Here is a 72,089-nt window from a genome sequence, read left to right as displayed (position 1 = left end):
TTTATTTATTTATTTTCTTGTATATCCAATTCAAATCTACAACTAATAAGGTGAGAACACAATTTACTTTTAATTTTTTAAAGAAGAATCCAAGTAGAAATATAATTAACAACAAAAAAATTGCAATAGCATGAGGGTTCCGTTTCTATATTTTCTAAAAAGAAAATAAGTAGATGTTTCATTCGAATAATACATAAACTATACGTCTAATTTAGATTTCAGCCCCAACCAAACACCGCCACCAATCACCACCGTTCACTGTAATTAAAAATTAAAAACATAGAAAAGGAATAGTTTTTATTAGCCGTCATTTTGTGCTGTTAAAATTAAATAATTGTATCAAATAAAAAAACTCAAAGGGACTATGACTCAGGAAATTTGGCTAACACACTAGTGTGCCAGTCAGGTGGCACACTAGACTGTCGCGAACGATGCAATGGAGATGTGCAGAGGCCACCGCGTGGCTGCGTGAGTCCTCCTCAATCTAAACCACTGCAGAGTCATTATGTTTTTCCTTTGATATCTGACTGCTCATCTGGAATTCTTGAAAGATCCCAAGACAACGAACCGACTATCTAACAAATTTTGGAGATATAATAATCAAGTGCAAAAAAAAAAACTAGAACATAATTTGATAATACGTACAGTAAATTTATAACTGTGCTAGCCCACACAGCTAGTTAATTTGATATTGCGCGGGATTCAGGGTGATTCAGACACTTCTTCGTACAAAAAAAGTAGAACTTCCATGTTAATTAGTTTCAGGGTGATTCAGAGTTTCAGACACTGCTTCGTACAAAAAAACAAATGCTAACATGCATCTAAAACACCAAAATTAACTATCCGATTATGCTGTAAATTCACCGGTAAATTTAACAAGCACATCAACATCATGGCTGAAGCGGCCAGCAGCTTCGAGCATGAGTTGGTCTTCTTCTTCGGTGGCGCGGGGCACTTCTGGAATATCCTCCAGCGCCGCCTTCTCGCTGAGCTCCGCCGCCTCCGCTGCGTCGTACTGCCTCTAGGGCGGCCACCAGAGCGGCCTCCCTCCCTTGGAAATGGCAGAGGAGCTCCACCAGCGACACCACCCGCCCGGAGGCGGCCTCGGCGTCGGCGCCGCCATCGTCTCGCCCGCCCTCCGCGGCGTCGCGTCGGAGCAGGCGCAGTGTTCGCCGGACGAAGTACCGCGCCTCCTCGAGGCCCCTTCTCGCCGCGACGGACTCGAGGGCGAGGTCGCGGATCCGGCCGACGACGGACAGCCGCAGCGACACGGCGTCGTGGAGCCTCCCCTCGTGCTCTGCGCGCTCTCTCCTGGCCTTGTACCGCGCGTACACCGCCATGGGGGCGCTCCCCTCGGAGAAGAGCTCCTTGAGGTCGTCGAGCGCCGCGGTGACGGCCGCCGGGAAGGCGACGCCGCGCGGGCGCCGCCGGAGCTGGAGGAGGAGGAGGCGGTCAGTGTTCCTACCAACGGAGCACGCCGACAGCTCCGTGACACATCTAACGTAGGCCACCGCCGCCGGATCGGCGCCAGCAGGAGGATGATCTTGCGTGGTGGCGGCCATGGCTGGCGCGTGTCGATCGGCGTGCGAGTAGCCATGGGTGGATGGCGATATATTGGCAACCGTGCATGGTGTCGAACTGTCGGTCGAATTCGATTAACAGTCGTAGATGAAGAACTGATCGGACAAGAATCAGACTTCGTGATAGAGCAGGACCGGTTGGTTGCATTTCCATGGAGATTATTTATATATATATATTTTTAACTTTTTATTTAATATTTACAAAAGTATATTTTTTAATTTTTTTTACAGAATTACACACCCAATACCCTCAAATTGCTCTTCTAGATGGCGTTCTTTTTTTTACATAAGGATTTAAATGAAAATTTATTACATAGGTGGATGTACGAATTTATAAATGACTCATATGAGATATAGTCAAACCTTATGTCAAAATTATAGATCTGGAGAAGGCCTAAGACTTGTTTAGTTGACAACTTTTTCATTTAATAATATTTGGATGTTCAAATATTCAGTACATAATCCTATATCCATATTAAAAAAATCTCATATAAACGTTTGAAATGACTGCTAATGAAGACAAATGCTACTCCATCAGTTTCGCACCGTAAGACTTTCTAGCATTGCCTAGATTCATATGGATGCTAGCTAATGAATTTAGACACAATATAAAGGGTCTGTTTGGTATGGCTCTAAACTCTAGATCCTATCTCTAAACTTCAACTCCAGTGAGAGCTGCTCCTGTGAGAGCTGGAGAGCAGATCAAAACTGTTTGGCTAGCATGGTCTGCTCCAGAACTCCTAAAAGAGAGAATACGAAATAGATTACCAATAATACTCTTATGGATTATGTGTAGTCATGATTAAACCATAATTTAATTATGTTTCTTTTCATGTAATTAAATACTGATTATTTTTCTTTGAACTTCAATAACAAAATTATATGGTTATAAAATACTATATGATAGTTAACACACAATATAAATATTTACTAATAATATATAGTAGCATGAGTGACAGATTCAAGTAATTACAATAAAATAATAAAGGGTAGTATGTCTTTTGGCGTGGAGTGGAGCTGTGGAGCAGCAAAAATCCATACCCCTGTAGTTTATTTTTCAGGAGCACCTCCGTCAACTTCGCTCAAAAAAAATAGAATCTGTACCGTTTAGCACAACTCCGGCTCGAGTTAAGTTGGAGTTAAGAGTTGGAGCTGTGTCAAACGAGTCCTTTTATATACATTCATCAATGAATGAATTTAGTTAAAGTTAGAAAGTCTTACCATATAAAACTGTACAAAGTTATAGTTGATATAAGCATGGCTACTCTTAATTAAACGGTTGCTTACATCATAAATACATAGTAAGATCAATTGGATGCATGCCACTATAGATTTATCTGTTTGGTAAAGTACCATTATAATCGTTTAATTGGAACGATGCCACCACAACTCTTGTAGAATCAGATGCATGCCATGTTGTACAGCTGATACTTCGGTATGGACAAAAATACCCAAGTGGGACCCACAGGTTAGTCCTATCCTCTCCCTCGGATATCCCCTCTCTCTCTTGTCTTAGCCCTCTATACCGCTTTGTTGGCCTCAGCATCTCCACCTGGCACACCATCATCCTCCAGGTCTGCACCACGCTCACCATTGTCCTCCTCACCAGCGTTGTTCCATGCATGAACGGACTCCTACACCACCGCTATCGATGGTGTCTAGGTTTCAGGTCGTATCTATAGGATTTTTGGCTCTCTCTGGAGCCGCTGTGCTCAAGAAAATCGATGTTGCACGTACGCGCTGTGTGAGGCGGAGCTGCTTGCTGCTTCGAGACGGCGGCCACGGGCAGCTGATGTGGCTAGCTAGTTGGCAGGGAGAAACCACAGGGAGTGACGCCTGTATGTTGCGCATTGCTGCTGGGCCACAATGCCCGGCCGCCATCCTCACGTGTTGTTGCCGTCCGAACCGTGATGGGAAAGAGACGAGAGAGGATGGCAGAAGAGGAGGATGGGACTAACATGTGGGTATTTTAGTCCATACGAAAGTATCGGCCGTACAAAACTACATGCATCAGATTCCAGAAGAGTTGCAGTGGAATTGTTCCAATTAAACAAAATATAATAGTATTTTTTTGAAATGGATAAATTTAGAGTAGCATGTATCCAATTAACCCTAGATTGTAACTTCATCTGGGACCTAGGTCCAAGATGACCCAAGTGAGATGTATGTGATTAAATATACAAACATGGGGGATCCAGGATATAGCCTTCTGAAATTTTATTGTAAATAATTAATTACAAAAAATATATAGTAGCTCAATTGGATGGTAAATCTGACAAAAAAATTAAAAAGAGATCTTGATTTAAAGTTTTCGTAAAGCTGATAAATATTGGACACATACATGGATACCTCCTGTTCCCTCTCTGCATGTGTTCATGTGAATATGTGCTCCGTGGAGCAAAGATTCCCATTTTGTGTGTAAGCGATGGTCTAGTGCTAACCCAACCTAGTAACACATATGGATCACCTGCAAATCAGATGGTGTGACGGCCACCCAATCAGCCCCCGGTCAATAGGCGCATCCCATTCTCTCTGCGCGCTCTTTGGATCCCGGCTAGGCACACACAGTGGACGGTGGCATGTAAAACGACATGAACACACCTTCCGAGTTCTTTGGCCGAATCAGATATGGGCGATGGCTCGACTTAGGTTTCAGCATGTTCAAAGGTAAGAGTCAAGTATTGACTCTTATCTCATCCACGTCAGTAATACTAACTCATTTTATTAGCATATATAGAAATATAGAGTCAGATATGGTTTCTTAATTAATACATTAAAATATATATTTATTATTACTCTTCTTTTCTTTTAAGCTATCTCATGCAATTTTTTCTTAAAAAAATGCTTAGAGTCGACTCTAAGTCGTTGCCATGTAGAACAACCATTTTCTCTCTCTCTTTTCTCCATGTCAGCAAAATTACACGTGTGACGTTTAATAGAGTCAGCTAATAAACACTCTTGTATGTGTCCTTAGTCATATCAAAACGCGATCTAGCTGCTCCATAAAAGGATGGGTACAAAACAGTATCATCTGGCCCAAGTGGTTGTACTGGCTTCTATATTTAAATATAGAAAAAAGTCCGTATCACACCTATTGAACTATTAGGATAATATGAATTGCCACCCACCCCTAAAACCCAAAAGACGGACATTTTCTACTATCAACTGGCAATACCGGATGGAGAACACCGTCGAGCAGCTTTGAGCTCGGTGTTGGCTTAATTAGTATGCATGGTCGTTCTGTTGAAATGCAACGTGTACTAATCTAAGCCAAAACCAGCGTCAACGCTGCTCGAAGGGCTTTTCCATCCACTATTGCCAGTTCGCGCTCAAAACTATCCCCTTTTTTTTTGTTCCGGGATATAAGTATTCACTCAATAGTTCTATAGTGTAATTCAGACTTTTCCCTTAAAAATACAATGATTTTAAATTAAAATGTCCAAATTTATTCTTAACATAGATCCAAAATGGCAAGTTTGACATTTGGAAAGGCATATAAGTTCTAGTGTATCTTTTGTTTTCAAGGGAAAGTATCTTGTGCACACATCATACGTAGCAACTAACAAATACCCAACAGTTCTACAAAATTTCTACCTATACTTTCAATAATATCGAACTCATTAAGCATTTACCGTAATTCATTAAGAATTTAAATCTATACATGGGTGCCACAACATCAAGAACCTCTGTCAATCAATATGATCTACCATATGGTTTCCATCTTTGTTTCTTGTCTATAGTACCCCTGATATTTAATCAATTGTAAATCTCGCTTCACACAATATTCTACATGCTTCATACAATATGTTTCATAGCAATACGTGAGATATAATTCTGCTTTTTAACAATAGAAAACAACTAGAGTACTGTGTTTTGTCGTGGGGATAGGATAGGTTATGATCCCCTTACACGGCATCAGGAGACCATGACTCCGCACGCATTCCTCCTGGTATGTGAGCCTTCTTTTTATCCACAAGTCCTCTCAATCTATATGTTATCTGATGAAAATATACCCAAGAGCCAATTAGATTCGATCGGTTAGTGGGCTTAATCGACGAGGGATTAGGGTTACTAATGGCCCCGTGAGATGAAAGCTCATTAGTACGACCTATATATACATGGGAGGGGGCAAAGGGGAGGCCAACCAATTCAAGCCGCCGCCCTCTCTCTCGCGCCTCCGTCTTCCGCTGCACGCACCCTAGGTGCTGGCACACCGGCGCACGCCGTTCCATCCTTGTACGTGTGGATACCTCGGTGGTGCTACATCTTGGAGCACTAGGATGAACTGCCAGCTACCTTGACGCGCTCGCCTCCATCGAGACGGTTCCACTGCATCCGCGCGTCTAGTGATAACGATCTATGATCTCTTACTCGCAAGTATCTTGAGTGCACGCGGTAGAATTAATTGTTATAGCTAGCGTAGGATACACGTTTCCCTAAAGTGGTATCAGAGCCATCTTGCGTAGTCTTTGATCTAGATCATGAACATATGGGTGATATGTTGTTGTAGTAGATTGGATCTATTATTTCGGCACGGTCTGATTAGATCAATTTGGTAATAAGGGGTTGGAATATAAGTGAGTTCATTGCAGCACTTGACCAACAAGATTAGTTCGTGTTCTTTCTCTGTTGTCACGCCCGGAGTTTTGTCCTAAGCCTTAAATTGTAAAAGAAATCCGTAAATAACAATCGGCTTAATTAACTCAGGAAAAATCCCTCTAAAGAAATTAATTCAATTAAATCGAGGTTCGCAAATCAATTAACTGGATTTAAATTCAAATTGCAGAAGAATAAAATTTGATCAAACAAATTAATTTAAAACTCGGCAAAAATGGGGTTTTCCTTTTTCCCTCCTTTTTCCTTTCTTTTTCCCTTCCTTCTCAAATTGGGCCGAAGTCCAATTTTCCTCTCCCTTTTTCTTTTTCTTTTTCCTCCTTCCCGGGCCGGCCCAGCCAAGCCGGCCCACTTTCCCCGTTCGGCCGGCCCAGCCAAGCAGGCCACCGGCCTCCCGCTCCTCCCGCGCGCGCTCCGCCTAGGCCGCTGCCCCGGTCTAGCTCGCCGCTCCCGCGCCCGTGCCGCGGCGAAGTCCGCCTCGCCTCCCTCCTTCCTTGCGCCACTAACAGGCGGGTCCCACCTGTCAGCGACCAAGCTTCGCCAGCGCCCGTGCCCGCAACGCGCCGCGCCAGCCGAGTTCGCCGCCGCCCCGAGCTCCTCCGCCCGCCGCACCGCTCCGCAACCGCCGCCGCCGAGTTCGCCGCGTCGTCGACTCGGTCTCCATCGGCCGCTCCGCCCTAGCCGGCGCTCAGCCGCCGATCTCCTCGTCGGCCGTCGGACGTCGCCGCCCACCCGCGTCACCACCGCCGCCTCGTCTTCGCCGACCTCCTGCCGAGCTTCGTCGCCACCGGTGGTCGCCGAGCTTCGTCGCCGCCCCCTTCGTCCCTCCCGCCGCCGTGCCCCGTCGTCTCGACGCCATTGGCCGGTCTCGCCACCGAACGTCGCAAGCCGTCGCTCGTCCGCGTCTCCACCTCTGCCTCGTCCTCGCCGACCTGCTGCCGCTCTCCGTCGCCGCTGGTGAGCTCTCCTCTCCTCTCTTCCTTTCTTTCTACCACCGTCGCTGGTTCCCCTCGCCGCCGCGCCGTTGCCAGGTGCCGTGCGCTGCCGCCGCGTCGCTGCCGCATCTCCGCCCGGCGTTGCCGTCACCCCGCGGTCGCCAAGCCATCGCTGCCGGCGCCCGCTACCGCCTCCACCTCCCGGCGCCATCGCCATCGCCCTAGACGGTGCGATACCGCCCGTCGCCTTGCGTCGCTCGTCGCCATCGCCCCTCCACCTGCCGTCTTCGTCGCCTCGTCGTCGCCGTGGTGGCTCCGCCGCCGCTAGAGCGCCGCCGAGCCCGGCGCGTTGTCGCCGCCTCTTCCCCGTGCCGGCGCCGTCCTCCGTTGCCCTCCTCTTGGTGCGGCCGCCTTCTCCGTCGTCGCCACCGGTCGCGCCGTCGCCGTCGCGCTCGTCGCATCGTGGCCGTGGCCGAGCCGTGCCGTCGCCGCCCGCCACCGCCGTTCGCTTGTCGCCGACGCCGCTCCTCCTCCGCTCCCCGGCCATGCTCGGCACCACCCCAGTCTCCCGTCTCCTCCTTCTCCCCGACCCTCGCCGCCGCGTCACACGTCGTCGCCGCGCTGCCTGGGGCCGTCGTTCGCCGACTCCCTATCAGACGTCACCACCGTCACTGAGCTCCCTCCGCCCACACCCGTGCGCACCCGCGCCGCCGGCTGACCCACCGCCGCGCCGCCCCGATCCCTCTCCCTCTCGGCTGTGTCTCCACGCCGCCCTTCCCCACTTCGTCGCAATCGCCATCTTTGCGTCGCCATCACCCCTCCGCCCACCACCACCTTCGCCTCCGCCCACCACCAACCGCCACTCTGCTGTCGAGCCATCGCCGGCCGTCGCTGCCCCCGCGCCGTCGTCAAGCCGCGCCTTCCCGCGTGGTCGCTTCCCGCGCCCGCCCACCATCGCAGTGCCGCCGTGCCGTCGTCGCCGTGCGCCGCGCTCGGCCGCCGCGGCTCGCGCCGCCGACGTTCCCGCTTCCCGGCAGCCGTCGCCAATCGCCGCCGCCCGCCGGTTCGCGCCGCTCGTCGCCGGGCGCCGTCCTCCGCCGGTCGCCGTCCACCGCCGCCCGGGCGTTGCCTCCCCTCTCCCTCTCTCGGCCGGACCCCGCTCCCCTCCTCTCTGTTCCACGGTCGCCGACCGACGGGTCCCACCCGTCAGCCGCCGCCGCGCCCTCCTCCCTCTCTCCTCCCGTGGGACCCACTCGTCAGCCCCTCCCTCTCGGTCGGGCCCGCGTGTTAGCCGCCCTCTTCCCCTCTCTCCCACTGACAGGTGGATCCCACCTGTCAGCCGTCAGCCCCTCTCTCCTCCGCTGACGTCAGCAGCCCCATTAATTGCGCAATAATTGATTTAGGACTTTTCTGTTTAGCTAAAAAACCCAGAAAACTTCTAAAATTCATAAGTAATTCATCTAGTCTCCGTTTAGGTCCATTCAAGTTTCATTAAATCTAGAAAAATGTCAAGAATCCATTAAAAATAGTTTCTTTCTCTGTTTCAGTAGTTTTATAGCCTGTTTTGTTGGTTTTGCCTTGTTTGTCGTAGGTTTTGACCCCGTCGCAGCGCCGTTCGTTCTCGAAGTTGTCGCCGAAGTTCCTCGTGGGTCCAAGCAAGGCAAGTGGCACCCTTCTTTGATCATATTGAACCTATGATTATAAAATCCCCCGCTTTTACATTCAAACATGCATTGTATTCAAATGTATTTACTTTATTTATCTATTGGGCATTTACCTTTATACCCGTTGATCCCCATTTATTATTATTGTCATCCCAGGGTTAATTTGACTAGAATTATGGTTAGTCAATGCTTAGCCATGCTTATAGTTCAACTAGCTCACCAATTCTTATTTAATTATTGTTACACTTTGATACACCTTCAATGGTTGTTATCATTATTCATTTCCCGTTGAGGATTAATACAACTAAAATATTGCTTATGGTAGGCTGTGGGTGCATGGTTTTAAGAGTCGCACCCATGGCAGTTAAGGACCGGTTCTCAAGAAACCCTGAAGGTCTTACACGTACTAACCACAAGCCAGAATGGGCAACGGTGAGACTCGTAATCTAGCTTGTCCCTATTCGACGTACCGAGGCAAGGGTAGGCGTGATGGAGTATGGACGGGCAATCGTGGTGTAACGAAAGCCTCTGCTGCTTCCGGATCTACCAAGGCACAAGAGGGGACTGCCCGACTTGGTGTAAAGGAGGGGGTGAAACCTGAAGTGTGGTGCGATTGTCTAGGGAGGGTGAGGTGAAAGGTCTTATCATGATTTCTGTACTGAGGTATCGTGGTGATACGTTGGGGCATGGTAACATGCTTGGCAGCCATGTCTTGTGGGTAAAGTTGTACACCTCTGCAGAGTAAAACTATTCGAATAGCCGTGCCCGCGGTTATTGGGCGAACTGACAGGCTCACTGGGATTAGTTGAACCCCTTTAATAATTTTATTAATCTTGGAATTGGTTTGACCCTGTGCAACGTGGTGTAACGTTGGCAGTGGTTTGGGTCTGTCGCAACGTGGTTTAACGTTGGGCAGAGGGTTGACCCTGTCGCTACGTGGTGTAACGTTCGACAGTGGTTTGGGCCTGTTGCAACGTGGTGTAACGTTGGACAGTGGATGTTTATTTTAATTGTTACTTTACTTTTATTTCAGTCTATTTTATCTACTGTTTTGCTAAATTACTGCAGCTTTGTGCAATTTAACCTTAGCCTATCCTTGTTACCCTATTGCATTCATTATTCTCCTCTCTTGGGTGTTACTTGTTGAGTACGGTGGTTTGTACTCAGCCTTGCTTAATTTTTCCCCCACCAGAGCAAGTGTCAGAGCCTGTGTCAGAAGAAGGTTGTTCCGAAGGTTGAAGTAAGGTTCAGTCCGCCGTCGAGAGTGCCTGTGGTGTGGAGCCATCATCGCCAGCTGAAGCTGAAGATTAGATGGTTTAGTTTGTTTTTCTTTTCCTCTACATTTCGATAGATAATTGTTTTTATTTGTTTTTAAGTCGTGGAACTGTGTATTAATTTGTCATAGTGTGTACTCGGGCTGATGCCTGGACCGAGATTTAATACATGCTATTGTTCAGAAATTTGGTGTAAATTTCTGGGCGTGACATCTGTCATGTACACAACTTTTCCCTACCGGCTGAAATCACCATCGGGACTAACAGTGTTCATAGCCAGTTGACTGAACTATTGCAGTGCCTCTCTGTCAATGAATGTCTATGAATAGTTGCAGCACGAGTTTGAATGAATGAATTTGGGTTTAGTTGAAGAAGGTTTTGTGGCAGCTCTAGAAGCACAGCCTACGCTGGTGTATCAAGTTCACCAAGCCCAAGCAAGTGATCTAGAAAAAGCGGAACTGAAGAAGAATAAGTGAGTTGTTAAAGCTCGATATTTTTTAGAAGATAAACATGAAACAATCTGGATGGGAGACAGATTGTGTGTGCTAGATAATATGGAGCTAAAGGAGTTGATACTTCAAGAAGCTCATCGGACTCAGTATTCTCTTCATCTCAGGAGTATAAAAATGTACCAACTCTTGAAAGAGAAGTTCTGGTGGGTTAGCATGAAGAGAGAAATTGCAGAGTATGTCGTCTTGTGCGATGTTTCTCAATGAGTTAAAGTAGAACAACAAAGACCAGCAGGATTGTTACAACCTCTTTAGATCCTGGAATGGAAGTGGGAAGAAATAGAGATGGATTTCATCACCGGTTTGCCGAAGACCTCTGCCGGTCACGATTCAATTTGAGTGATCGTGGATCGCCTAACAAAGGTGGTTCATTTTATACCAGTTCACACCACCAGTTCAAGGAAAAGACTAGCTGACATTTACTTAGCCAGAATCATGTGTCTACATGGGGTGCCTAAACAGATTATTTCTGATCGAGGGAGTCAGTTCACATCGAAGTTTCGGCAGAAGTTAAAGGAAGAATGGGGAACTCGTCTAAACTTCAGCACAACCTATCATCTACCAGATAGATGGTCAGACAGAAAGGGTGAATCAAATTCTTGAAGACATGCTTAGAGCGTGCGCTCTTAATTTTGGTGGAGTATGGGATAATAATTTGCCGCATGCGGAGTTCTCGTACAACAACAATTACCAAGCCAGTTTGCAGATGGCACCATGTGAAGCTCTGTATGGTCGGAAGTGTCGTACACCACTTTTCTAGGATCAAACGGGAGAATGCCAACTTTTTGAGACTGAAGTTTTGAGTCAGGCAGAAGAGAAAGTCAGGATCATCTGAGAAAGGATCAAAACTACTCAAACCAGACAGAAGAGTTATGAGGACAATCGTCGAAGGGATCTCGCCTTTGAAGTAGGAGATTATGTGTACCTTCCTATCACACCTCTACAAGAAGTGCATCGGTTTCAAACCAATGGGAAGTTGGCACCACGCTATGTGGGACCATATTGTGTGCAGGAACGCAGAGGAGAAGTTGCATATCAGTTGGAGCTTCTGGATAACATGGCTGCAATCCATGATGTGTTTCATGTATCATAGTTGAAGAAGTGTTTGCATGTGCCCGAGGAGCAAGCCAATCTAGAGCATCTTGAAATCCAGGAGGATCTAACTTATGTGGAGAAACCAGCTCGAATTTTGGAGACATGTGAAAGGAAGACAAGAAACCATGTGATCAGGTTCTGCAGAATTTAGTGAAGTCATCATTCAGAAGAAGTGACATGGGAAAGAGAAGATGAGCTCAAGGCAGCCCATCCGCACCTCTTCATCAGCACCTCCGAATCTCAGGGTCGAGATCCTGTTTAAGGGGGTTAGGTTTGTCACACCCAGAGTTTCTGTCCTAAGCCTAAATCTATTAAAGAAATTGTAAAAGAAAATTTGGCTTAATTAACCCAGGAAAAACACCACAAAAGGGATTAACTTAATTAAATCGAAGTCCGCAAATCATTAACTGGATTTAAACTCAAATGACATAGTACAAAATTTGCTCTAAAAATTAATTTAAAACTCGACAAAAAGTGAGGCTTTCTTTTTGTTTCTCCTTTTTCCTCCCTTTTTCCCCTCCCTTTTCTTTTTTTTCGGATTTGGGCCGTAGCCCAAATCTTCCATCTCTCCTCCTTTCTAAACCCTTCCTCTCCTTCCTTTTCTCTAGGGCCGGCCGCAGCCACATAGCCTAGCTCCTCCCTGCCGCGCGCGCCTCCTCTCCCCGATCGGGCCACCTCGGCCCAGTGCCTCCCCGCTACAGCACCAATGTCTGCCTCCCCTCCCGCCTTCGCCTCCCTCTCGGCCCAAGCCAGCCCGCGCCGCTGCCGTGGTTGAGCCGAACTCCCGCCGTTGCTACAATTGTCGCTGCCTCATTCGCCCGTGGCCAAACTAGCCTCTAACCGCCGTCCCCGCCCTAGCCGCCACCCCCCTATAAAGCTCCCACCGCCGTGAGCCGCCGCACCTGTTTTCCCGAGCAACTGCCACACCCGAACCCTCCGCCGCCGATCGATCTCCTCAGACAACGACGATCGATCTCGCCGCCGGCCGTCACCACCCGTTCCCCATCCACGCCTCCATCTCTCTCTCTCCATCTCCCTGTCCTCCGTCGCCACCGACGGGCTGCCCGCGCCGCTGCTGTGCATCGTGTGCCGCGCGCCGCCGCTATCACCACTCTGGCAAGCTTTGCCCTTACCTTGTCGTCCTTTCATCGCCGTCGCCGACACCCGAGCGCCTTTGCCCTCGTCGTGCCAATGGCGTCACTCTCCCGAGCTGGCGCCACCACCCCCCTTCGCTGTCGGGCCACCTCGTCGCCACCGCCGCCATGCGCTGCCATACCGTCACCGCCCGCCGGACGCCGGTTGTCGCCACCACTCCGTCACCTGCCGCCACGGTGCACCGCCGCCCCTCTCCGACTGGACGCCGACGCCTTGCCTCTCCCTCCTCCACTATTCTGTCTCTCTGGCCGGCGAGGCCCACCCGCCAGTCAGCCACCCCTCTCCCACCAGTCGGTCGGGCCCCCCTTGTATGCCGGCCGCCCTCTCCCATCCTCTCTCCCTTCCCCCTCGAACCCACTTGTCAACCTCACCTCTCTCTTCCTCTCCCACCAATAGGACGTCCCCACTTGTCAGTCCCCTCTCTTTGTTCGCTGATGACAGCAACCTCCTTAATTGCGTAATGAACGCTATTTAGGATTTTCTATTTAGTTTCAAAACCCAGAAAACTTCTAAAATTCATAACTAATTCATCCGGTCTATTTTAGTCCAGAATCCACTAAAAATGCTTTCTTGTGCTATTTCAGTAGAGTTTGTGCATGTTTTATTTATTTTTATTTTTTGTCGCTTAGATTTAGAGCCTATCGATGTCACGCCCAGAAATTCCTTACACGAATTTTTGAACTTTATTAGGTATTAAAATCCCCGTCCAGTACCAGCGAGGGTACACCAATAGGCAAAGTTTATTACATCACCATCGTTCTTAAAACAATAATAAATGATAATTAAAGTCTAACAACATGCAGCGGAAAGAAAAACGAAAGGCTTCTAGCTTCAGCGTTCCGTGGCTCCATCCAGAGGCAGCACCTCAATAGCCGATAAGCCTCAACCCTCAGCTTCACCTCCATCTGAACAGTACTCAACAAGCACCATGGAAAGGGAGTAATAGATAAATGCATGTAGACACAAGGATAGGCTAGGTTAGTTGCACAAAAGCAGAAATAGAGAAAAATAGAGATAAAAACATGATTGAAATGAATGAGTAAAGCATTTAAATAAAGCATTTAAGTGAAGCTTTTCCACACTGTTCAACATTACACCACGTTGTAATAGGCCCAACCACTACTCAACGTTACACCACGTTGTATTAGTCCCAAGTGAAAGCCAGTTTATTCAGGTTATTAAAGGTTCAACTAATACCAGTGAATCTAGGAGTCTGCTTGTGACCGTGGGCACGGCTATTCGAATAGATTATGCTCTGATCAGAGTCATACTACTGTACCCACAAGACACAGCTCCACTATACTTGAACGTGCGCCAACATGTAACCATGGCACCCTAGAAAGGAGGCTGTGATAGGATCCGTCACATAACCCTCCCTATTTAATCGTACCGCACTTCAGGTTTCACCCCCTCCTTTACACCAAGTCGGGCAATCCCCTCTTATGCCTTCGTGAATCCGAAAGCAGTAGAGGCTTTCGTTACACCACGATTGGCCATCCATACTCCATCACGCCCACCTTGCTTTGGTACGTCAAAAAGTTCGAAGCCATGCTTCAAATCCCACCTTACCCATTTTGGCACGTGGTTAGCATTAAATTACTTCCAGGGTTTTCCGTGAACCGGTCCTTAATTGTCGTGGGTGCAACTCTTAAAACCATGCACCCACGACCCACCATTATTAGTATTTTAGTTGGAGTTAACCATGTCCGGGTAATAAATCATTAAACTAAATCAGTCTACAAGTCATTATAAGTTCCCACGTGCTACTTATTCTAAGCAGGGCTAAGCATGGCCTAGACCTAATACTACTTCAGCTACCCTAGGTACAACGGGAATAAAGAATGGATGAACAACGGCATAATACAATAGGTCAAACCCGGAAAGTAACATAAAGTAAAATACAAGAAATACTTTAAGTAAAACATTCCATGTTTGAATGTAAACATCCAGAATTTTACAATAAATGGGATCAACATGGTCAAAAGGAGTGCCACTCTCCATGCTTAGCTTCAGTAGGGATCTCTACGACAATCTCGAAGTAAATGGGTGCTTCAGCGGGCTCCGAATCTAAGAGACAATGCACAAAAATAAATAAACAGGTACAAATACTTAAACAACAAAAGAAACTATTTTTAATGGATTCTTGACATTTTTCTGGATTTAATGAAATTTGAATGGACTAAAACGGAGACTAAATTAATTAGTTATGAATTTTAGAAGTTTTCTTGGTATTTAAACTAAACAGGAAAAATCCTAAATCAATTTATTGCGCAATAAAGAGGCTTGTTGATGTCAACTAGAGGGGAGGCTGGCGCCGACAAGTGGACCCCACCTATCGGTGAGAGGGGGAGGAGTCGAGAAGCTGACTGGTGTGACCCTGGGGAGAGAGAGGGAGGAGGGGCGCAGGGGCTGATTCTTGGGCCTGGGGTGTAGGAGAGAGGGGAGGAGGTAAAAGGGCCGACCGGTGGGCCCGGCCAAGGGAAAAGGGAGGAGAGAGGAGGGCTCAGCTGATGGGTGGGTCCCGTCGGCCAGAGAGAGGGAGCAGGGGACAGGGGAGGGGGCGTGGCCGGCGGCGGTCGGCCTGACGGCGCGGCGGCGACCGTGGCAGCCAACGGGCGGCAGCATCGAGGAAGGTACTAGCGAACGGCGGCGAGGGTGGTGGCACCGGTGGCCGAGAACCCGAGGCAGCAGCGGCGGCGGGAAGACGACGACGGCGCTTGGCAGAGATGGGAAGATGTCGGCGTCGGCGGGCACACGTCGGCAGCAGCGAGGCGGAGGGGATGGCGCCGAGAGGTGGCGGCGATCGCGTCGGACGGCCCGTACATGGCGGCGGTGACGCTCGGACTTGGCGATGATGGCCGGGAGAGAAAAGGGGGAAGGCAGGGGAAATGGAGTGCTCACCGACGGCGAGGGGGCGACGATGACGATGGTGTGGTGGCGGGGTCCGGCGGCGAGGTTCGTCGTCGGCGCGGGAGATCAGGAGCGGGCTTGGGCGTTGGGGAAAAGCCGGCCCGACAGCGACGGCTGGATTTAAATAGAGGCGGGGCGTGGTGTGGTCGTCGATATGGAAAGGAGGGAGAGGAGAGGAAAGGGGGCCGAGAAAAAGGAAGGTGGCGCGAATAGCGGCGGTCGCGCGCGGGAAAGGCAGCGGCGTCCGAGGCCGACTCGGGCGGGGGAGGGAGACGGCCTGACAGGCAGGTCTCGCCTGTCAGTGGCGTCGGAGAGGAGGGAGGCGGACTCACGGTGCGGGCATGGGCGCGGACTGGGCCAACGGCCAAGCGGAGGGGGGGACTTGCAGCTAGCGCGGTAGTAGGGGAGGTGGACCACGACTGTGGCTGGCCCGAGGGAGAGGGAAAGGTGGAGGAGAAAGAAAGAGGGAATGATTTGGGCTGCGGCCCAAATCCAAAAAAGAAAATAAAAGGAGGAAAAAGAGAAAAAGAGAGGGAGCCTTAACTTGCCAATTTTTAAATTAAATTTTTGAAGCAAATTTTATAATTTGAATTTCGACTTTAAATCCAATTAATGATTTCGTGGACTTTGATTTATTAAGGTTAATTCTTTAGAGGGATATTCTCTATTCTCTTGGGCTTTAATTATGCCATTTATTAATTAACAATTTCTTTATTGAATTTTGGCTTCGGACAGAAACTTGGGGTATGACAGTCGACGCGCCGATTTACTTCGAAATCGTCGCTGAAGTACCCGAGGGAGCAGAACAAGGCAAGTGGCATTCATCTTTGATCATATTGAACCTATTATTGCAGGATTTCTGCTTTATTTATTCAAACTTGCATTGTTTCAATTAAAGTATTTACTGTATTTATTTTTCGGGTAACCTATTATTATGCCATTGATTATCCATATTTATTCATGTTATACTAGGCGTAAATTGAGTGGAGTTAAGCCTAGGTAATGCTTAGCTTTTCTTAGAACAAGTAGCTCATGGGATCACACATTAATCATTACTAGTTCTAAATAGTTGATATTGATGATTTAATTCTCGGTACGGGTTAATGCAAACTAAAATACTGGTAATGGTGGGCTGTGGGTGCCTGGTTTTGAGAGTAGCACTCATGGCAATTAAGTTACTTTAGTGCTAACCACAAGCCAGAGTGGGCAACGGTGGGATTTAGAGTGTAGCTTCGAACTATTCAACGTACCCAGGATAGGGTGAGCGTGATAGTGTATAAATGGGAATCGTGGTGTAACGATGGTCTATGCTGCTTTCGGATTCGCCTAGGCACAAGAGGGGGTTGCCCGACTTTATTTAAAGGAGGGAGCGAATCCTATAGTATGGTGTGATTGAATAGGGCGGGTTATGCGACGGGTCCTATCGTAGTTTTCTTTCCGGTATGCCATGGTGATATGTCGGCGCATGTTCAAGTATAGTGGGACTGTGGCTTGTAGGTGCAATAGTACACCTCTGGTCAGAGTAAACCTATTCGAATAGTCGTGTCCGTGGTTTTGGTGTGAACTACCAGATTCACTGTGATTATTCGAACCTTTAATAACCTGGGTAAACTGGCTTTCACTTGGGACTACTGCAACGTGGTATAACATTGAGTAGATGTTGGGTCTGTTGCAACGTGGTGTAACGTTGGACAGTGATGTTGCTATTTTACAAATGTTACTTATTTGCTTATCTACTTACTTATTACCTTTCTGTTTAAATCTCTGTTATCTATTTAAATGCTGCCTTATTACAATTAACCCTAGCCTTTTCCTTGTCATCCACTGCCTCATTTATTACTCCTATTCCATACTACTTGTTAAGTACGGTAATTTGTACTCAGCCTTGCGTAATTTCCTCTTTAGAGTTAGCTGTTGAATCTGATGAAGGTGACTCTCAGGAGTAAGTTGTCCGCAGTCAAAGAGTTGCCCATGGATTGGAGTCGTGCTACGCTGGAGCTAGTCTGCGTTATCTTTACGCTGCATTTTTGTTAGTTTAATTGTTATTTTCAGACGTTTCTAAGAACGATAGTTATGTAATCAACATTGTCTATTTGTGTACTCTGGCTGGTCCTGGATAGGGAATTTTAATACACAATTAAATTCAGAAATTCGTGTTAGGAATTTCTAGGTGTGACAAGTACTATCATCGGATGTTGCTAGGTCTCATTCGATCATACTTGTCAGTATCAACGTATCAGATGATCTTGTGTGGTGATGGGCCTACTTTTTTTTGTCCATAAAATTTAAGTATTGAGTCCAAATGGGGGTGCGCTAGAATTTTACCCATTTTTCAGACAAAAAGTTTTAAAGGTTAAGTAGGGTCCTGAGAAAACCTAAGGGCATTGCTCCGACAATGTGCCACATATAGAGCAACACACTAGATCTAAAACCGTAGTCCCAGATAAATGGGTAAATAAAAGAAGGTGTAACTATCACAAGTAGATCTCTGGATGTACTTCTGTGACCCATGTACAGAGTAGCACACTAGATCTAAAACCACACTTATTAGGTACTCTAACTATCCCATTAAGTGGAAGGCATTTCCTTTACATAAAACCTAACGAGTGTGTACCCACTCGTTAGTCTTACAGAGTGACGCTAAGCCATCCAATATATTCTAGTTACAGTAGTTACACTACATTAACTAACTTTACCGGTTTGGTACAAGCCACATGTTTTTTTAGTTTTCCACACTGGCTAATAGCAGCCATCAACTAATTAACCACACTTGGCCCACGATCGGCTGCAACGGTAAGTTAACTTACCTCCCTCCTTTTCCACGCATGACACTTTCCAAACTGTTAAACGGTGTATGTTTTACAAAAAAAATTCTATAAAAAAGTTGTTTTAAAAATCATATTAATCTATTTTATATTTTTTTATAATTAATAATTAATTAATCATGTACTAATTTCTTACAACGTTTTCCATGCTATGGCATAAGTTAACTTATGCCTACGAGCTGAACATGGCCTTGGTCTTACCCTTGTAAAAATACACTACTAGTCCATCATGTAAATTGAAATGATCTATGCTTTAAATATAATTAATTCTCTTAAACTACTTATCCGATCTACGATCCGATTACAGTTCGTAACAAGATATCATATTATTGTTTTTGCTGAAAAATTCCAAATCACTTTTATAATATATCCAAATTCCTTTTAGATTTCATTAAGTTAAATTTTAGACATACAAAATAAATTTAATATAACATAAAAGTAATTTTCATAAATTATAGAGGTAACTTAAAACAAAAAAAAGAAAGTAACTTGTTATGACGTTTAAAGTAAATCCGTTGTGGGATTGTTTGATTAAATCTAATTTTAGATAGACTTATATTTTAACCCCACAATAGATTTCTTTTAATACCGTAACAAGTTACTTTACTTTTATTTAAATAAAGTTACTTCTATATGTAAAGTGCTTTCAGGCTTTAATAAATTGACTTTTATGACTACGAAGTAATTTAATGAAATCTAAAAGTAATTCGTGTCTTTCCTTTAGTAGTTTTTCTGTTATATATAGCATGTGCTCTCTTGGTTTCAAGTTATATTCATCTTGAAAATATGTATATGTGTGTTCAATAGTATCAATATGAAGTTAGAGAAAGCTACATTAACATGATAACATAAATCCTACAACCACAAAAATAAATAAACAGGTACAAAATATATTGAAATAGTAAAAGAAACTATTTTTAGTGGTTTCTTGGCATTTTTCTGGATTCAATGAAATTTGAATGGACTAAAATGGGGACTAAATGAATTAGTTATGAATTTTAGAAGTTTTCTTGGTTTTTAAACTAACCAGGAAAAATCAAAAATCAATTTATCGCGCAATAAAGAGGCTCGCTGACGTCAGCCAGAGGGGAGGCTGGCGCCGACAGGTGGACCCCACCTGTCGGTGAGAGGGGGAGGAGCCGAGAGGCTGATTGGTAGGACCCCGGGGAGAGAGAGGGAGGAGGGTCACGGGGCTGTCCTATGGGCCCAGGGTGTCAGCGAAAGGGGAGGAGGTAAAGGGCCTAACCGGTGGGCCCGACCGAGGGAAAAGGGAGGAGAGAGAGGAGGGCTCGGCTGACGGGTGGGTCCCGTCGGCCAGAAAGAGGGAGCAGGGGACATGGGAGGGGGCGTGGCAGACGGCGGTCAGCCCCGCCGGCGGGCCGGTGACGGCGGCGGCCGACGGGCGGTGGCGTCGGGGAAGGTACCGGCGAACGGCGGCGAGGGTGGTGGCACCGGCGGCCGAGAACCTAAGGCAGCGGCGACGGTGAGAAGGCGACAACGGCGCTCGGCAGCGACGGGGAGATGTCAGCGTCGGCAGGGATGCGTCAGCAGCGGCAAGGCGGAGGGGATGGTGCCGAGAGGTGGCGGCGATCGTCTCAGGCGACGCGTACATGGCGGCGGCGACGCTCAAAGTTGGCGACGGCTGCCGGGGGAGAAAAAGGGGGCAGGGAGGGAAATGGAGCGCTCACCGACGGCGAGGGGCGACGGTGACAACAGTGTGGAGGCCGGCTGCGTGGTGATGAGGTCCGACGGTGAGGTTCGTCGTCGGCGCGAGAGATCGGGAGCGGGCTTGGGCGTTGGGGAAAAGCCGGCCCGGCGGCGACGGCTGGATTTAAATAGAGGGGGGCGTGGTCGCCGCTATGAAAGGAGGGAGAGGAAAGGAAAGGGGGCTGAAAAAAAGGAAGGTAGCGCGATTAGCGGCAGTCGCCAATGGGGAAGGCGGCGGCGTCCGAGGCTGACTCGGGCAGGGGAGGGAGATGGCCTGGGCCCCACCTGTCAGTGGCGTGGGAGCGGACGGAGGCGCGGTAGACTCGCGACACGGGCGTGGGCGTGGGCGTGCGTGCGGACTGGGCCGACGGCCCAGCGGAGGGGGGAGATGCAGTGCACGCGGGAGTTGGAGAGGTGGGCCACGGCTGCGGCTTGTCGGCCCGAGAGAGATGGAAAGGAGGAGAAAGAAAGAGGGAAAGGTTTGGGATGCGGCCCAAATCCCAAAAAGAAGGTGTAACTATCACAAGTATATCTCGCATGTACTTCTGTGACCGATGTACAGAGTAGCACACTAGATCTAAAACCATACTTAATTAGGTGCTCTAACTATCTCATTAAGTGAAAGTCATTTCCTTTACATAAAACGTAATGAGTGTGTACGCACTCGTTAGTCTTGCAGACTAACGCTAAGCCATCTAATCTACTCTAGTTAGTTACACTACATTACCTAATTTTACGGTTTTCATACAAGCCACATGTTTTTTTTTAGTTTGCCACACAGGCTAATAGCAGCCATCAACTAATTGGCCACACTTGGTCTTACCCTAGTAAAAAATAAACTACTAGTCCATCATGTAAATTGGAATGATCTATGCTTTAAATACAATTAATTCTCTTAAACTACTTATCCGATCTACGATTCAATTACACTGTTGTGTTCGTAACAATTAAATCTTTATAACAAGATATCACACGATTGTTTTGGCTGAAAAATTCCAAATTACTTTTATAATATATACAAATTCCTTTTAAATTTCATTAAGTTAAATTTTAGACATACAATATAAATTTAATATAACGTAAAAGTAATTTTCATATAGTATAGAGGTAACTTAAAACAAAAAGAAAGTAACTTGTTATGACATTAGAAGTAAATCCGTTGTGGGGTAGTTTGATTAAATCTAATTTTAGATAGACTTATGCTTTTACCCCGACAATAGATTTTTTTAATACCGTAACACGTTACTTTACTTTGATTTAAATTTACTTCTATATGTAAATTGCTTTGAGCTTTTACTAAATTTACCTTTGTGACTATGAAGTAATTTAATGAAATCTAAAAGTAATTTAGATATATTATAAAAGTAATTAACATTTTTTTCATAAAAACGTGATCATTCACTTTCCGGTGTACTAGTGGGAACTAGATATAAGACTGAGATATTTGTTTATGATAGTACAAACTGACAATAATGTCCGCGGGAGAAAGTGTGGTTTTATTTTTGGTAAGCAGAGTTGTCGCCGGTTAAGCCTAACACGCTATTGTGTGATATATAGCCGTATCTTTCTTTTAGAAGTTTTTCTGTTATATATAGCATGTGCTCTCTCGTTTCAAGTTATACTCATCCATGAAAGTATGTAGATGAGTGTTCATTAGTATCGATATGAAGTCAGAGAAAGCTAAATTAACACGATAACATCCTACAACCTAGAATGGAGATAATACATAACAAAAAAATGACATCATCCAGTCCAGCAAGATGGGATACATACATATCAAAAAAACGAGCTATTTCCGTTGTCGCGTGATAAAAAATCAAGAAGCGCAAAGATAATCTGATTGTAGCGGTGAGTAGTCGCGTTGACGAGGTCAACTTCTTCCTTGCTGGGGGGAGGGAGTTCCGGCTGAGCAGCCAACGCCGCCTTCTTGGCGAGCACCCGCCCGTGGGCAGCGCTGCGGAGGCGGAACAGCTCCTCTATGTCCATGGTCGCCATCAGACCTGCCTCCTCCGCGTAGAGGCGCTTGCACGTCGCGCCGACGTCGGTGTCGGCGTCCTCGATCAGCTTGTCGATGAACAGCAAGCCGTCCCAGGCGTCGCGCAGCGCGCGCTCTTGCTTCTCTCGCCACCGGCGCGCCACGTCGCGGTCCAGCGCCGCCAGTGGCGCGCTGCCTTCGGAGTGCAGCTCCTCGAGCTCGTTGAGCGCCGTCGTGACGTCGGCGGGGAAGAAACCGGCGGCGCGTGGGCGTTGCCGGAGGAGGAGGAGCGCCTCGGAGTTTGCGTTTGAGCCAGAGAACGGCGCGGATAGCTCCGTCACCAGACGGCAGACGTAGTCCTCGGCGGCCACGGAATAGGTAGTTCCGGCGGCAGCGTCCGGAGGAAGACGAGGAGAGTCTTGCATGGCCGCCACGGCAGGACTGGTCGAGCAAGAACAGCTCATGTGGCTCTCGGTGCAATGTTTGCTTGCCGGCGCTGCGGTTTGTGTTGCCTCGCCGCGACTGACTGGTACGTCTCCTCCGTATGTCGCCATGGAGGTATATATGTGGTAGGTCGAGCTCGAGAAAGATCGAGTCGGAGAAGAAGAATTAGCTATTTGCAGGAGACTCTAGTGATCCGAATCGGGTAAGATGAATAGCCTTAACAAGTCCGATTGGGCATCGGAATCGGAGTTCTTGTTTCTCTGCCAATTGTTAGCCTTAGCACGTAATCTGTTTTTGGCAAATGAAATTTAGGCAACTGTTGAAGATAAAATAATTTTCCGTTTGCCATATTGTCTACAAAGTTGCTAAAACAGCATATTTGGAAAACAAAATTTGGTAACTGTTAGAGTTGCTCTTAAATCATACGGAACCTTGCTTTTTGCACGTCATCCAGATAACTTATGAAAAAAATAGAAAAAATTGATAAAATAAATAAATATGTGATGTATCATTCCATAAACATGCATATCAAAATTTGACTTCTATAGATCGTAACAAAACGAATAAATTAAATTTTAATTACTCTACACATAATTAGAGTGGTTTTTGCAAATTTTAATAACCTAGCTTGCCCGAGTCACTAAAGACATTACATGACCGATCTGCCCTCGCCTATAGCGTCTCGAGAACAAACCCAGCCTTCCAAAGAACAATTCAAAGTTCACAAGAATATGTATGAAGACTATCTTTGGATGCAATGCCGATGACTTGAAGGTCATGAAAGATGCCGACGGTATTCGCCAGCTTGCGATTGTTGTGCTCAACAAATACTTGAGCTTGTAAACTGACTATCTTGCTTGTCGGTCGGATGCTAGTGTTTATCGAAAATGCTACATGACGGGATCCCGTCAAGGCGGAGAACGACGCGATGCAAACTGCTTTATTTTCTCACTCCAACAAATAATACAACAACGACAACACAGAGTAGGAGGCGACGTGGACAGCAGCAACGGCGGCTTGCGGACAACGGCAGCGGCAACGGTGATGGCTTGCGGCTGCTGCAGCAGCGACGATGGCAGCGGCGGAGACAACAGCGGCAACGGCGGCGGTTTGCTGGCTGCTGCAGCAGCGACGACGGTACCGGCGGACACAGCAGCGGCAACGACGGCGACTTGCGGCTGCTGCTGCAGCGACGACGTCAGCGGCGGCAGTGACAGTGACGGTTTGCGGCGGCTACGGCAGCGACGGCTTGCAGTGGCTACGGCAGCAATGACGACGACGCCGGCAGCGGCGACGACGATGGTGATGATAGCGGCAATGCACTCTATCCTGCTTCTGGCAACCAAAGGATTGTTTAGCTCATTCTCTTCCTTTGAATTAGAAACTTTTCGGTGGATAAGGGGATTAGATTGATATCTTGCTCCATGGACGGTTTGTGCGTGAACAAAGATTATGTGCTAGCTTTTTAGTCAATATAAAGCAGATGCATTAGATAAATTGGTACCTCAATGTATCATAGTACCTGAAGGGTATCTAGATAACATAGTACCTAGGTACATGATATCTCACAGGTAACCTGGGTGGTACCTGAAGAGTATCAAATTTGGTAACATAGCCAAGTAAAACTTGGTGATGACGTTAGCCAATTTTTCTACATCATCTATTTTTCTTCATTTTGTCAATTTATTCCCAAGGGTGTCATATGTACATATGTAATAGGAACATGAACTATTTTTATCCTTTTCTTTGTTGGGATGATGAAATTGAATCTGATCCCGATAATATTGTGTGTTTTCATGTGATGAATTGAATTTTTTATTCAAAAATATAACCATGTGCATTATTTCTGATATGCTATGCCACTCACCATCACGTTGTCATGGCACCATGGCAACCTGACATTTTTTTATACACTGTTAACGTAGGTAACATGGGTGCTAGTACTGGTAACATGTCTGATACTTTAAGGTATCAAATATGGTATATGTCAGGTACCAAGTTATCTTAGAGCAACCATGTTACTAGACATGATACCATGACTGATACCTTGAGATATGAAATATGTTACATGTGTGTGTACCATGTTTACTCATGATACCATAAATGGTACTTGTTAGGTATCATACATGGTACTTGTCAAGGTACCATGTTATCTGAGACAAACCATGTGTACCAGACATGACACCATGTTTACTAATGATACCATACATGGTATTTGTCAGGGTTCATATTACCTAAGAGGAACCATGTTACCAGACATGGTACCATGGCTGATACCTTGAGGTCACAAACATGGTACCTGTGTGGTAACATATTGTTGACGTCAAAAGTAGAAATTTTGGTGTTAACACATGTTACCTGAGTCTCAGGAAACATGTTACCAGACAATCAGACATGGAATGCCTGATACCTTTGAGATATCAAACACGGTACATGTGAAGTACCATGATACCATAGATGTACCATGTTACCTGACATGGCATCATTCATATATGGTACCTCAATGCAAATCACATAAAATTAACATCACACGATGCGTAGGGATGTTGTTATTGTGTAACAGTTCAATCAATTGATATCTAATAAGTATCACATGCATCCCCTGTTCACGGACAACATTGAGCAAGGTAGAGCGCGCGGAGGCATGCGAGACCGAGCCGAAACTAGCCAGAGCTCATGTTCTGTTCATCACCTTACAGTGCACGTGCTCCTCACCGATGACATTGAGCGAGGTGGAGCGCGCGGAGGCGCGTCAGACCGAGCCAGAACCAAACAGCTCCTGCTCCGTTCCTCGGCTTGTAGCGGATGCGCTCCTCGCCAGCGACGTTGAGCTAGGTGGAGCACGTAGAGGCGCGCGAAACCGAGCCAGAATCAGCGGCGAGGAAGCACGGCCGCAGGGAGTCGGTGATGTGGGCGCCCGGCGGAGGCAGGGAGAAGCACGAGGAAGAAGCACGTGGGCACGGAGAAACAGCAAGGAGTCTGATTTATGTTTTGTGTTTTTGTTGCTACGTGTCGGAATCGGGGTCACTACAAGAAATCTTATGATAGATGACGTTTCATTTACGTCACAAACATTAATTTTTTCGTCACGTTTCGTAATTTTTCATCACCTATCATGCGTCTCTAATGGTGTTCTATAACGAAACCTTATTTTTTCGTCATTAATCTAGTGACGATCCTTCTGTCGTCAAAACTTTGTGACGCTCATATTCATCATTATCTAGCCTAAAAAACGTCATAAAATACCTGATGGCCCATTCAAATCCATGTAATGAGTACCCTATTTATGGGCTTAGCCCAATGGCAAGCCCGACTAGATTTTAGCTCGATTCTATTATATCCATTTGCTTTAATATCAAAATAATAAATGAGCCAAGTCCATTGCAAAAGCCCATATAGGCCCAAACATTATAACACACAATTTTCAGCCTGATCATATTATATTCATTTACATTAGTATCAAAGAGCAAGTGGGCTAAGCCCATATAGGCCCAACAATCAATCACAATAACAACTCATGCAACACAAAAGTTACAACCCAATTAGCATCCAACACAACCCGACAAACATCAAATACAACACAAAATTTACAACCCAGTTAACAGCTAAATCCAGCCACATTCCAAATACAATCACAGCAAACAAAATTTCATTAGATGCGACGTGACCAAGATCTTCCAAGTGGGCTTAGCAGCACTGCAAATGCATAAGATAAAACATCAGTAATTGTTGAGCTCAGCTTCTGCAATCAAAAAGTTCTCGGAGAACAAAATCACAGCAGTACACCATGGTTGCCTATGACTTAATACTAGTTTAGTCTATTGACAACACAAATAAACATCATCCTATCAATCTAATCTCTTTCATAGTTTTTTACTCCTGAATCACAACTCAATGCAATCAATTGCTTATATAGTTGTATCAATTTATATGTGGAGTACTTGCTATGTTAGGCTTGCCCAAAGGTCAAGAAAATTTTTGGATCTGCCACTGTCTCTTGTAATATCCATTCCTTTCAAATTGGACTAAATGCACGGGAGAGCATTTAGAATTTTAAACTGTGAATTATACTTTATTATCATTCTTTTTGAAACCCAAAGAACATCCTTCGAATATGGGAGCTCTACAAGAAATAATCTACCCTAGTGATGTGAGGGCCTAATAGATGTTTACACACTTACTACTAACAGTCCAACACTAGAATCTTGGTGAGAGAAGTAAAGCTAAAATCCACGGGAAAGGGCATATATTTCCAGGTTATAACCAAGATGAAATACTTACTCTGAAAAGTAATCGAGCTGAAAGCCATCATGGAGCTCCAGTCTTACCGTCTCCGGTGTTTACTGTGGAACCTACTGGACTTCTTTGCTTGTATCCTTCTCTTCAGGACTTCCTTGAAGCGCATGATCACTATGGTCTCAATAATATGATAGCATTGTAGCAATATTCAGTAAATTACTTCAACCACTACGGCTGTCAAAAGAAAACAAAGAAATATAAAATGAGAAAAAAACCAACTATTAATCATAGTAACATAAATCATTACTTTAAATCACAATTTTCTAAATGACATGATTGTCCTGAATATTTGTTTACTTTCTTTTAACAAGCTCTAGGTTTTCTTCCAGCCCTGTATAAATTGAACCTGAAATACCATCACAGTTCCTCAACTTGACAATGGGTTTATTTAATCTGAACCTAAAAGTGAATCCTTTGAACCTGAATTTATTTCAACTCCTGAGTACGCTGCAGTGACTGCACTTTTACATTACAAAGACTACTTGACCGTGTTCAAAAATGCTTATAAAAGGCATGATTTACTTTGCAAAGCATCAAAATTAAGAATGCTGTATAATGTCGTTGATTTTTATTGTGTGTAACATCAGCCAAAAAAAAATATACAAGCATAAAATTAATTTTAAGATGGTGAATACCTGAATAGGTAACAGTAATCCAGCCTAAATAGGTAACGATAATCCTGATTTATTCTTCAGTGCATTCAGGTCCTACGGGAAAAATTTTGATATACCCTACAGCCCTGAGAAAGCACCAAAATCAGATCAGCATGTTGAAGCAAAGACAAACAAGACAGAGAAAATAGTTTCGCGGTCCTCGATGAAAAGCGTATGGAAGCTGCCGTCCTCGAGATGTAATTTCACCAGCGCAAGACAGCAAGAAGCCAAGAATGGTGAGTGAACCAAATAATGGAGAGGCGAAGGAGAGCCAGAGACCGGTGCCGCCTATGTCTAGGCTCACCTTGCCGAGCTCCCGCTGCTGCCAGCCCCAGCAGCCGTGGCATTGCTGACGCTCCTGTTGGCCACCCAATGCGGCCCGGCGCCAGCAACCGCATGCCACCATGCCCGATCTGGCCACCCTGGGTCTGGGACCACCGGCAACGGTATATAGATCTACTACACCCGAGCCCGGCTATGGGAGAGACAAAAACCCACGCGGTGAGCGGAGAGGGCGAAGCTGGCGCAGCGAGATGAGACAGACGAGGAGGCTGGCGCCAGAAGCCATTGTGGAGGAGTGGATCCTTGCAATGGCAGAGTGGATGGTAGGGGTGTCATCACACGAGCCAGTGATGAAGGCGATGGTGGCGGCGGTGGAGTGGACGTTGGTGGTGACACGCGTGCGGTGGCGGCGGCAAAGTGGATGGTGGATGACGGCAGTGCGGGAAGAAGAGGAGGAGAGGCGTTGGTCGTGCCTGGCGCCGTCGCCGCCGCCATGGAGGATGTCGAGGCCGACGCGGTTGGGGAGAGAAGAGGAATAAGATTTGGAATCGGCTAGGGTTGAGGGAAGTAGTAATTTTGATGTGATTTTACGATAATAACCTTGCTATCTGGAAACCTATTATACAAGTTACTTGCACAAAATGGTCATTTAACCTGGAAATTTCATAATGTAACAAAACTTTGAATCAAATTTTATCATACTAAATGGACTTATGTGAAAAAGTTGTCAAAAAGAAAGTTGTATAACTTATTAAGATCTACCAATTTTATTTTGGTTATTTCTCCATCTGATTTTGATTGACCTATATAAAATTATAATTTCGAATTATGATAATTTCAAACTATATTATCAAATAGTAAATCATTTCAACTTAAAAATTTATCAACAACAAAATTATATAACTCATCAAGATCTACAACTTTTGTTTTGGTCATTTTGTTATATGTCTTTGTTTCAATAATTTGAATTTGAATTTCAAATTATGGCAACTTCAAACAAGATTTTCAAATACTAAATGATTTCAAATGAAAAAGTCATGAACAACACAGTTGTATAACTCATCAATATCTATAACTTTTATTTTGTCCATTTCTTCATCCCACAAAGTGGTAATAGCATTGTTTACAAAATTTACATATCCTTATATGGTTTTATAGACTATAAGACATATATGTAAATTTTGTGAAAAATATTAGTAGCATTTTGTCAGAAATTACCAAAATGAAAGTTATATATATTGACGAGTTGTACAACTTTTTTATTGATGACTTTTTCCGTTGAAATCATTTAGTATTTCAAAATATTGTTTGAAGTTATCATAATTTGAAATTCAAATTCAAATTATTGAAACAAAGTCATATAGATCAATGGAAAAAAACAAAAGTTGTAGATCTTGATAAGTTACACAACTTTGTTGTTAGCCATTTTTTCATTTGAAATTATTTGCTACCCAAAAAATTGTATGAATTGAGAGGAGGGAGACAAAATGAACTTCTCAGCGAGGGAAGAGCCAAAGTGTTGGGCCAGCAGTCCGAAGAGGGAGGTGGGGAAGGGGAAGCCAGCCCGAGGAGGGATAGAGTTATACTTGGGCTGAAAAAGGCCCAAGGACAGAGAGAGTGATTTTAATTTGTTTTCAAATTATTTTAATAGGTTAAATAAACTTTGTGGTATTAAAATTAATTATTGAGCTTCGAAAATACATGGAAAATTTCAGAGAATAGTTTAGTCCACTTAGAATATTACAAAAAAAATTTTGACCATGATTTTTAAAGAAAAATTTTAGTTCCTCATTAATTCACTTGATTAAATTGCTTTAACTTTTAATATATTTTTTAGAAATGTCTTATATAAATTGGTGACGTTTTCTTTTTGCCCCTTATGAAAATTAGTATTCGTCACAATGTCCCATTGAAATACTTTATGACGATTTCTAGTTGGTATTAACGACGAACACTTTTGTTTCATCAGTAAGACACCCCATCTCATTCAAATCGTCATAAAATAGAATGTGCTAATTACGAATTGCTCTGATGGTTTTTACGTGATATCGGTCATGGTTGGTAATTTGATAACCATTACAGATATTGCAGTATTGGTAACGTCTCATGGTTTGGGACCGTTATTAATATGCTGTCATTACTCTATCACTTGGCCCACGACAGATATTGCTCTATCCGTCACATGCCAATAGGGCTGGCCAACCAGAAGCGAACCTCGTTATGGCCCGTTACGGTGTAATTTAACCGTAACAGGCTGAATTGAGCGATAGAGTGATTTGTAGTAGTGCATGGATCCAAAATGACAATTTTAACATTTGGAAAGGCATATAAGTACTATGTGCCTTTTCTTTCCAAGGAAACATATCTTGCGCACATATTGTATGTAGCAACTACAAACACCTTACAGTACCATAAAATTTATACCCATACTTTCAATAATATTAAACTCGTTAAGCATTTACCTGAATTCATTAGACTTTAGTACTAAAAATAACTGTATACAAGAGGGCCTCATCATGAAGAACCTCTTGTAATAAATATGATCTATCGTATGGTTTCCATCTTTGTTTCTTGTCTGTCATACTCCTGATATTTAATCAATTGTCAACCCTCCTTTATACAATATAGAACAACTAGCATACTTCTTTTACCTTACGTTTCGCATACCACCTCCTCTTGTATTCCATCAAGCATGGCCTAGCTAGCCCCCATGCCACATTTGGCCATATTCTTGACGGGTTGTGCTCCTTCTAGCTGCTTGGTGGAGCAAGGACCTCCGTTTTTCTAATGAAACTTTGTTTACACCGTGATACCACAGCAAAATCTTAATGATACATGAAATATTATGCACACAATATTATAAGATATTATAATGTATTATCAAAGGTAATGTTAAAGTATTATGCGCATCATACGTTTAAAATACTCAATTAGTATCATTGGTGATAGTTAATACTCCAAGTTATCTTGGGTGGTAATGGGCCTAAATTTTTGCCTATAAAAATTTAAGGGTGTTGAGTCCAAAAGGAGGTGTGCTAGAATTTTATAATTTCTTGAGACAAAAATTTTAAAGGTTAAGTAGGGTCATGAGAGAACCTAACGGCATTATCGATGATAAGTGCTACCCCAAGGTATAATTGATGGTACTAGTAGTATCGTTCGACCATACTCATTGGTATCAAGATATTAGGTGATACTCAAGATTACCATTTGATACACCAAATATCATGAATGATATCACAAAGGTCATGAATTATAGTTGGTACTCTAGACGTATAAACCATTAAATTGGTTTGGAGCATGAAATTTTAGGACTCTAACAAAAGCGAGAGATTTAAAAAAAAAACATAAACCAAGGAAATAATTAATTTAGGTCTTCGTTCTTGCCACACCCCCATGGCTGCATCGTTGGAATGGTGCTTTACCCAATGGTAGGACGACCCCTCTGTCATCTTCGCATGCACAACTCCTAACAGAAAGGTTTGAAGGAGCTAACTCCCGAGACAAAGTGAAGAGGGAATTATGAGAAAGCAAGCACAAGAAATTACATAGAAAACCCAGATAAATGGGTAAAGAAAAGAAGGCGTATGGATAAGAAGTGACTGACAAGCGTATCTGCATGTACTTCTGTGACCCATGTGCAGAGCAGCACACCAGATGTAAAACTGTAGTTTAGGGACTTTAGCTATCCCTTTATATGGCGAGTGGATTTAATTAAACTCCGGAGAGAACATCCCCTAATCCCCTAATCTATTGTATGATGTCAAATATTTGTGAAGATATATTAGTATAATATTACCACTCTACAAACATACAAGTATAAATATGACTTCTTTCATCCATACCAAAAATAACAAATTAAACTCTGAATAGTATATATATGTATATTCATAGTCATATTTTTTATTTTTGTTACGGATTATAAAAGTTATATTTGAACTTTACAAATTGTATATTTAGTATTAATCTATCTTCATATTTTTTTATTTTTTTATTACTATTTAGATGATATTTAATAAATGAAGGAATATTCCCTTAATGGTTTAGAATACTTTCGCTATTATGTGAATGTATATTTCGTGCTCTCTCGGTTTCAAGTTATAAAATGTTTGGGGTTTTCATATATTCATCCACTAACCAATAAATAAACCAATATTTAGTTTATATATATATATATATATTCATTAATATCAATATAAATCTACACAAAGCTACATTAACATGCCTACAACCTAAAATGAAGATAATACATAATACAAAATGACACAGTCCAGCAAATCGGAATACATCTTCAAAAAACCTATCTATTGTCATTCTCCCTAAGTAAAAAATCACGAAGCGTAAAGAAAATCTGATTGTAGCGGTGAGTAGTTGCGGAGACGAGGTCAAGTTCTTCCTCGCTGGGCGGAGGGATTTCCGGCTGAGCATCAAACGCCGTCTCCTTGGCGAGCACCCACTCGTCGGCAGCGTCGCGGTGGTCGAACAGCTTGCAGAGGTGATCTATCTTCGCGTGCATGGCCGCCGTCAGAGCTGCCTCCTCCGCCTGGCCGTGGCCGAGCCTCTCCACGAGGTACAGCACGAGCGCGGTGGTCTCGACGTCGGACTCGGAGCCGCCGCCGTCTCGTCCCCCCGCGGCAGCGACGGCGGCGAGGTCCTCCTTGGTTCGGTCGACGCTGCGCGCCACCAGGTTGAGGCGCCTGACCGTCGCGCTGACGTCGGCGTCGGCGTCGTCGATCAGTTCGTCGACGCACGGCAACATGACGTCACAGACGTCTCGCAGCGCGCGCTCCTGCTCCGCTCGCCACCGGCGCGCCACGTCGCGCTCCAGCGCCGCGAGTGGCGCGCTCCCTTCGGAGTGCAGCTCCTCGAGCTCGTCGAGCGCCGCCGCGACGTCGGCAGGGAACAAGCCGGCGGCGCGCGGGCGTTGCCGGAGGAGGAGGAGGAACCTCTCGAAGTTTGAGCCATCGTACGGCCTGCATAGCTCCGTCGCCAGACGGTGGACGTATGCCTCGGCGGTCGCCGAATCAGTGGTTCCGGCGCCAGCGTCCGGAGCAAGATCTTGCATGGCCGCCATGGCAGGACAGGTTTGGTTGCCGGTGCTGCGGTTTGTGTTGCCTCGTCGCGACTGATTGGCACGCGCGTCTCCCCCGTACGTCGCCATGGAGGTATATATGGTACGCTGAGCTCGAGAATAGTCTTAACAAGTCCGATTGGGCATCGGAATCCGAGTTTGTTAGCTTCTTGTCCGAGAAGGATTTTAAATCGTATGTAACCTTGATTTTGCAGGTCATCTAGATGAGTTATGAAATATTATGGAAGATGATAAAATAGATTAAGACGTGATGTATCAGTTCATAAACATGGATATCAAAATCTGAGTTCTATAAACCGTAACAAAGGGAATAAATTAAATTTTGATTAATGTACACATATTTAGAGTGTTTTTATTTGCAAATTTAATCCTACGTGTTTATTTTGTGACATATCACATATTAATCTATCTTATTAAATCTTTATATTTTTTATAACCATTTAGAGAACTCAAGAGGAGATATCCTCTCCAAATTTTAAAACAGTTTTCCAGGTTTTGGAAGTTTGGTGAAAAATATGGTACTTGTATATGCTCCACTAGCAGAAGAAGATACATGAGTAATTCAAGTGTACATAAATTTCATGAAAGTCAGACCTAAAATGCAAAATACAGTTACTGAAAGTGCGTAAATTTCATGGAAATCAGACTTAAAAGCACGCGCATAACTCAAAATAGTGCTTCATGAGTTCAAAAGTCGTATAAGAAGTGTTAAAGTTGCATATAGGTGTTAAGAAAGTTGGTAAAATTAACCTGCAAACGTTGTATTTGGCTAGGATGATATATGAAAACCACTAGCAGAAAGAGTCAATATCTATACTCGTATAAAAAATAGCAGTAGTGTTGGTGATGAGGGTAAATCTGCTGGCAACCAGCACCGACTTACTTATATTGTTTAAAGAAAAAATAACTTAAAAGCAACATATCAAACCACTTTTATTAACTCTATTTTAATAAGACGCTAATGATATATTTTTAATAAAATTTCATTGTAAGGTCTATGCTACTTGATTGAAAAGAAAATATTTATGTGAAAAAGTATTTATATTTTAGTATAAACTAGAAAAGTCGCACAGCTTTGCCGTGCTAATTATAGATTGACCAGTTTAGTTTTTTATGACTGTAATTATAAATGCATAATTCTAACTGGTTGGGAGAATAATAAATAATAACAAATTTATATATTTTTAATTTTAGTGGAGTGAGAAAGTAAACTTAATAAAACTATGTTTCATTTATTTAGCTATTTATTGAAATGTGGAAAATGAGACACTAAAATTGAAATAATAGTCTCATGATTTTTGTAATTGGTAGAAATATAGAAACTGTTTTGCAAAATAACCACCAATTTTTCTCTTTTTTGACTCCAATCACTGTCCCCACTCTCTCTATCTTTCCACTTTTGTCACACCCGGAGCTTAATCCTAAGCCTAAATCTATAAAAAAAAATTCATAAATAATAATTGGCTTAATTAATTCAGGAAAAAAACCCTCTAAAGGAATTAATTTTAATTAAATCAAAGTTCAAAAATCGTTAACTGGATTTAAACTCAAATTGCAGAGTATAAAAGTTTGTCCAAAAATTTAATTTAAAATTCGGCAAAAAGTGAGGCTTTTCTTTTTTTTCTCCTCTCTTTTTCCTTTTCACTTTTGCCTTTATTTTCCGAATTGGGCCACAACCCAATCCATCCTTTCTCTCCCCTCTCCTCCTTTTCCTCCCTCTCCCGAGCTGGCCCAGCCGAGCCGGCCCATCTCCTCCCCCCTCCCCCGGCTCTCCCTCCTCCCGCCGGCGCGGCCCAGCTTCCCCGCCGTGCGCCAACTCCGCATCACCTCCTCCCGTCCCCGGCCAAACCAAGTCTCCGCCACCACCGGAACCGACTCTGCCTCCACCGCCGCAACGGTCGCCGCCGAGTCCGGGTCGTGGCCAACACAATCTCCAACGACCGCTCACCCTAGCCGACGCCTCTCCCCTATAAAGTTCACCTCCCCGCGCGGCGCCGCCAGTTTCCTCCTCCCGCACCTGAACGCCACCGCACCCTTCCGCCGATCGATCTCGCCGTCCTGGCCATCAGTCGTCACCGTGCATCCTGCCACCTCGCCGACGAAACCTCGCCTACGCCGCCGCCGGTGAGCGCCTCCATCTGTCCCTCTCCCTCTCTTTTCCTCTTCGCCCGTGGCCATTGGAACCGCTCGCCGTCGCCAGGTCCTTGCGCATTCCGGTCGTCGCCATCGTCCGTCCGCCCGCCGTCACCCCCGCCTCGCCGTCATAGACGCGATCCCGCCACCGGTGCGTTGCCGTGCCCGTTGCGCGCCGTTGACGTCGCCTCCTCGAGTCAGCTATGCCCTCTGCCGCCCAACTCTCGGCGTGGCTGCTGCCTCTATCGCCAGCCGGTTCATGCCACCGAGCCACCGCCCCGCCACTCGCCGCCGCCGCCGGTCTGCCGATGCTGCTCGGCCGGACGTCACCAACCTCCCCTGCTCGGCCGACGCCGTCCCCCTCCCCTCTCTGCCCCGGGTCACCGACCGGTGGTCCCACCCAGCCCCTTTCCTATCTCGCCTCTCACCGTCAGGTCGGCCCGGCCTGTCAGCCAGCCGACCGCCACCCCTCTCCTCTCTTCTCGTCTCAGGCCCACCTATCAACCTCCTTTCTCTCCCCTCTATCACTAACAGGTGGACCCCACCCGTCAGTGCTCTCTCTCCTCGCTGACGTCATCGCCTCCCTTAATTGCGCAACAAATCTAGTTAGGACTTTTCTGTTTAGTTAAAACACAGTTAAACTTCTAAAATTCATAACTAATTCATCCGGTCTTCGTTTAAGTCCATTCAAATTTCATTAATTAAATCCCTAAAATTGTCAAGAATCCATTAAAAATACTTTCTTTTGTTATTTCAGTAGATTTTATCCCTGTTTTATTTATTTTTGTGCTTTGTCCCTTAGATTCGGACCCCGTCGAAGCCCCGGTTTATTTCGAGATCGTCGCCGAAGTACCCCAAGGACCAGAGCAAGGCAAGTGGCACTAATCTTGATCATATTGAACCCATTGTTGCAATTCTCTGCTTTATTTATTCAAACATGCATTGTTTTACTCAAAGTATTTATTGTATTTATTTTATGGGTAACCTATTATTATGTCATTGTTTATCCATCGTTATTCATGTTATACCAAGTGTAACCTGAGTAGAGTTAGGTTTAGGTTAATGCTTAGCCGTGCCTATAACAAGTAGCTTATGGGATCACACTTTAATCATTGCTAGTTCTGTATGGCTGTTAATCATGATTCATTATCCGGTTCAGATTAATGTCAACTAAAATATTGATAATGGTGAGTTGTGGGTGCTTGGTTTTGAGAGTCGCACCCATGGCAATTAAGGACTAGTTCGCAGGAAACCCTAGATGTTATTTCCGTGCTAACCACAAGCTAGGATGGACAACAGTGGGATTTGGATTGTAATTACGAACTATTCGACGTACCTAGGCAAGGGTGAGCGTGATGGAGTATGGATGGGAGTTGTGGTGTAACGATGGCTTATGTTGCTTTCAGATTCACCTAGGCACGAGAGGGCGCTGCCCGACTTGGTGCTAAGGAGGGGGCGAAACCTGAAGTGTGATGCGATTGAATAGGGAGGGTTATGCGATGGGTCCTATCATAGTTTCCTTTCTGATATACCATGGTGGTATGTCGGTGCACGTTCAAGTATAGTGGGACTATGTCTTGTACGCACAGTAGTACACCTCTAATCAGAGTAAACCTATTCGAATAGTCGTGCCCATAGTTAAGGGCGAGCTGCCAGCTTCACTGTGATTAGTTGAACCTTTAATGACTTGGGTAAACTGGTTTTCACTTGGGCCTATCGCAACGTGGTGTAACGTTGGACAATGATGTGGTACGTTGCAACTGTTATTTATTTACTCTTTTGTTACCTTAGTTCAATTCAATCTCTGTTATTAATTAAATGCGGCTTTACGTGCTGCAACTAACGATAGCATGTCCTTGTTGATCCTTATGCATCATTTATTACCCTCTTTTCCGTGCTGCTTGTTGAGTATGGTGGTTTGTACTCTGCCTTGCTTAATTTCTCCCTTGAGAGTTAGATGTGGAATCTGATGGAGGTGACTCTCAGGAGTGAGCTGTTCCGTTGTCGAAGCGTTGCCTCCAGACTAGAGCCGTACCCACTGGAGCTAGTCTACGCTATCTTTTTCACTGCATTTCGGTTAAAATAAGTGTTATTTTCAGTTGTTTCTAAGAACGATGGTTATGTAATTAATATTGTCTTTTTATGTACCCTGGCTGGTACTGGACAGAATTTTAATACATAATTAAGTTCAGAAATTTATGTGAGAAATTTCTAGTCGTAATAACTCTCTTCATCTCTCCGGAGCTCTCTTCTCTCTCGGCTGTCCGGTGGGGTGGCGGCGCGTTCCCTCAGCGGCAGCCGCGCCCCTGCGGCGGCGATCGGAGGCGGCGTGTCACCTCGGCAAGTGACAACACATATATATTATCAATCAACATCTAGCTGTTATTAATAGTAATCAAGCTTTTCTGGAAGCAAACAGTAGCAAGTGCTTCCTTTCGCAGCAGAGCTTTGGAAAAAAAAATTTTGCTTCATTCAATGTAATTACGATGGAAGAAAGGGTTACAAGAAAAGTTAAAAGTTTTACATCGAAGGATATGCACCAGAGTGCACACCTCGAACCATGTGCCAACCGTCTAAACACACACTATAGAGAGGAAAACCAAGCAACGAACCAGCCATCGCTATGCGAGACCGACCGCCACCGAGCTAATGACACCACTACAACAAGAAGACTCTAAAACAGGCCCTCATGAGGGTCACGATGCCAAGGCGCCGTCGTCATCCATCCAAAGATTGGATAAGCTTTTCACCCAGAGCTCCTTGCGGAGGGAGGAGGGATACCTCAACAGTGCCCTCACGAGGATTACTATGCCCGAAGGCGAAGTCATTGTTGGCCCAAAAAATTAGGCTAAGCTTTTGCTCGAAACCCCTCACCACCGTGATACGTCACCCAGTCTAAAACCACCATCTGAACAACGGCGGCACATGGCTTCCGCCACACCGGACCGACGCCCCTCCGTTGGCCGGCTTCATCGACCCACCATCCCTGAGAGCTGGCCCAGGACTGTTCCACCACCCATCGACCTCCTCGCCAGATCTAGCCGAAGGAGAACCCGAGATTGAATGGCATTGCTTCAGCAGCCTGAGCTTTTCCCGCTGACAAACTGCTGCTTCAATCCAGCCTAGGAACTCCCCACAGAGAAGAGGAGGAGCTCCAGGAAGGGTGAGGGTGCTGACCGGCAAGGAGAAAAACGACCCACCACAACCAGCTCCCTTAGAGCATCCCCGATTGCTCATCTAAATTTGGTCATCCATATCTTCATTTGGATGATCATCTAAAACACTTTCATCCTTCATATTCCTTTGTACTCCAGCAGATCATCTATATGTGATATCCTCTATATCTATTTGGAGGATTAGAGAGAGAATATCTAAATATAGAGTTTTTCTCTCCTAATATGGATGATATCCAAAAATAGATAATGAGATAGATATTCTGTTGAAGCTCAATTTTTACTCTTCATCCTCTATTTCTAGGATGGAGAATGGAATGGATGAGCTGTTAGAATGCTCTTCGCACATCCATCTGGTTCTGTGCCAGAAACGTTGCCGCTCTAGCACTGGCGCTACCCACTGGCACTCCCATTGCCAGGCCGCCGCTCAGCTGCCACCACGGCTTTGGAAAAATTTCAGGACGTAAGGGTGGTTGTCAGGGTTCGTGTCAAAAGTAACAACTTTAGGGGTGATGCTGGCATCAATGAACTTCTCCAAAGTACTAACATCAAAATCCTGAAAAAAAACCATAATGCATAGGATTAATAAGCTATAGGAGACAATGGCTACACACAATAAAAATAGTTGAAAAATGAAGTGGTATTTAAAAGAGGACTAACCTTGCTGTCAACAACAAGCTCATCAAATGGCTTGAATAGCCTGACCAACGTCCTCTCGACTGCAGCATCACCACGTGGAAGGTGGTTAGCATGCAAAGTTTGCCCAAAGTCATAATCAGATCTCAGCTTCTCTGGAACCTCCATGAAGTTTGTAAACTCAGTGCCGCTGAATTCTGATTCCAACCTATTTCAATAGAAAATACAAGGCACCAGTAAATTTTAAAGCATGAACAGTGAATAATATATAGGAGTTGAGAAAAATATCACAAGGAAATAAGATCTTACAACGTAGACTTTCTTATCATCAATAAGGTTGGTTGCATCTAATGGTGACTTATCTTCTTCGGAGTAGGACCAACCTGCTTCTTCAAGTAGTCAACAATGCCCTCGGCCTCCCTCGGGCCCTTGTATTCCTGAATGTTATTCTCTTGTTCTGGAATATCTTCAGGGTCGGGAGACCCTGGAGCTCATACTTGATAGCTAGCGGCCTATTTTTCTCATCGTTGGCATCAACTTTAGCAAGAACAATCGGTGGATCGTGCTTGCTTAGTTCTTGAGCAGCTTTCTCATACTGAAACAGACCATGTACCAATATTTAATGAGTTTTACTCACATCCTTCCTTTTGTACCTCGAGGTACCGGTATCTCGCGGTACCAAATCGTTTCTGATCATTGGATTCAACTGTGCACGTCCTACTTAGCTAGATCTAATGGTGAGAAACGATTTGGTATCCTCGAGGTACAAAAGAAAGGAGGGGAGTAAAACTCATATTTAATACGTTGGATCAGACAAATTTAGGGCAAATTGTGAAAAATGTGCTGATAAGGAAGTGATCCAATGGTACAGAAATACCTCTGGAGCAAGTTTCTTGCAGTGTCCACACCTGCAAATTGGGTTTATCCAGTCAGACATTTAGAATTAGCATTGGTTAAATTTGATTCAGACAACACAAGGCATAAATAATACTCCAGTTTCAGTAAGTATACTGTATTCCCTTGTCATCTACTACTATTTGAGTTATGAGTCAGGTTCATGACAGTGTCTGACATGTAAAAAATAGACTATTCAAACTCACTTGTTATAAATGATGCTATCAGGAGCACATCATGGAAGACCTTTGAGATTGTAGTACACCAAATCTGGAACAAATTGGACAATTGTTTGTTATCTTGTGAATGCTCACAAACTGTTAAAATGCTGGAGCTTTTACAGAGGAAAACAAGACAAAGAAATTACACTCACTATAGCATGACTGTTCGTCTATATAGCACCTCAACTTCGCTTTGCTCATTATGGTCATCCGATATTAACTGGCTGCCTGGCATTTGAAGCTTTCCACCCATTGGAAAGGAATGTCCTGGTGCATCGCCCTCAATAAAATCCGCCCTCATCCTTTCCTCAAACCTCTGATCACTGCAGTTCAGAAACCAATCCAAGCTGGCTCTCATGTACTGTGGCTTTGATCCTTGACTCCCAAATTGTAAGTAAAATACTCCGGGTATTCTAACAGTTCGCTTATAGGAGGCTTCATCTCGCTCTTGAAGAAGTAAAGACTGTTTGTTCTTCATGAGCTCAATTCGAAGCAACAAAATCTGAGCATACCGAACCACCATCCGTGCAACATCCTCATTACTAATCGCTCGCCCACGGAGAAACTCCACTGGATTCAGTATGATATTCTGATGCAAACTTACAAGCTGCGGCAATTTCTCAATAGCGCTAGCAAATCCATCGGGATCAATTTGGAGCTTCAAGTTGAAGGAATACTGCTGGGCCGCTAAACTCGCTTTCAGTGGCAGTCCAAGAATGGGTGGATACTATGCAATTGCCAGTGGCAATATCTCCTTTCGAATGCCAAAGTTGAGCAATGCTCCACATTCGGTTTGACCGGCCGTCTCCTCAAGATCATAGCCAAGAATGTATGGCCGCTTCTCAAGAATTAATCGTCGCGAGGATACGCATTGGCGACCCAAGAGAAGTGATGCAGTCGCACAAAAGCTTGATGGTGGTGCCCACGCGCATGCCGGGGAAGAAAGGGAAGTGCGTCACCATGGGGTCGATGTCGCGCGGCGCCATGCCAACGATGCCGACGAGGTGCGCGAATCCGGCTTGAGGACGAGGATACCAGGGTATCAATCGAGAACGCGGGGGGTGTCCTGGTGGTCAACGTCGAGGCCGCGGAGGGACTTGACGATGCGCGCGAGGTCGACGGCGACGGAAGCGTGAAGGCACGCGGGGTAGGCGCGGACGAAGGCGGCGAGGCGCGCGCGTGACACCGAGATTCTCGAGGTAGGAGAGGATGGGGATGACGTTCTAGCGGAGGGAGCGTGTAGGCGGAGTGGTTGTCCGTGGAGAGACAGAGGCGGAGGAGGAAGTCGAGCAGCTTCTGGAGCACCTCGAGGGAGGACGGGAGCTCGACGGCCTCGAGCTCTCTCGCCGGGTCGGACACCCCGGCAGAGCGGACGAAGTCGAGCGCGAGCACGCGGGAGACGAGCGTGGGCGACCTCAGCGACGGCGGGTAGGCCCTGGCGGGCGCCAGGCGACCTCAGCGGTGATGGGTCGGGGGCGGCGGCCGCCGTGTCCCCGCGGTAGATCTCGGAGGCAGCGAGCGACCTCAGCAGCGGCGGTCAGGCCCCGGCGAGCGCCAGGTGAACTCGGCAGCGACGGGTCGGGGGCGGCCGCGGTGGCCGGCCTCGGATTGAAAAACTTTGCACAAGGGAGGAGACACCTGGCCCATTCACAGCGCGAGAATCCGGCCACGGTTCATATATAGAGATTTTATATGCTAAGTTGCTATATTTTCAAAAGAAAAATTATTTTCACGTTACACCGGCTGTATAGCACAAAGCACGGGTTGGAAGGATTTGCTTCTGGAGTGCAATCAAGAGGAAACAAATGGATCGAAGTATACTTTTTCACTGATTGATCCTGTCTATTCATACATGTTGAACCGACGTCAAGAAGGTATACATGTTGAACCGACGTCAAGAAGGTATACATGTTGAACCGACGTCAAGAAGGTAGAGATCGCACGTTGTAAATGCGTCTCCCTGCATGTCGGTATCTTAACAAATGGGTAAACAGAAAAAACATGGATTTAATCCAATGATTAATACTAATCCATGTCACTAATCCTCAACTAATCCATGTCATTAATCTTGTGTTTCTTTCACCTTGGTGATCCGTGCGATGAGATTACTTGATTTGTGATTAGTTCTTAACAAGTACCACACGGATGGACGATGTGGGAGTAATGTTGGCTAGCTAGGTCCACTTGCAGGGAGGCCAAGGCCCATTAACTGTTTTTTTGGGAATACACACAAATAGGAAATAAAAGATAAATTTCACAAAACCATAGGTACATATTATAGATCAAGATACACATAACCATAGAAGTTGATATGCATTAAACTCCTAAACCCTATTGGGAAAATTAGGAGAAATAGTATGACATATTTTGGATTATTATCTATTGTAAACTTACATGGGAAAACCTTTATTGGAAAACCCATGATATAGTTTAAGATAATACTATGGTCTATGAACCAAAAATTAGAATAACCTCCCCTAAAATCATGTGGGAAAATATGAGAAAGTGTAATGTCTTTGATATTTCCTTTAAAAACCTCTTATGAGAAAAATAGAAAATATGGCACATTATGAATTTGATATTGCCTCATTAAAAACCTTATTATGAGGAAGTTTTTATAAAAACTCATAATGGAAAAGAGTGCAATATGATGCTTAAGACAGATAATTATATTCAGATAGAATCTCCGCTTCAGAGAGAATCTCCCCCTAAAGCTTGCAAGTCTTTAAGTCGTCTCATACCAATACTATGAACAAATTTTTGGAATGTAGTATGTGGTAATGACTTAGTGAATAAATCTGCAAGATTATCACAAGACTTTGTTTGTAAGATGTTGATTTCTTCGTTCTGTTGTAATTCCTTAGGATAGAACAACTTAGGAGAAATATGTTTAGTTATATTGCTTTTGATATAACATGTTCTCATCTGTGTAACACAAGCTAAATTATCTTCATAGATAATCGTGGGTGATTCAAGAGAACCAATTCCACTTGATTGTTGTATATGGTTAATCATTCTACGAAGCCATACACATTCTCGTGATGCTTCGTATAGTGTAACAATTTCATAATGATTTGTAAAGGTTGTTACTAGAGTTTGTTTAGAAGACTTCCATGATATGGCAGTTCCTCCGTATAAAAATACAAAGCCTGTCTAGGATCAGCCATTATAGGGATCAGATAAATAACCAGCATCAGTGTATCCAATCATAGTTTCATCTTGGTTTATCTGGAAAAATAATCCAAGATCTTTTGTGCCATTGAGATATCGTAAGATTTGTTTAGCTCCCTTCCAATGACGTTTAGTTGGAGCACCACTATATCTAGCTAATAAATTTACTGCAAATGCAATATCAGGTCTGGTGCAATTAGCTAGATACATAAGTGCTCCAATGACACTGAGATATGGAACCTCGGGTCCTAATACCTCTTCATCCACATCCCTTGGTCAAAATGGATCTTTCTCCATGTCTAGAGATCGAATAACCATGGGAGTTTTCGATGGATATGATTTATCCATATTAAATTTCTCTAAGATTTTCTGGATATAGGCAGATTGATGCACTAAAATTCCTAAGTGAAGGTGCTCGATTTGTAAACCCAAGCAAAATTTAGTTTGGCCTAAATCCTTCATCTCAAATTCTGTTTTTAAGTGATTGCGTGCTTCATTGATATCTTGTGGGTTGCCAATGATATTTAAATCTTCCACATATACGGATATAATGCAGAATCCAGTTTGGGATTTCTTTATGAAAACACATGGGCAATCATCATTATTAATGTATCCCTTTTGTAAAAGGAATTCACTTAATCGGTTGTACCACATTTGTCCTGACTGTTTTAAGCCATATAGTGAGTTATTAAGTTTTACGCAATATGTGGCGTGACTTGCTTTCGGATTCGAGATAGGAATTCCATCAGAAACTTTCATGTAAATATCCGAATCAAGTGACCCATATAAATATACCGTCACTACATCCATCAACTGCATACATAGATGATTTTGAACTGCCAATGATATTAAATATCGGAATGTTATTCCACTCATAGCTGGAGAATAAGTTTCAATTAAATCGATGCCAGGTCTATGCGTGAACCCTTGTGCTACTAGTCTCGCTTTGTATGTCACCACCTCATTATTTTCATTTCATTTTCAGACGAAAACCCATTTAAATCATACAGGAAAGATTTTTGGAGGTGTAGGTATTGCTGTTGAGAATACCTTTCTTTTTGCTAGCGAGGCTATTTCTGCTTGAATTGCTTCCTTCCATTTGTTCCAGTCCGAACGCTTTTTGCACTCAGCCATGGTCTTGGGATCTAGATCATTTTGGATGATTTCAGCAATAACTGCGGAGAAGAATATGTCGACAATCGTAGTCTTTCGGTCATATGATTCTCCAGATTAAGTATAGTTTATGGAAATTTCTTGTATCCCTTGTGACGGTTTGTTATTTCCCAATATGATGGTGTTAGGGTGTTCCAATGTCCCAACATCAGTTATTGAGTGCACTATTGATGTGGGATGTGAATTTTGTTTATTCACTTGGTGTCTCTCAACTTGTTGTTGAGTCACATTTACTAATTCAGAAATTTTATTATTCTTTTTCCTTTAGCGCTTATGGGCCGTCTCCTGAGTTACAGCCTTACTTCTCCCCCTCTTACCTTGAATAGGTTTTTGAGTTGGTAGTTGAACAGTTTTATTTGTTACCTCTATTCTTTCAGGCACGTTCCTTGCAGGATGGTAGGATTTAGTAACACCTTTATAATAAGTAAATGCATCTGGCAGATTGTTTGCAATATTTTGTAAATTTATTATTTTCTGAACATGGAGTTTGGATTCTTGTGTGCGTGGATCAGAAGTGGAGATGTCTTTAGCATCCCAATTTATTTCCGGGCATTCATTTTGGTACTTGAAATCTCCCCCTAATGCCGGGAAATGATCCTCATTGAAAATACAGTCATCGTATCGGGCCGTAAATAAGTCACCTGTAAGGGGCTCTAGGAATTTAATGATTGATGGAGATTGATATCCAATATAAATCCCTAATTTCCTATGTGGACCCATAGATGTATGTTTGGGTGGTGAGATCGGTACGTAAGTAGCACAACCAAATTTTCGCAGATCGGAAATACTTGGTGGGTTTCCACGTACTAATTGTAGCAGGGAAGCAGTATGATATGCAGTTGGTCGCAATTGTAGTAAGTCAGCGGCATGCAATACTGCATGACCCCAACATGAAGTTGGTAGTTACAATTCTGCAATAATGGTCTTGCTACAAGCTTAACTCTTTTTATAAGAGCTTCTGCTAAAACCATTTTGAGTGTGGACATATGAAACTGAGTACTGAATTTGAATTCCTAGAGCCATACAATAATCATTGAATGCTTTTGTGGAAAATTCAGCAGCATTATCCATTCGAATAGATTTTATCTGATGTTCAAGATAATTTGCTCTAAGTCTAATAACTTGAGCTATTAGTTTGGCAAATACATAGTTGTGTGTGGATAAAAGACACACATGAGTCCATCGTGTAGATGCATCTATTAGAACCATGAAATATCTGAATTGTCCAGATAATGGAGTAATAGGACCACAAATATCACCTTGAATTCTTTCAAGGAATTTAAGTGGTTAAACTTTGATCTTAAGGTAAAATGGTCTTAAAATTAATTTTCCAGTGGCATACGCAGTGCACATAAAATCAGAGGGTTTTGGGAACGTAGTAGTAGCTAAGTTATGACCATAAGAGTTGTTTATAATTAATCGCATCATCCCTATACCAGGATGACCAAGGCAGTCATGCCAAGTTTGAAATGTATTGACATTTTGAAAAATTATTTTATAGGGAACATGTGGTACGGGTTTGATGTATGTATAGTATATTCCAGATGGTAAAGAGGGAATTTTCTCAAGAATTTGTTTGCCATATCCGTTGTCTTCTATTAAGAGAAGAAATTCCTCTCTATGTTCTTCGTGTGTTTCCACATGAATTCTATTTTTCCAGATATCTCTATAGCTGAGTAAGGTACGAGTTGAATTGGAATATAGTAGTGCATCCTCAATTGTAATTTGAGTACCCATGGGAAGCGTGATTGTGGCATTACCTGAGCCTATTATTGTTGCATCGCATCCAGCGATTGTTACAACATTTCCTTGCCTCTTAGTTAGAGTTTGAAAATATTTAGTGTCCCTTAGTATAGTATTTGTGGTACCGCTATCTACTAGGCACATTTCCTCCTCCATTGGATTTAATCCCGTAGCAATCTATATATGAAATGAGAGTTATTTAAAATTCTGAGAATGACATATATATATAACTTACTTTATTGAATATCAGTTTTACATAATACATAAGTGTTATATATATGATATAGCAAATTGACTACAAATACTTTACAAGACTTCTATATGTAGCAATAATTTACAACACGTATTATTGGGACATAAATATAACTTTGTTCGGACATAAGTATTTATATCTTAAGACTAAGGAAATTTAATTGAGATCTCCAAACATGTCGGTGGAGGTAAACTCCACAAGCATCTTGTCTGTGTCCATTAATTTTTTCTCAGGTAGTTGAGTCTCGTTGTTGCTTGGTTCGATGGGAACCGTCTTGGAGCAACTAGCGTTTGTCATGTCGATGTCATTTGGAAAGTTGTAAGGAGCAACATCTTCCATTGTAACGTCCTTTTGGAAATTGAAATGGTCTTCATACTTCTGTCCTTGATTTGGGTGGTCACGACCAACAGACTTTAAGTACAAGTTAACCAAGTGACGGGGGGTGCGACATTTCTTGGTAATGTGGCTATAACAACCGCACTTTTGACAAAGTTTGGATTTATCAATATCTTTGTTAGGAATGTTCTTACCCTTGTGAGAATAATGTGGTTTATGCTCTCTTTTACGCTTATTTTCCCCTTTTCCTTTACCTTTACCTTTAGCTTTGAATTTCTTGAAGGGTGGCTTGGATTCACCATTCTTATTGTTTGTGGTCTGAGTGTTTGTATGTACTTCAGGTAATGGGGCAGCACCAAATGGGCGTTTATTTGAGTTCCAAACAAGAATCTCATTATGCCTTTCGGCCTGGAGTAGAGTATTAATTAACTCAGAATAAACATGGAAATTTCGCTCACGGTATTGTTGGTGAAGGATTCTACCTGCAGGCATCATAGTAGACAAAGTATTTTCTATTTTATCTGCATCAGAAGGTTCTTTTTCACAAAATTTAAGTTTAGCGCAAATTTTGTGAATTGCATGATTATATTCTCCTACAGACTTAAAATCTTGTAGACGGAGATGATTCCATTCATGCAAAGCTTTAGGCAAAACAATTGCCTTTTGTTGTTCATAGCGTTTTTGGAGAGCATTCCATAAGACATGGGGATCTTCTTCCGTCAAGTATTCAGACTTGGATGTATATGAGCTCGTATCATATACAAGGCATTGTACTTGTGTTTGTTATCGGGTGCCGAAGTACCCTCTTGGGGGAATAATGGCCTCATAAAATTCTCGTAAAGAGAGATTAACTTTGAGGTCCATAGACCACGTTGGAAAATTATGTCCATCAAGAGCAAGTGGCTCAAATTCTTTTGTAGTGCTCACATTTGACATTTTACCTTCTCGAAGTTCTTCTTTCGTCTCTTCTTGATATGAGCGTGATAACGTGTTTTAGAGTGGGTGTAATCAAGAGGAAACAAATGAATCGAACTGTACTTTTCCATTGATTGATCTTGTCTATTTATACATGTTGAACCGACGTCAAGAAGAAAGAGATCGCATGTTGTAAATCTGTTCACGAACAAATGTGTCTCCTTGTATGTCGGTATCTTTACAAAGGGGTAAACAGACAAACATGGATTTAATCCAACAATTAATACTAATTCATGTCACTAATCCTCAACTAATCCATGTCATCAATCTTGTGTTTCTTCCACATTGGCAATCCGTGTGATGAGATTACTTTATTTGTGATTGGTTCTTAACAAGTACCACACGGATGGACGATGTAGGAGTAATGTTAGCTAGCTAGGTCCACTTGCACGGAGGCCAAGGCCCATTAATTGTTTTGGGAAGTACACACAAATAGGAAATAAAAGATAAATGTCACAAAACCATAGGTACATATCATAGGTCAAGATACACATAACCATAGAAGTTTTAGCATAGGTGACATATAACACTAGATATAGTGATCCAAAAGTTTGATGAAAACAACATAATTAGTAAATTTAACTTGGTCAAGGAAAAAAGAAAACGGTTAATCTTACGCAACTATAACTTATATATGATGCGCTAAATAAATATCATATTTTTTCATATAATTTAATAACTTGTAATTATAGTGCATCAAAAAACAATTGGTCCAATTAAAGCATATTTTTATTAAAAATCATGATACGTGTAGTTATGTGTCCTGCACCGTGGTTTTGTCAAACATTATCCGTAACCTATATCAATCCGTAAATTATACATAAAAAACACAGCAGCAGAGATGGAGTGGGCTAGGCTTAGGCTGTGGTTGAATCCACCGCCGTCAAAATAGGCTTTGGTTGGCCACTGCCCATGTCTTCCTCTTGGTGGATCAAACGAATTCCTTGTAGGTCCTCTTCGGTTTGGAGAAATTTTACAGAAATTTTGAAGGAATTAAATTATATTTTCTGTAAAATTTCTGTGGTCCGAAGAAACCGAGCTGACGTGAAAGCGTGAAGTTGCGATCACTAGGACACATGGCACGCGACCAGCGGATAAGAAAATATTAATCCATATGAAATTTCTCGAGAGATTTGAGTCGACGTAAAATTTACTAAATTTCCTCTGTACAACTTGTGGAAAGAAAATTTTATTTGGTTTTTCTATACTTAATTCCCTAAAATGATTGATAATAGTATAGATTAATTCTTACGAATCTGTAATAGTAAGGATTAAATTTTTGTTTTTTCTCCAAACCAAACAAGATTTTTGCCGTAGCAAAAGCCCAATTTAGGCCACCAAAGAGCCATCGGCTCTTCAAATAACCAATTACAACTAGAGAGGGCCAACATGCAAGAGAATAGAAATAGAAATTTTGTTGGCTGACTAGCGTATCTGCATGTAAAACTGTAGTTTAGAAGAAAATTGACATTGTGCCACTTTGAAGAGCGGGTTTTGCTGTAATGCCACTCTGCAAATATGTTTCGTTAAAATGTCATCGGCAACGAATACCAACCCGCTATTTTGCACCTTTTTTTTTTCTTTTTCAACAGATTAAGGCACTAAATTCATTTTTACTGTGACCATTCTACCCCTACCTCAATTGTATGAGAACTCAAGCAGGCAGCAGTGGCTTGAAGGAGCAGGAAGCTTGACGGAGCGGACGGTTTGTGAGTGGCTTCTCATTTTTATGTCAACAACTAGAAGTATTTCTTTTTTGGTCGCACAGGCAAGCTTGAAGGAGCAGCGGCTGTATGTAGATGAGTCAATTTTGGCATGTCCTTTCTTTGACAGATCTCTATGAAATAGCAATGCAACAACAATTTAGATAGTGTTCAAACATGATCAACCATCCATAATATTTACAGTAATACGAATAAGCATTTCTCAACATCACAGTTTAGGTTCTCACATAGAAACCAACCAACTTAAGTTCACAGCTAAGCACAGGCTCCTCCTCTAGCTTTAAGGGCAAGTACAACAATGCAGACGGTTATTGTCTATTTCACACGTACAGACAGCTAAATCGACAGCTTGTATAATGACTTGTCTATTTGTTTGTTTGCAAAACATTTAATTTATCTTTTGACACATAAATCAAGGTAATCAATGATGCTAGCAAATAGACGAGGCGCGGCATACAACAGTACTAGCGGGTTGGTTTGGCATTGGAGCATGCACCCCTGCCGTCTTAAGACGCTATGGTCGTCTGTTAGATCGAGCGAGATCGAGCGGGGTTATTTTGTAAATTTCGTAACATATAGACGACTTAAAGATAGGCATTGTGTGTCCTTAGGAATTTGTTTTTGGACAAATGTTAGAGCAATCTCTAACTGGTTCACAGCAGTCGACAAACAAAAAATGACAAATCACGTTAACAAATCAAAGCACGAAGACAAGCAAGAGTAAAAAATTATTACCCTACGACCTACGACTAAATCATGCCAAGTACAATCCGTCGGTTCCAATGTGTTCCTAGCTTATGTTAGAGCATCTCTAATAGACAGTCCAAATCGGACTCTCCAAATACCTATTTGGCCACTCTCCATTTCATTTAGCCACTCAAATTCATTTTTTACTCCAACAGTTTCTCCATCCACCATCTCTATTTCAGGTCTATGACAGGTGGGCCCCACATGTCATCCTCTCCTACTCCTTCAATCTCTTTGTCTTTCTTTTCTCTCTCTCTTTCTTTTTCTCTTTCTACCTCTCTCCCACAGGCGGCGGTGGAGCGACAGTGGAACGGGGACGGCGTCGGGGCGACGGCGACCGCGCGCGGGGGAGGCGGTAGCCGGCGGCGCCACGAGGCTACACTGGCGCGGGGGAGGCGGCAGCAGGCGGCGTCGGAGCGGCACGGAGGAGGCGGCAGCAAGCGGCGGCGGCGGCTGGGGAAGCCGCCAAGCGCGGGGGAGGCGGCGGCGCGGCTTCAACAGCACGGGGGAAGACCGTTGGCGTCGTCGACGTGGGAGGCCGGGCGGCGTGGGGAGTCCCGGCTGGTGGCGCGGGAGGCCGAGAGGCGTGACGGCGGCGACCCGACGACGACGGCAGCGACTCGGGACGACGACCCGGCAACCCTACGGCGGCAACCCGCCGTGTTGTAGTAGTAGTGGTGTTTGTGGGCCCACACGTGGGACCCACAAATGGTAAGTCAGAACTGGATGGCCAAATTTGGTAAGTTGATTGGCTAGTTTGGTCAGTTGGATGGCATGAGTCTGTTGGAGTACGTTTTTCTGTCAAAATGACCAAATTTTGGCTTGAAGAGTAAGACAGGGCATCTGTTGGAGATGCTCTTATGGACGACGGCTTCCGAAGGTGCCCTCATGATGATGACGACGGGGACTGCGGCGATGGTGCCGCTGTGAGCTAACTGACATGAGCGATGATGAGGGCGAGGAGGGACTGCATCTCGATCCCCTATCTCACATATTTAAAGAATGAGCCAGGGGTAGAATGGTCACAACAAAAATGAATTAATGCCTTAATCGGGTGAAAAAGAAAAAAGTGCAAAGCAGCATGTTGGCATTTATTGGCGATGGCATTTTAACGAAGCATATTTGCGGAGCGGCATTACAGATAAACCTACTCTTCAAAGTGGCACAGTGGCAATTTCTCATAGTTTAGGGACTTTACTAGTTTAGCTATCGCGTTCGTGAGTAGATTTTGAACTCTGAAGAGGGTATCCTAATCTATTACATGCTATCAATTTGTCATTAGTTGGTAGCATGCAATAGCTTACAACTAAAAAGCATAACTAAAATGTCTTACAATACGAAACGGAGCGAGTATTCTTTCTACTAACTTGTCTAGAACAGGCATGTTATGTTCGTACTCAATTGATGTTCAATGATAATCATGTTGTTATCAAAGAATTGCAACTAATAACAACAATGTGAACATGTGTACTAGGGATTAATGATTCATTTTTTTGTTTAACAAAGGAAATTGAAGCACTAGATCATTCTCGTTTCTGTTCATGACCACTGTTGTCGATTATTCCTTGAGTACTTTTGCAGGCGCTTTTTAATGTGCTAAACTATATTTTTTTAAAAAGAAAGTTTGTATATAAAAGTTGATCATCTTATTTTTTTAAAGTATATTTTTAATTTCAGTAGTAGTTAATTTTATTATTTATATTATTAAATATATTTTTGAAAATTAGATAGTTTTTTATCTTTTATCAACCAAAAAGAATACTGTCTAAAGCGTCCAATGCACATAAGGGAAATACACACATATAACTAGTTCAATAGACATGCAACTCAATTGTAGAATTGAAAGTGTGTCTATTGTCATGTTATTTTTAAGTGGCCGACTCTGGTGCATTTTACTTGTAGTCTAATTTTATCCGACAGCTGCGATTAAATATACTACCAACAATACTAGGTTTAGTAGAAATATATGGGATAATATCGTCATTTTTATCGTGACACCACGTGGGCCGTGCTGGGCTTTTCCCCTGGCCGTTTTTCTTTGACTCCTGGCACCGCTCCGGCGGCGTCCTCCCGGCAGTCCCGAGCATGCTACCGGAAGGCGGTGAGGTGGTGGCCCGTCCTCCTGCTCCTCCCGGCCGTCGCGCTGCTCCTCTTCGAGGCCTCTCGTCTCCGAGCCTCCCCCGGGCAATCCCTGAATCTAGCTGGCTTGCTACCGACCCATCCCTGAAGACGGAGCCGAAGCAAACCTCGCCGAGCACGCTGTTGCGGCGGAAGTCCCTGGTGGCCGTCTTCAGCTCGGTGAAGGCGAAGCTCCTCACGTTCGCGGACAGCAGGATCTCATCATCGTTCCGTGGGGTGGGCGTCGCCGCCACCAACGCCGACGACACCCGGCTGCCCGACGAGCTCAGCCCCGCCCCCTTCCTGCTTCTTCTTGACCCTGACCGATTCAGCAATATCAATTTGTCATGACCGATTCAGCATAACCTTGATTAAGATATAATATTCCAAGCGGTAACATAATTAAAAAATACAAATCAAATAATTAACTAAGTATAAAAATACCCTTTTAAATCAATGGACGAGATTAGTTCTACTGGCAGTATAATACTACCAGTAAAATACACCGAAGCGTTGCTCTATTTTTAACCGGTGTCCCCGGCTTCGAGGTTCATAAAGTTGGACTACAATTTTTGGTCTATGGGTGGATCTCGTAGAATGAGCTAGCTTTTGGCGTAAAATGTGGGTTTGTTTGTTAAAAAAATGTTCATGAACTTTTTCATCAAAACTACTGCAAATTTTGTGCAAGTTGCCAAAGCTATCATTCTATTTTTTCTAAAGATGAATTTCAGCCCTCGAAATGTTTCTGCGGTTGGAAATAGTTGAACTCTACCGGTACTACCACTATTTTACTACTATTTTACATCGTAAAACTCTCATATACATAGATTAATATATAAATTTAATTATAGCCAGAATATTTGATAATATAGAATGGGATGACTCTCATATATACATAGATTAATAGATAAATTTAATTATAGCCAGAATATTTTATAATATAGAATGAGACGACCGACGGAGGGTATACGATCTCACATCCCTTTTATCCAAAAACTGTACAGCCACAAGGAATAAATACGTTGTATTTACTTGTTTCACATGTACGGCTAAGATATCTGGTTGGAATATTCACTGCTCTTGTAATTAAAGCTGGACAGCTAGTCCTATAAATCTATTAATGTGATTCTAGCTCACAAGAACTACGCCACGCTTCTACAAGAAAATATCCCATCTTATTATCGATGGGATGACCGCTTGTCTTTTTCATGTAAAACGTAAATATTATATTTGTAAATGAAAAATAATTTGTGAATAAAATTTTTATCTACATTATGTTTTGATCTAAAAGTCAATGATGAAAAATAAACTTTGGTAAAAAACCTCCTAAATCAACTCCAAATTAAAAGTTAAAAATTTAAATTATTAACATATAGGAAAAGGCAGAAGTGAAAAGATTGGATGAATGAATATTGCTCAATATGGTATGACCTCTAGTTGATACTTTATTAGTTTAAAATTAAAATAAGCAACCTCGTAAATAAAAATAGAGGGGGAACCAACGTCATAAATAAAACTAATGGAGTAGCAGGTAGAAGACATGTAAGGGCTCTTTGGAACAATCAAATTTCATAAGATTTTTGTGGAAAGCTGAGAAAATCTCATCTACTCTCTCATATAAAAGATTAAGCCCCTTCCTGTTTGTTTCAAAAATATAATAAATTGTGCTATGACAAGTTGTCTCATTAGTCAATTCTAATTTAAATTTCTCTCTACTTTAACTTCACTAAAAAATAATATAACCTCCTATATCATGAGAGTGAGGAATTACAAGCTCCGTGCACAGTGCACCTCTTTTTCCCTCTCTTATATACTGAATGCCACCATCGTTGGTGTTGGCAACTTCACACCGAGGCAGAGGCTCCCATTGTTTCGCTTTTTGGAGAAATAAGCGAAAATATGTTTTTTAAATGAAAAATAATTTACAGGTAAAACTTTTATATACGTGTCCATATCAACTCAAAAGCGAAATGTGTAAACCAAACCATGATAAAAAAAACATAAAATCAAGTTCAAAATTAAGTTCTAAAATTCAAATTTGGCTTATAAGAGCAAGTTCAATAGTATAGCCAATTACTAGCTCCAATTCATCTATAGTCAATCTAATAGCCAATTCATACAATAGTTAGCTACAAAACATCAATATATAGTCTCACATGTCATACCACATTTTATCTTGGAGCCCGTGTGCAGCTGGCTACAAATTAGTAATTTACCTCTTTTCTCTCTTTTCTCCTATATTTTTAAAATATACTTATAGCTGGCTTATAGCCTGCTATTGTACCTGCTCTAAGCAGTTGCAACTGCGAAACGATAGAGCCCTGGAAGCCTGAAACTGTGGGCTAGTTTACTGAGGCCCTGTTTAGTTCCCAATTTTTTTCCAAACACATCATATCGAATTTTTAAACACCTAAATAAAGCATTAAACATAGATGAACTAAAAAACTAATTACACAGTTATGGAAGAAATCTTGAGACAAATCTTTTGAACTTAATTAGTCCATGATTAGCCATATGTACTACAGTAACCAACATGTGCTAATGACGGATTAATTAGGCTCAAAAGATTCGTCTCGCGGTTTCTAGGCTAGCTGTGAAATTCGTTTTTTCATTCGTCTCCAAAAACCCCTTCCGATGTCCGGTCAAATATTTGATATGACATTTCTCCTAAAAATTTTCTAATCTAAACACCACTACGAGTACAAAACCACCATTTCCCAAAAACTGACGCCCTAGATTCTGCAGCCTACGGAGGATTCATGCTCTGAGATTTTCACAGCCACAGGCCACTCTGCCACAAAGGGACAATGTCACGGATCTCTCATACTTGCTTCTCATCAGTCAATTGTTTGCTGCACAAAATGTCCACAAAAATTCTCTTCCTTGAGCGGTCCAGCCTCTTCTTCCTCCTCTGCCCAATCGCAACTCACAAGGTTCGAGGTAACACATCCTGCTACTCCAAACCTATGCATCCATGAACTCCATGTCCTCTGTCTCCCTTTCCAACTTTTTTCCTACGTAGAACCAAACGAAAAGACAGCCCCAGCAGTAGTACCATTCACGGTACATTCCAAGCGGTGTGATGCTTCCAGAACACCGGCGCCATTTTCTTTTTCTTCCCTCTTCTTCTCACCGGTAGAGCCCGTGACACACTGAAAAAAAAGATTCAGAGTTTTGTACCATCTTGTTAATTGGCAAGAGAAATGGTACAAAAGGTCCAGATGCCCTTCACATGTTCTTGTTTCATGTGAATTGGATTGGAGTGATCAGTGATGTGTGCCCCCCATCCCAATCCCTTTCTATGGCCTCAGGAGTCAGCATGCCCTGCTCAATTACACATTTCTCTTTGATCATCTCCCAACCACTAGTTAAGAGTTCCGCTACACATACGACCCGGTTTTTTGGTGTACTCTTTCTTCGACCGTGACTGGCAAGTAGGGCCACGACTCATAGGTGGAATGTACAGGGCCCATATGTCAGCGACCACGCGGGGTTCTGGTGACATTGGTGGTTGTGTTTGTAGATGCCACTCACACAAACTCCAGCTGAGTAGCCTGAAATGGACATGCTACTGCACTTCCTTCAGTACATCATCATACAGCTTGGGTATAAAGCTGGGGGAGAGGCCTATCAGCTTCTCAGCTCTTTAGACTCACGAGCTCTGTCTGAAGATGGAGCACTGCACAATGAAGAAGCCGAGGTTGTGTGTTCTTTCCTTGCTGGAGGTGACAATGGTTGCTCTTCTCCTGCTTGTCCATGGTGTGCAATGTGAGAGCTCTACTCAAGGTGGCGGTGGCGGCGGCGGCGCCGCGAACTTGACGGTAACCGGCACCGTGTTCTGCGACGCTTGCTCCTCCAGCTCCTTCTCCAACCATAGCTACTTCTTGCCAGGTACTGTGTCTCAGCAATTCAACTATCATCAGTTTGAAGTCAGCGGTGATGTTTTTTCTGGAATTAATTTTGGAGGATTGGTTTGCAGTTTAAATTTTTTTCTGGAAAATTCTGTAAGATTATCAAGAAGACTATATTGTCAGAAATCTCATTCTAAACCTATGTGAAATGTTTGGGGTTATAATCTGTTTCTTACCATTCAGAATTCATTTTTCTCTGTCAGTTGGAACTTGTGAGCTCTGCTTCTTAGTAGAATGTTGTATTTTGACCTACTTCATCCGTTCAAATAAATAAGGAATTTTAAGGTTTAACCTTGTACTTAAATATAAGTCATTCCCTACTACTAATTGTCACATCCCAACAAACACTCGTTTAACAAAGGCATAGTAGTCATTTATTTCTATCAGTTTTCTAAATAGGGTAATATCCCATATATATATATATATATATATATATATATATATATATATATATATATATATATATATATATATCATATTAAGTTTTATTTTTCAGATACGATGTTTTGACTTTTCGTCTTATTTGAAATTTTTTTTACAATTAATATTTTGATTGTTAGATGGTAAAACATGAATAGTAATTTATGCGGAACTAATTTTTTTATGCTTTTTACAATTTTTCAAATAAGACGAATGGTCAAACGTTGGACACATAAATCGAGAAATTAAAGTTATTATGTGACGGAGTTAGTACTAGTTCATTCATTCTCTTCTAAATGGCGTTGGTCACATTTTTTTAAAAAAAGAACTGGAGGTACTAATAATTTCGAAGGAGGCATGTGTTACACAGCTTGCAGTCTACAGGTGCTCTGACATGCTAGTTGCACATCCCACCAAAATAAATAGAACAAATTGGCCAGAATTACAGCATAATACTACCAAAGTGTTCTCAATAGTCGTAAGTTTGGAGCTTAGTATGCAAAATTTGCTCAAATTACAACGCTAGTGATGTTGCGGTCAATTAATGCTATAACATGTTTCTTGAAAACAATACAAATACTATTTTACATCTAATCATTTACCGCTAATAATCTCACAAGAACTAACCATTTGCAGTCTCTATTCCAAATTATAAGTATGTTTGAGTGTTTTCAAAATGTACCCTGATATACAGATATTTATATTAACTCCAATAAACATACATAAATACTTATATTTTAGAACGGAGCGAGTAATAATCAAATCCAGTATGAGGTAAAAGAAAGTCTGACGCTGTTTTCGCTGGGTTGTGTTCATCAGGTGTGAGGGTGAGAATCGACTGCATGATCAGTGTGAAGTCGGCGTCGAAGGAGGAGATCAAGATCACGGCGGAGAAGGTGACCAACACCTTCGGCGCCTACCAGCTCGACATCCCGGCGATCGACGGCTTCGAGTGCGCCGCCTCCGCCTCCGCCTCCGCCACCGCCGCCGAATCGTTCTGCCGCGCCGCCGTGCTCGACAACCCCTCCGCACTCTGCAACGTGCCGGCGGTGACCACCACCGTCGGCCACATCTCCTTCTCCGGCCAGGAGCCCAGCAGCGCCTGCCTCTACAACCTCAACTCCCTCTACTACCGCCCAGGCAGCAAGAACGGCCAGTGCGGCGGCGCGCCGGAGACGCCGCCCGCCGCGCTGAACACGTCGCTGTTCTACTGCCCGCCGTGGCCGTGGCCGCCGATCCCGTTTTGCACGCCGCGCCCGTGGTTCCCGCCCATCCCGTTCCTCACGCCGCCGCCGCCGCCGGTGTTCCCGTTCCCGCTGCCGCCGATCCCGTTCCTCACGCCGCCGTCGCCGCCCCCTCCGGCGTTCCCGTTCCCGCTCCCGCCGTGGCCGTGGACGCCACCGCCAGCGCCGCAACCGCCGCCGGCGTTCCCGTTCCCGCACCTGCCGCCGATCTTCTCGCCGCCGTCCCCACCCCCGCCGCCACCGCCGGCGTTCCCATTCCCTCTCCCGCCATTCCCACACTTCCCGCCACTGCCATCATTCTACCCATCACCACCTCCACCACCGCCGCCGCCACCGCCGCCGTCGTTCCCTTGGCCGTTCCCGCCATTGCCGCCGTTCTTCCCGCCATTTCCGTCTCCCACGACACCGTCGCCTCCGCCGTTGATGTACTCTCGCAAAGATCCGAGCACTTGGTCGTCTTCCAAACAGCAGCCATGAGAAAATACATTTTGTTTTTTTGCTTGTGCTGAAAAACAAAATTTGATATTGTGTACTAAGATTTGTTCAGTGTTGAGATGTAAGAGTGCACTTGGGTATTTGCACTCTATATACAAATATTTGTATATTTTAGGTTCTGAAAGAACAAATTATAGGTTTCTTTGTAACTATGAAAAATGCAAATTTATCGTGGCTTGTGCTTTTTTTCAGTCTTTTTGCGACAAATTTAGTTCACACAGGACTCCTCCAATGGATGCGTTGGCAAAGCTGAACCAGGACTGCAGAATTGGTGTTTTCTCTACTTTTTGCTGGCCCGTTGGGCTTAGGATTACGCTATGCCTCTGATTGAACAACCAAGCCCATAAATTCTTTCTAAACAAACTTATAACCGTCACAAGCAGAGGCCGCAGGTGTAACGCACTTTTCGATTCTCTATATATATATATTATTTAAAAACGGAGTCGTCATCCTGTTCCTATCTCACATTATGCAAAAACCACTGTTTTCACACAAACCAGAAAAAAAATTCAATTGATTTCTTTAAAAAAAAGTGTTTGTTTTTCTATGAACATGTTCAATTCATCATTAATATTAATATGGTTCTATTATCAACAAACGGGTATATTACTGGTCAAAAGAAAAACTAAGAGACATGGTAACTAGTATTTGTTTTCACGGGTCATTACTCACCCTACAGCTGGAGGTATAGCAGAGAAAATGGGAAAATGTAGAGCGAACTGAGAAATAATTGAAGTCAGAAGCTGTTTTGTAGGAAAAATATTGTGTTCGAAACTGCAAGCTTTAGAGCACATTAGTATTTGTTTTTGTCATACATGTAAAATGTTTAACGACTTACTATTCACCTGACGATATAACATGAACCACTGAGGACAACGCCTAAGTATATTTCATCAAATCTTTAAGTAAATGTATTCGAAATATATGGAATTTGAACATCGGATTCAAGTTATAATGTGGTTTTCTGTATTAAGCACGAACATACAAATTCAGCCTTTTCTACAAGGACCAACAGCAAACCTTTTTTTTTTTTAGAGAAGGGTATTTTTATTCGGTCTCTATATCAACTCGGATATATGTAGCCATTTTTATTTTGAGAGCTTTGGAAACTTAGTCTAAGTAGAGACTTAGCCTCTCAAATACCTAAATCTAAAATTCATGCTTCTATGGAGATTTGAACCCAGGACTTTGGGTGCTACTCAGGTAATTGCAACTACTAAGCTACATGCCCTTTCACTGACCAATAGCAAACCTGACATGCAATGCAAAAATTACCAATCTAAGCATGACCGACATGGTTTCAAATCGTGTTCCTGTAAGGTTTTTTTTTTTAATCTGCTTGGGTGGTTTCTTTCGAAAACCAGTCCAGTCCGTGCACAAGAAGCAGCTGGATGCTCGTGATAGTTCACCACCAGTCTTTACTTACAACAGTGGAGCAGTACAAGTATGCAACAGTGATATTGCCAGCCCAATTGAAGGCCCATCCTCTGTGCTTCACCAAGACGAAACCCAAGTGCAACACCATTGCATGTGATGCCAACCATGTACTCTCGTTTTTTTTTTCACGGCTTTTCACACATGTTTTCTAATCAGTTAAACAATATGACTCTTTTATTTGAAAAAGGTTTCTATGTAAACATTTAAAGAAATTTTGTGATAGTTTTTTATATTATAATTGATGGAATTAACTATTATTAAGTTAAAAGTCGAATTTAGAAATATAAAATAATAAACTTCTCTCTTGAAACTTAATTAAGAAAGATGCATCATTTATCAATTCGAAAATGTGTAGGCAAAAGCCCATAAAAATGCGGAGAACAAATTAAGAAAAGAATATAGTCTCACTCTACCAATGTCGCTGCTCCCACATGTTGCATGTGCCACATCCTAACTCTGACTCCTCGAGTACGCGGCATGTGTGCCTCCAGCGATGCCAAGGAACCCTCCACTAATCACCAATGCTTTGTAATTATGACAGTGACAACCGTGCCCATTACACAACTTCTTATTATGAACCAAAAACCTCCTCTTCATAAATAATTTATCCCTTCCTTTTCAATTATCTCCAATGGCCCCCAATGTACACCAAACTCCTTTATTTCCACCGCTCTAGACGATATCATATGTCCCAACAACACCACCTTCAATTCAAATTATCCTTCTCCAGCCTCCTTCTAAATCCCACCCCTACCACCCCTACCTTTATCCATAAATATATATTTATCCTTACACTGACCCCTAATTCTAACATTCAATATAGGAATGTTGTCATCGTGGCTATCACCGGAGTCTATCGAGATTACAAACATAGAGTAGCAAAGTGGACCACCTATCGCTTCACAGATCATACAATTAGTTTTTGTCCAAATTACATTCCAAATATAAGTAGTAAATTGGTACTAAAATATACATAATGCAAATGCGAATGAACAACTAGCAAGACTTCCGCTGGAACTATAACTAACCATATTGCACAATTCCAGAAGTTGTTTCATTTTGTCTCTTCCGTGCTCTCCCAAGCATCTACGCATGCAAAACCACCTATTCTGATCCGGAGATATATTAAGCCCATCTATAAACTGCAGTGATTTTCTCACATGAATTTGGTCAGAGTTCTGCTAATTTTGGTTATGAAGTTCCTGTACTCTAAACAGTGTATTCACTGATTAAGCTGGAAATACAATATGCCATTTCTTTTGTCACGCTGATCAGTGTATTGACTGCTTATGATTTTTATGTTGACGTTAATATTAGACACTTCTATTATAATACAAATATACGACTGATTCACATTTAAATTTAATATTACTCATCTTTCATTATATTTTAGGTGTTACGTAAAACATCATGTCTCACACATATGTTTTTATCATTTTTTTATTTACCCACTTCACCTATCATTTTCTATCCCATATGATAACTTATTTGATTATATAATCATCTTTTATTAATTACTGCATTGTGAACGTGCTTAATTAGTACGTACGTACCAGCAAATCATCGATGCAGGCAGGCAGAGTGGATGCAGCAGTTGGGATTACACCCATGAACCCCGTGATTTGTTCATCGCTTGACTAATGACCTAACTACATACTATAATTAATACTAACAGCAATCCATAGTTATCATAGTCAACAACAGCTAGCAAAGATGTAGGGCCATATTGTGTGGGTTGTTCATGTGCCCCCAAAGCTGCACAAGTCCGGTGTTAATTAAACAGTTCGTCTAACCGATCGATCAGGTAGCTAGCTAGCCGACCGGGCAATTAGCATATTTTGGGACGCCGATGAGACGGGCCGTGCATGATGCAATGCCAATATCTATGCAACGACGCACGCATCCATGTCTCGTTTGTGACGACTTTTAAGTGCACCGCTTAGCTACACCTTTTGTTCTCGTGGAAAGAAGAGCGGTTTCTTTCACGTCAACTTCACTTCATGCTTGTGTATAGGACTATTCAATGAGCAGTACGTCTCTCTTCCCTAATAATTATTTCGTTCCGTGTCTATTTCTCGGTTTTTATATAACGTGTCCCTCTTCGTCTTATTTATAATTTTTATTATGATTAATATTTTTATTATATTAGATGATAAAGTATGAATAGTAATTTATGCATGATTAATTTTTAGGTTTATATATTTGTTTAAATATGATGAATGGTTAAATTTTGGACATAGAAATCTAAAAATAAAGTCTTTTAGACGGAGTCAATTCACCGGAGAATTATGGGAGGGCCAACGTTCTATGGGGTTACAAATTTATTAAGTAATAGTCACGTAGATAAACATGTTGATGTGATATATATATATATATATGTATATATATATATATATACACTAACTAGTACTGTATTCTTAAACTTTTATGCTTAATACAATATTTTAGAAGGGTATTTTACCCGGTCTCTATCTAGTTGGATATATGCAGCTTTTCTTTTTAACTCGGACTTAGCTCAAGTAGAAAACTTAGCCTCTCAAATAATTTAATATAAAATTTATGCTCCTGTAGAAATTTGAACGCAGGACCGTGATGAATGCTTAATACATAGTATGGCGTATGTTGGTAAAAATTCAGAGGCCAGTAAATTCAGAGAAACGTTGTGTACTTGTACATATCCATGTCCTCAAAATCAGATGCCATTACGGCTGTATTTGAAACGATGAAGATTTTGGATTTTTTGATTATCTGAAATTTTACTGATAGTAATTCGAGAGCATAAACCATAAATTTAACTTTTATATGGAACATATATTTTAAAATGTGCCGACGAAAAATCCATAATATGCAGAGGAAAATAACCAGTACAGATTACAGCAGGACAGTTAGTATTAGTATTTTTCTAATGGAAGAGACTTGACCTATACGAGATCTGGCCCGTTTTTTAGGCATTTAATCTCGATACACCGGACCTGTTTGGTTTGGAGGTGCAATTTTAGCTTATAGGAATATTAAATATGAATGAATGTATATATCAATCCATTAAAATTTCTGTAACAGATTTGAATGGACGAAAATTTTCTTATGTTTTATCTCTGCAACTTGTAAAAAAGGTTTTTTTAAAAAATTTTCCTACGCTTTATTCCTAAGAACCAAAAGATACTTATAAAAATTATTTGTTAGGAATCCAAATCACTGTTTTTTCTCAAAAAGATAATCTCAGGCTTGCAGCGATAGTGCCCTACTTAAGCATTGCCAGAAATTGGCAGCCATCATACTATTCATATTGTCACAATTTGGCAAAATATTTTGGTCGGTGCAAGTAGCAAACATACAGTAATACGTTGGATGTGCAATGATCACTCTAAAGATGCAGCCACTACCGGCGAACAAACGGCAGCTAGTCCCCCGTTTTATACTAGGATCCTGATAAGCAGTTACTTGATAGCTAACTTCTGAGAATCTGGAAAAGCTCATAAACCCAGCTTCTCCAATTTCTGGATTCTTAGTTCATTTTCCAGAATCTGTAACTACATATTCTTAGAAGCTGTGGATCGTTCGGGGCAGCTTCTAGCAGAAGCAGCTCTTAGGAAAACTTAACAGACCCTAAGACTTTTAGATTTTGCCCAAATGCATTCATATATCAATTTATATATTTTGTACATGTTTCTAGAATTATTAACGCTCATATTAATCTAAATAATACTAGATAGAAAGTCTTGTAACAACAATCGGAGGGAATACAGTGATACGATAATCTGATGTCATATTGGTCGGCTAGGTTCAACTTTAAAAGGTTTACATGCATGCATGGATAAAAAGTTTCAGGACATAACAGATGAGATTAGATAGCAGTTTGGAGTATTTTTAAGGAGTAGACAGAAAGTTCGGTGTAGCTTTAGCAACCATTGCTGGTGCTTGTGTGGACAAGATTAGCTTTCCCTAATTGTGAGACGACAGTTGATTAACCTTTTGACAAACGAAAGACAGGTGAGCTGACTAGATTCTTGTCCAGCGGTGGGAAAAAGGTTGCTTCGACTGCTACTTCGATCGCATTGCCAATCATCATATTCTCAGCTTAACGTCATCCAGACTCTGCTTGCCACACTAACCGAGGTTAAGCAAGGAGTATTAGAACTAGTAGGCTCTACTGGTCTCGTACTAACATTATTTTTTTATCTATGTGTCTAATGTTTTAATTATTTATTTTATTTAAAAACTTTGTGAAAAACTTGAAAAGTTAAGCACGCATAAAATACTATTCATATTTTATCATCTAGTAATAATAAAATTATTAATCAAATATTTCAAATAAAATAAAGAGTCAAAATATTATATCTAAAAACTGAAAAACGATCTACGGATGTAGAGTACTTACGGCCATATAAAATGTGTATTATTCCCTAATTGAAACACTGTCTTGTGCAGTTGTGCTCAGTTTAACCGGGAAGGACGCAGACGGATCAATGCACTAGCTTACAGAATGCAAAATTGCACACTTGCTTTGCTGCAACAATGGAATGTGTGACTGCAAAGATCTTGAGAAGATCACTTGTTCAGGCTTCAGAGAAGGGATACAAACAGAGACATGCTGCTAGGAGTAGCACTCCTATAACTTGCAGAGCAATGGTTGCCAAACTGCGGTTGCTGGGTCTGCTGATGCGACTGACTGAAGTGACTGAGGGAGATTTTGTGCATCTTTTATAGAGATAATTGCACAAAGCCCTATTTTTTGAATGGTTTCAGAGAAGGCATTGCTGCCTCTTTTTCTGCATGTACAAGGAAATCGGAACACCTTCAACACACAGCTTCGTGTCTTTTTTCGCCTATACTAGCGCTGTAGGCATGGTATTTTATTTCCTAGTACGTCCTAAAATAAAAATATAAGCAAACTTCATAAATCTACGGTTGCTTTAACCAGATTAGCACATGGCTACATATTTAAGATTATTTATCACAAAACTATAGATTTAATATAGCAAATTTCTCATAAAACTACAGATATAGACTCTTATATCATAAAACTACGTATTTGTAGTGATATTATCAACGAAGTTTTAGAGATCAAGTATTATCTTTTTTAAGTTATAAAAGGTGTAGTTTTGTAACAAAATTATATTAAACCAATAGATTAGTAATACAGAACTTAAATATATAGTTTTGTGAAAAAGTTTATGTTAATTTTGTAGTTTCGTGGTACAGACCTTAAATCTATACTTTTGTGAAATTTACTCTAAGATCATTGTTTATCAAAAGCAAACATTGAAAAATAAACAATGATAAAAAACTCTAATATCAACTTCAAATTTATGTTTTAAAAATCAATTTTGGTTGTAAGCATGAGCATAAAGATGGGGCCATAGGTCGCGTTCGACAAGAGTTAAAATGGGTGTTAGTTATTTGACGCATAAAACTTAGTAATAGATTAGTATATGATTAATTAATTATTAATTATAAAAAGTATAAAATAGATTAATATGATTTTTTTAAAACAACTTTTATATAAAAAATTTTCATAAAAAATATATTATTTTACAGTTCAGTAAGCGTGCCCGTAAAAAACGAGATAATTTACTGTTAGGATGAGGAGGAAGTGCAACGGCGGTCGTAGTCAGCAAAAGAGAGGTAAAAAAGAAAAATGTCCTAACTGGATCCCACTCGATAGACAAAAAGGACAATCTTTTTAGACTATCAAATAGATGTAATATTGTAACAACATTATTCAACAAGACCTTAAAAACTTAATCAAATTAGGCCACGTCCGTTGTCAGGTTTAGTTACGGAGCGGAAAACATAGTAGATGATTAGTATATGATTAATTAATTAGTGGTTATAAAAACATAACAAATAATTTGATATGATTTTTAAAAAAACTTTTCTATAGAAAACTTTTGCAAAATAACACACTATTTAGCTGTTTGAAAAATATGCGTGCAGAAAATGAGAGAACATATAACCTCCGTCCAAAAAAAAGACAATTTCTAGGTTTTTAGATAGAATTTTTGACTCTTCATCTTATTTGAAAAATTTTTATAATTAGTATTTTTATTGTTACCCCATGATAAAACATAAATAGTACTTTACATACGACTATTTTTTTCTAATTTTTTAATAAATTTTCAAATAAGATGGTGGTTAAACGTTGAACATACAAAACCCAGAAATTATCTTTTTTGGGACGGAGCAGTTGGTTTATAGGAAGGGAAGAAGAACTCAGCCTAGGGCCGCGTTTGGCAGAGCCAACTAGTTCACTGAGCCTTATTATTTTTCACGCGCACACATCCCAAACAGTTAAACGGTATATTTTTTATAAAACTTTTCTATAGAAAAGTTGTTTTAAAAAAGCATATTAATCTATTTTATATTTTTATAATTAATAATTAATTAATCATATACTAATTTATTACTACGTTTTTCCATATCAGATAAGTTAACTTTACCATCCACCACCGGCGAACACGGCCTAAGTAGGATAAGTGATAGATTGCCATTCATCCTGCCATTGGTGGGGACGAGAACCGGAGAGGCAGAGGGTTATTGTTTGGCTTTTTAGAAAAAATGTCAAATGGCATATCTGTAAATAAAAAATTATAAATAAAAATTTATTGAAAAATAAACTACGATGGAAAACCCCAAAGTCAACTTCAAATTTAAGGTTAGAAATTCAACTTTGCTTATAAAAATAAGTAGAAGCAAAAATATAATAGTGATAGTGTTTGGGTGCCTAAATTAAAACCTAATTCCATTTATGACTCGTTCTTTTTCCTATGTAGATTTAGGAATTTTCGCACACATGCTTTTGTGTAAAAAAATTATAGAGAAAATTTTGTCACCGTCTTTATTTTGTAGTAGTCAATTCGTTCATTTCATCCCTAAATATCACAAAATTCAAATGTTCCAAAAATCTTTGGAGGCTTCAAGCATGGACTAGACTTGTGAAGCAGCTAGGCCCCCGTTGTTAATTTTGGTAATTAATGACAAACACTAATTATGAACTAACCATTACACTTGAGATATGTGTTTCAGTTTAGATTCACTCATGTGTGCCCATGTATGATTATTGATGGATTAAATTTGATGGCGCAAAGCAAATTGGAAGGAGTCGGTAAAAGTAGCGTTTAAGTTTTAAATTTAATCGAGGTGAAGAGGCGATCAAATTTTTCCTAGTTCATCCTTAGCTTTGCTGTACTATCAAGAGGGGTAATGACCTAGCAAAGAGATGATTTTAGTTGCTACATTAGGTCATTTGCATAAACACTTGAAACATATTGTTAATCATGCAAAATAAATTGAAGTCGGCCTGACCAAGGTCGGTCAGACCGGGAGTTGTCGGCGGTCTGACCGTAGGCCTAAGACCGGTCTGACCGGCCACCTAGGGGCGGTCTAACTGGCCAGTAAGGCCGGTCTAACCGTGGTTCAACCGGCAGTCTGACCGGCCCCCTGGAGGCCGATTTTTTGCCCCTCGGGGTGACCGATACAGAGCCGACGGAGCCGCAGTCAGTCAGATCGAGCTGATGGTGGTCTGACCGAGCTGAGGTCGGTCTGACCAACCACTCAACACCGGTCTGACCGGCCAGGCCCCTGACAGCACCTGTCAGAGCTCCAACGGCTAGTTTTCTAGCCGTTGCATAGTAGCACGGTCTGACCGGCCACATACCTCCGGTCAGACCGGAAGTACACAGAATTGGGGCATTTCGACCCCAACGGCTAGAATTTTGTGGTGGACGTATAAATACCCCCACCAGCAGCAAGGAAGCTCTCTTGGCTGCCATTTCAATTGCTCACACCCCTTGCATCTCTCACACTCATTTGAGCTTAGGGTTCATCCATTTAGTGTGTTCGAGGGAGTTCTAGCCAAGAGTCAAGTGCATTGCTTCATTGTAGAGCTAGTGTGGCACTTGATCATCTCCACATCGGGTCATCGCTTATTACTCTTGGAGGTTGCCGCCTCCTAGATGGCTTGTGGAGGAGTTTCCCAGTGATCTCTCCAAGAAGTTGTGGAAGAGGCCCGGCGCCGGTTTGTGAGTGGCTCGGTGTTCGCCATCTCCGGAGTGGAGGAAGAACAACCCTAGTGATCGAGGCTTGGGTAGTCCTCTCCTTGGGCCGGCTCCCGCCTTACCCACCCCTTGACGAAGGAGGCGTGCGATGGCTTTGTTGTTGAGTTCTGGAGTTGGGCACGCCTCAACGGGGAGTAGGAAACCGGCGAGTTTCCAAACCCCGGTGAAAAATTGCTTGTCTCATTGTCTCTCTTGCTTGCCACATTTATATTTGTGCAATTTACATTCCTAGAGATATACTTGTGATCATTTCACCCTAGGATTGCAAAACTAGACTTAGGAAGTGTGTTTTACTTTCCTAGTAATATATTTGAGCCACTATCACCCTAGGATTGCAAAACATAACTTAGTTGCTTGTGTAGTCTTGCTCTCCACCAAGCCTAGCAACATAGGTTAGTTTTGATTAGAGGTGATTTAATTTTTAATCGCCTATTCACCCTCCTCTAGTCGACATCTTGATCCTACAAGTTGGCAAAATCACGGTCGGGGCCAGGGATCTGCTGGGGACCCACCCCGATGGAGTTGGGGATGAGCAGCCTTCACCCTCACGGGGACACAAAAAGCCCATTAACCCAGCTTCTTCATTTTTCTGTTTTAAAGCCTAATTGACCTGCTAGCAACTTCATAAATATATAAAGCCCAACTACCCCCAAACTCTGTCACCTCTTCCGATAGCCTCCTCCCCTCATGCCGCCGTCGTCGATGACTACCCTTCTCCCCTCCTAAGCCTGCTATAGCCTCTACAATGACCTGTTGACCGACTGATGTCCGCCACACGCCTTCCCTCACCAGCCGCCACACCCTCCCTCATGGCCTTGCCATCCGTCACGTGCATGTCCTCACCGGTCGTCATCGCATGCACATGTCGACTGTCGTTGCCAGTGCCTATCCCCGCCCATGCCCCAACCCTGCCCTCGCGCTGGCAGCTGCCATCGCACGCTGTCCCCACAAGGACCCACTAGGGTTAGGGTCGTTGTCGACCAACCCAGCCTCGACCCACGCCGTTGCCAACCCTAGCAGGGACCTAAAAGGGTTTCCCATGGATCTAGCAATTGAAACCTTATAGGTTTTTTTTCAATATGCTCCATTTGTTCATAAGAATTCACTCGACTTAATTATTAAGAATAGTATTCTTATGATCTTGTTTCATAGGATTCTTAGGATGAGAGGAGAGTTCTTGGGAAAATTCCTACGTATTGGAGTGAACACGACGTCTTAATCCTTTACCTTTCCTACTCATATGATTTGGAAATCCTAGAAGTTGAATAGGCCTTTAGGTCTCCTTTCAAACACGTGATTTGGAAAATGCATGAACAAAAAAGATTTGATTGAAATGTGATGTATGTCTACCAGGAATTTGAAACAAAAGAATTCAAAACATGTTATGTTTAGATTGTTTATGGGAATATAACCATATGAATTTGATGGGACTAAGAGAGAAGAGAGACAAAGAGAGACGTGCATTAGACTTCTCAAAGGAAAAGCAAATCGAGGTACTGAGTTCCTAGTAAAAGTTCCTATGGAAAGGAATACCATGTACGCTAGATTCCTGTAGGACTTGAAAACAATGAAAAGTTTAAAACCATTGTTTGATTCATACAAAGAAAAAACATAGGAATTTATAGTCATGAATAGAAGAAACATGAGGTCATACCTTATGTTTATTTTTCTTTAAAATATCTATGGGATTGGCTAATTTATAGGAATTTCAGAGGAAAGGGTATGATGCAATCCTTTGTTTAAATGGCTCTTATAGAAATTTTTTCCATATGACTAAAATCCTCCAAACTTTTACGTTTTTTCTCTGAATTTCCTCCGATCCAAATTATCTAGTTCTCGTCAGAGGTATTTGTATTACGTATTTTATGGGATTAGGAGAGTGAAGAGAGAAAGATAGAACATGCATTGGACCTCTCAAAGGAAAAATAGTATAAGGTGTGAAATTGCGCGTAAAAATTCCTATGGAATTGGTCCAGAGGGTAGCGATCCTTAGAAATTTGGTTTGCCCAAATTGTTTGTTCCAAACAACATACATAGAAAAAAAAAAGTTACGATGTTTTGAATCCTTTAAAATTTCTCTAAATTCCCTCCAATCCAAAGGAATCCTTAGGGCCTATTCGTTTCGAAGGAAAACCAAAAGGTCCAATTATTAAAGACCTCTTCGTTTCACAGGAATTTTACAGAAATTTTAGAGAAAATAGTTCAATTCCTCCAGTTTTTCTGTAAAAATCCTTTGAAACGAAGAGGCCCTAAGAATTGAATTTCTTTGAAAGTCATTTAGATTGTAGCAATGAAGTATAGGAAAAATAAAGGAAATTTTCCTTTCATACCAATTGTAGAAAAAATTACATCCACTCAAATCTCTTGAAAATTTTTTAATGAATTGATGTTGACATACATTCATATTCTTTCACTTTTCCTATTCCTATGGGTTACGATTCATGCAAACTGAATAGCCCTTAGCGCAATGAGATTGCCTTTGTATTACTATTTTTACATTACTATGGTAGTTTCTTTTTTCCACAACACTCGAGAACTTTCTAACCTGCCACTTTAGGTTGGAAAGCTTGGCATTTCTATTAGCACATAAGAGGGTGTAAGGAGATCTCAAATATGGAACCGATTAATTAGTATTTTGCACTTTATATTATTGTATTTATGAGGTAAAACTTATAGTATTTTACAATATGCAACTAAGCATTCTTATTCTGTAATTGTTACTTCATCATTTCTCTAATGTAAGACTTTTTACACTTGTATAAGTCCATATGAGTGCTAATGTATGTATAAATCTATAAATTTATATGCACTTATCAATGCCCAGAAGGCTTATAATATGAAATTGATGGAATACTTGTATAAATCTACATAGCAAATGTGTATTTCAAATTACAGGACCAAATTGCATCAGAATGTTTAAATAACTATACGTAGTTTGTTCAACCTATGTACTAGTAGCAATTAACACAGGGCAATTTATAACTAGTTCGAATTTAACAGAAGTCGAAAAGAGTGAGCTGGTACACCGTACACCGAATCATGGTATAGGCGACACACAGATCACGCCGGGCCGGCCGGCGCATGCAGAAAAAGAAGCAGCAGCGCACGTAGGCCGGCCACTCGCCAGTCGTCGCCAGACAAGACGACGAAGCCGAGAGGCAGCGTAGCAAAGGCGATGCAAGAAACGGTACCACTGTAGCAGCGGAGGCAAACGCTCTGGCACTGTACGTTTTTACGCCTCTGGCTTCTTCGCAATCCGCAGTGAAGTGCAGGCAGCTGCGCGCCCAGTCACGGGTGGGTGGGTCCCACCTCCCGTCCAATGCAATCTTCTGATAGTACTACTACTGTGCTAGCCAGGGCCAGCCAACTGCTCCTTTGGTCGTAAAGTTTTTCATTTGGCTTCTATTAGTATTTGTTTCATAAAATATATTTTAAACCATTACTGTCTTTAAGTTTGATTAAGAAATGATAACTGCATCATGATCTGAAAAATTATAAGAGTCAATTCCAATGCAAGAGATGATTTGTTGTATATCCTCAACGTTCCATTGCTTTTCTTCATTTAGGCCTGGTTTAGTTTCTAAATTTCTTTTCTAAAAACATCATATCGAATTTTTAGACACCTAAATAAAGCATTAAATATAGATAAACAAAAAACCTAATTGCACAGTTATAGAAGAAATCTTGAGATGAATCTTTTGAGTCTAATTAGCCCATGATTAGTTATAAGTGTTACAGTCACCAACATATGCTAATGATGAATTAATTAGACTCAAAAGATTCGTCTCGCGGTTTCTAGGTTAACCGTGAAATTCGTTTTTTTATTCGTGTCCGAAAACCCCTTCCGACATCTGATCAAACATTTGATGTGACACTTCCCAAAAAAATTTTCAATCTAAACACCACCTTACTCTCTTGCTACGTTATCTCCTAACTTGTGTAGACCCTATTTATTATATGAACATCATAGAAATAAACTGAGGCAGATACATTAATAGTTGAAAAATGTAAACGAACATTTTAGTAGCATTGTACTACCTCCGTCCTATATATTAGTTCATTTTTCATTTTTAGATAAAGACTCTTCATTTTATTTAAAATTATTTACGATTAATATTTTTATTATTACTAGATGGTAAAACATAAATAATACTTTATGTGTGACTAATTTTTTTATACTTTTGTATAAATTTTTTAAATAAGACGAATAATCTA

The 72,089-nt window shown here is 42.4% G+C and overlaps 1 protein-coding gene and 2 pseudogenes across 1 annotated transcript; 1 reads left to right on the top strand and 2 right to left on the bottom strand.

The window, feature by feature from the left end:
* Window positions 1-38,507: 38,507 nt before the first annotated feature.
* LOC102721328 lies at window positions 38,508-40,088 on the bottom strand (annotated as a pseudogene).
* A 66-nt stretch (window positions 40,089-40,154) lies between these two features.
* LOC121056057 lies at window positions 40,155-54,137 on the bottom strand (annotated as a pseudogene).
* A 1,831-nt stretch (window positions 54,138-55,968) lies between these two features.
* On the top strand, window positions 55,969-58,633 carry LOC102720759 (leucine-rich repeat extensin-like protein 3). The gene is made up of 2 exons (XM_015842808.2): window positions 55,969-56,201; window positions 57,461-58,633. Exons 1-2 carry the CDS (start codon window positions 55,982-55,984, stop codon window positions 58,360-58,362), a joined length of 1,122 nt encoding a protein of 373 aa, XP_015698294.2. The 5' UTR covers window positions 55,969-55,981; the 3' UTR covers window positions 58,363-58,633.
* Window positions 58,634-72,089: the final 13,456 nt, after the last annotated feature.

The sequence above is a fragment of the Oryza brachyantha genome, chromosome 12 (assembly GCF_000231095.2).
Source record: "Oryza brachyantha chromosome 12, ObraRS2, whole genome shotgun sequence".
Lineage (NCBI taxonomy): Eukaryota > Viridiplantae > Streptophyta > Magnoliopsida > Poales > Poaceae > Oryza > Oryza brachyantha.
This window is presented reverse-complemented; position numbering and strand designations above follow the sequence as displayed.

What these genes read in the sequence shown, in the direction of transcription:
- LOC102720759 (XM_015842808.2), top strand. Translation starts at nt 55,982, where the DNA reads ATGGAGCACTGCACAATGAAGAAGCCGAGGTTGTGTGTTCTTTCCTTG. An exon ending in CCATAGCTACTTCTTGCCAG is followed by an intron (nt 56,202 to 57,460) that starts GTACTGTGTCTC and finishes TGTGTTCATCAG; the next exon opens with GTGTGAGGGTGAGAATCGAC.